Source organism: Adiantum capillus-veneris, chromosome 29 (genome assembly GCF_014529385.1).
Source record: "Adiantum capillus-veneris isolate H3 chromosome 29, ASM1452938v2, whole genome shotgun sequence".
NCBI lineage: Eukaryota > Viridiplantae > Streptophyta > Polypodiopsida > Polypodiales > Pteridaceae > Adiantum > Adiantum capillus-veneris.
In genome coordinates this window covers 37,217,352-37,289,440 of record NC_140959.1, presented here as the reverse complement: position 1 = coordinate 37,289,440, position 72,089 = coordinate 37,217,352, and positions in this window count along the sequence as shown.

Sequence of the window (72,089 nt, the reverse complement as noted above, 5' to 3'; positions counted from 1 at the left end):
CTGCGCATTGTATTGTTTTAATTCTGTACCATGCAATGTAGAATTGGTTCAAGTTTTGTCTACCTTCTATTGTATGTATGTAGCCATTAGCTTGTTTTTGTGAAAAATTGCCTACGTTTAGCACCTTGGCTAAGTGGGGCATGCACTTCCTTATGTATCCATTCTATGTGACTCACTATTGCATGGAAAAAGCATCTACAAAGTGTTGAAAATGGCTTGGAATGCCCCCAAACTGGCTGCCACAAGGGCGCGCATTTGGGGCTTCCAGAGGCCTATGGATGGACACAATACGCGCCCTTGTGGCAGCCTTTTCTAGTGCTTTCCAAACACTTTCCATTGGTTTTCAGACAATTTTGACAAGCAATAAGTATGTTTTGTTTGCTTCAATGACTCAATTAGCATAGATGCTTCTAGCAATCATCCCCCCTTAGTCCATGTCAGTCCTATACTTCAAAAAGGGCTAGATATTGCCACATAGTTTACACTTGTGGTTTGTTAATACAACTTTAGGTATTTGAGGCAATATGGGCTTAAGGTTACCTGGGTATCCATGTCTTTCTGTTTTTCAACTGGGTAATAAAGTCTTGTCACTCTGTTTTGTGCCTGGGTTTGGTCCTAGATGTGTCCAAATTCATCTGCCACAAGGGCGCGCATTTGCACACTTCATCTGCTGATGGAAGGCCCCAATGCGCGCCCTTGTGGTAGCATATTTTATGGACTTCCAAGCCCTTTACTAGGCACATTCATAACTTTGGAAGACTAGATATCACAAAGTATGCATTTTTAAAATTTTAATGCTTGCCAAACCCTTTAGTAGTCATAGCAGAAATTATGGTGCTTATCATACACAATGGAAGCCCAACATATAAGAAATTCAAAACCTTTCAAGAAAGAGAGTCATAGACAACAAAAAGTTGATTTATTCAAGAAATAATTCTTTACATGATATCCGACTTTTGCTTTAGGATCTTTCTAATTACAATTTTCTGGCGCTTGGCCTTTTGGGGTGGCTCCCTGTTAAGTAAAGTGGTGGTGATTTCTTGGGTGTCATTAACCCCTACAGCTTGGTTCATGCCGACATGGGCAATAAGGCGCCTGGGAAAGTTTACACCGAAAGTGGATATTGCAAAATCTTTCTTTACAAGCACTACAAGGTTGGCCGTTTGGGCAAGTGTTGTTAAACACAACGCCTTGGAGAGTGAACGGAGCGCAAAAATGTTGTAGCGACCATTGGGAGAGTAGTCGGCATGGACAAACACCACTACACTAGTGGGGAATGTGCCGAGGTAGTGAGCAAGTGGCGCTTGAGGTCGGAACGACGTCCTCCTACCCCCTGACCGTTGCGCCCAGGCGTCAACCTCCATAACATCCTGCAGAACATAGGTTTTTGGAGATATGGCACAGAATTATGATATAACATTAACAAAATCATTTGTAACAATCAAATGTAAGTGAGCATCTATACCTCTTGTCTACGATCCTCCTCATCGGCATCCAAGTGCAAGTAAAGATCCACGCTTGACTTCCCCTTTGGATCAAGCAATACAGGTGTTGTAGCAGGTGGTGGTGAATCCACTCTTGCGCGTTTAGCCAAACACATGGCTTGCACAGTCACAAACTGCTCCTGAGAGACCTTGGCCTGCTCGGCCGCTGCCACCTCGGCTTGTGCAATCGCCACTGTGTCCGCCAAAGTATTCCCCATGGGCAATAGGAGATCATCGTCATGGGAGGTGGTGGTATCAACCTCAAACTTGCCATGGGCATCGTGGATGGCGAAACACTCATCCATGCGAAGCTCAAAGGATTTCTTTAGATCATGCATAAACACAAACTCCTCCCCACCCACCACAACGGAGGAGAAGCAGGTAATCTCTACCTCAGGGATGGCATCCCGAGTGGTGGTTCCTTCTGGCGGTCCCGAGGATGAACCGACTGATGGAGAGGCCTCCAAGAGGCCTTGAATCCCTATAGGTAGGTCAAGGCAAGTGTCCTCTCCTCTGCGGATGAGTCAATGGATGCGGGCTTGGGGTCCTTCACATCAGCCAGTACCCCGCCGATCTGCAAGTGAGGTAGCACTACATCAGGGTCTGTTGGGCACTCGTGAAGGAGGAAGATCATTATGGTCTGAACAGAGAAAAAAGTGTTTCCGATCCTTCCCTTACGCATTGCTCGCACATCATCAGCTTCAAGCCGTACATATTGTCCGGCGGGTTGTGCTATGGTGGCAAAGCGTGCAAGCCGCTGATGAAATGGCATGTCCCCTTGGTAGATGTGGTGGAGAAGGCCTTCAGGGACCCATTTCCGTGGCCGGTTTGGTAACTCAACAATGAATATCCCCATGCACGTGGAAATCTATGAAGTAATGTGCTCAAGAGATTGAGAGTGGAGGGTCAAGGTGGTTTCCAAATCGGGTTGGGTTGTGAAAAATGCTTGAAGCTCAGGGCAATTTGCATGCCCAACCTCAGTAAGAAATGCATCTAAAGCACTAGTAGCAGCCATGTCTTCTCTTTGCGTGATTGGGTATGCTAGGTCTCTCTGCAATGCTGGGATGAAAATGGTGAAATGAGGAGGTGGTCCTCCTTATATAGACATATTCCATCTCGAAAAAAAAAAAAAATATGCATTTAAAAAATAAATTTACACCACCTTAAAACTCAAGTACAACACCTTAAAACTTTTCAAAATCTTTGATAAAATATCCAATATATAAACGATTAAAGTTACAAGACAATTCACTTAGACAAGATGATTTCGTTTGTAGCCCAATCTTTGTAAACAAGCATAGTGGCCTCCATCCGCCTCCCAATCTATACAACCAAAAAATGGGCAATCAAAATACAAAAACACACAAAAAATAAGAAAAGGTAGCTAAGCAAGCACAAAGCAGACCTTGCGTTGTCCTAGTTTGAAACTTACATTACCGACATCCTTGAATACCATTATGACAAAGTGTTCCCGAAGATTGGCAAGAGTCCAATGCGGATTCACTGCAACCACCTCCACCTCGTTATTGGGCATGCAGACACGAATTTCAAAGGATTGAATCTCTTCGGCTGTCAACTGCAAGGGTATCCATTTGCCACATTTGTGCATCCACCTCTCGTAGCTAAAGCGTGCATACAAGGTGCACCTTGCTTTCAAATACCGAAGGCAAAGCTGTGTGGGGGACACATTGCACTTATAACGGTCACCATCATGCAAACCGTCAACATAGCCCCAATTGACACCTAGAATGGTGTCCATTGCATCTATGTCAACTTCTTTGCAAACAAACATTGTTGGTGGTTCTACAATCGGTAGAGAGCGGAATGCATGCACAAACAAATGAATGGGACAATGCCAATTGAGACCCATCGATCTGGTTGCCTTACCAAACTATAGGGACCCTTGGAAATCTTGCAGCACCTTGCGCTTGAAAGAAAGAAAATCCCAATGGTCTAGAGTTGGCCATTCTGCACTATGCAATGAGGGTGTCTCCACGGCTTCTAACCTACCATAGCTTTGGCTTGACTTTGGCACCACGTACATGTGGGAGTACATGAATATTCGCTGCTCGGTAAGTTTTTTCGATGAAACATTAGGAAACATAAGCTCCCCAATGTGAGCATGCACAACCATGAACGTGCCTGAGAGGCACTCAAGCGGCTGCTCCTCAAATAAGGTGGATGGAAAAAAATCTTTACAAATACCCTTAGTTAAACATAATGATCACATAAACGTAAACATGACATATGCATGGGATAGCTAAACCATGAAAACTTACAATGAGGTGCAAATTGAGTTGATGCTCTCTTGAGGTGGAGCTCAACTGCACTGTAGACGTGTTGCACGATGGCCACCATTTCGGACTTTGTTTCTTTGAATGCCAATAGCCGGCCCTTCCAATGACGTTCCAATACGCCTTGACACCGTACGCGATGAGGTCCAGCACATGACGCTTGCATGTAGACCCATGCACCCTTCATAGATTAAAACTTCAAACAGTACATTGCCTTGTACCAAAGGTAAGACAAATGGTTGATCTGATGCCAGAACCTCAAAAAATCGCTCCCCACCCAGCATGGTGTCAATGACGTGCTGGTAGTGAGCCTTCAAATCCAGTATTACCTTGATTGAGCGTACACGTGTTGGTATGTGTGATCTCTCTTGAGGTAGGTTGTACTGATTCATGTGAAGCTTAGAGGTGCTTAGTCACTGTCCAAGCTTGTGGGAGAGGATGGTGTTCTTTCCTGAAACAAACTCAGTAGATCCCTAGTTTCTCTAGTGAGAGTGTGAACCAATGATTCCATTATCTGTGCTGCAGCATCAGGTGCGACTTGAAAACTGACTGTGATAATTACCTCGGTGACTTGAGTTACCTGATTCTCAAAGTAGAATAGTGTTGATTCTCTATTGTGTAGAGCTCCTTCCATTTTTTTGTTGTGGGTTGGTTGTAGGTTGCGGACATGGTTTCGACCTTCTCCTTCTTCTTCTTGGCACTTGGCCTATGTATATCCACTGGGTTTGGCATGTTGGTTGACTCTTCCACTGCAAATCGATTACCGTTACGCCTGGCACTCGAGCTTTGATGGAGATGCGGAGTTCGTCTAGTTGTGCTTGGAGCTCTTATTCTTCTGTCATCAAATTAGCAAATCTTGCTAGCCATTCATCCATTCACAATAGTTTAGGGGTTTCAGTCTTGTAAACTGAAGGGTTTCATGAAAAGATCCTCAGTGGGGGCACCAAATGACGGGAGCAAAGCGAACCCTGAACCTCGACGGCCTCTAAAACACCGGGGACCGAACGGCGCACCTCGAGCCTCTCATGGTAAAGCAAACAGGGGCACCACCTAGCTTCACCGGCTAGGACGCAAACAACACACCACCATAACAAAGTTTTCATCCAAGAGAGATGGATGCTTGGGAGTAATGATGAAGAGGAAAGGGAATGAGATCAAGTGAGAGAGACAGACAGAGAGAGTGAGGGAGGGGGTATAGCGACTTAGTACGTAGGCACCACAAAAGGATGGCGAATCCGCACACCCTTCACACATACACAAGCTCACTCCAAACACAAGATTAGGTGGCGATTCCGCACACCTCACATGGGCAAAACATTGCAAGAAAACATACTCACAAAACCTCAAGCTTTATTTAGAGAATAAGGCGATGAAATGGGGAGCATAGGGTAGGGGGATGAAAAGGGAGAGAGTGGTAGAGCACACGGCATATAGGTGGGAGTTGATGGCGAACACTCGCACGAGCGTGATGACCATCATCCTTCATTTAGTTGCCCTTCATCTTCCATAGCCAAGGGTGTAGAGGTCATGCTCAAGACAAGCATGGTGATTGCAGTGATGGTGATGGTGTGGGTGTGGGTGTGTGCACTAGGCACACACAGTGCATAGTGTGTTTTTTGGTGATGTTGTCTGTGTATTTAGTGTGATGGTGACCCCTCTTTATATAGGGGAGGAGGAGGGAGGAATTCTAGAATTTAGAAATGAAGAAATCATTATGTACATAGGCCATGTGACTGTGGGCCCCACTTGTCTGGCTGTGTGTATATGTGCCAGAACAGCAGTCTCATGAGAGAGTGAGACTAAGAGAGAGAGATGGGTTGATGAAAAAAAGTGAGAGGTGACATGGAGAATAAAGTAATTACAAGAGGGGAGAGAGGGGAGTGTGTTCAGAGGTGAATCTGTGTGCAGATGTGTGTGAACACAAGAAAAATCAGGTAACCACTGGGTGGGGATTGGTCTGTGGGCACCTTTTTCAGTGAAACTGAGTGTGTGTGAGTGTGGGGAAGGTTATTTAGCTACAAGAAAAGAGATATGGTGCCCTTTAGAGAGAGAGGGGGGTATTTGGGTCATGGGATATGATAGGAGAGAGAAAGAGGGGGTGGGGTATACTATTTTGGAAGAAAGGGTAAGTTGCATGTGAGTTAGGGTGCATTATTGGTGAGTTATAATGCATTATTGGTGAGAGGTGGGGTAGCTTGAGGGGAGAGAGAAAGGAGAAAGGACAAGGGGAAGAGAGAAGGGGTTGATCTTTTGAGTGGAGGAGAGAAAAAGGGACACACGGCGGGGCAACAATGAAGAAAAAGGAGGCAAGGTGGGGATGGGCTACCCCGCAGGCATGAGGTGGCCTATTTTATCTTTCTTATATATTTACATAATCATACTTTATTTTTTTCTTACTTTTTTCAATGCCTTTTATCACTCCCTCCCTAAGAGGGAGTTTTCATGGGGTGGGGACGAGAGAAGAGGGGTATGGGAGCTTGGCTTGTGAAAAGCCCCCATCATCCTGTCTTCTCACTTTTGGCATTCAAAATGGGTTCTCTATAATCAAGCTTTCTCATCAAATTGGGCCCTAAGTGTAAAACACTATGGGTCACTAGGAGGCTTTTTCTATGCAATAATTTTCTTCCACTTCTTCTTTCCAGAAGCACGGTGTTCCTTCTTCTTCTTCATCATCCCATCGTTCTCTAAGTGCTAATATTGGGTCACTCTATAACCCTTCTTTTCACACCAGCTCTCTTGATAAAATTCATTCCCAATCTCTTTGCTCTCTCTGTGTAGTACTTTCAGATTGCCATGGATTAACTACGTTTCTCTCTCTTGAGTCACCCCTTAAACTACAAGTCCCTCTCAACCCCTTGCCACTACCCACTAACGTTCGCCTTCACCTACCCATTAATCGTCACCGCTCTCTACCTTCACTCGTCCCTACCACTAGCCCTCGCCCCTCTCTACCTTCCCTCTCCCCTACCTAGTTGCACTCGCCCCTACCCACTAGCCCTCGTCTCTCTCTACCTTCCCTCGCCACTCTCCACATTCCCTTGGCCCTACCTGAATGCACTCGCTCCTACCCACTAGCCCTCACCCCTCTCTACCCTCCCTCGCCCCTATCTACCCTCACTCACCACTAACCAATGCCTCTTGTCCTCTGTAACCTCAGTCACCCATACCTACCTGTCTCTCGCCTTGCGCACCCCCTCTATGCCCCTATCTACCTACTCTGTACTCCTCGCCTCATCTACGCGCTGACCCCTCTCCCTTTTCCTTTTCAACTAAGGCCCTATCTCAACACCCTCATCATACTCCCCTCTCCTCTTAGCTATCGCAAAATCCTAGCGCCATCAAGTACCTAAACACGTTTGTTCTCATGCAGACATTGCAACTCCGGAGGACAATCTACTACTTTCAGTTTGTACACTCACATAGTGTGATATATCATATGCTCTCATCATGATTTGCAAGGTTGTGCTCTGTGTTCTTGAGACCTTGATGGTGCAATGAAGATAGAGAGCTTCATGCACCACAATTATGCCCGTAACTTAGCTAAATGAAAGCATTAACTTGTCCCCGGCCTCAGTCCCAAGATGCCAAACACCTTTAAAGGTGGAGAGAGATAGCAAGGAATGAGGGTAAGGGAAGATGAAGAAGAGAGATAGCAAGGAATGAGGGTAAGGGAAGATGAAGAAGAGAGATAGCAAGGAATGAGGGTAAGGGAAGATGAATAGGAAGTGTTCTTTAAAAAATGATATAGAGAGCTTCATGCACCACAATTATGCCCGTTACTTAGCTAAATGAAAGCATTCACTTGTCGCCGGCCTCAGTCCCAAGATGCCAAACACCTTTAAAGGTGGAGAGAGATAGCAAGGAATGAGGGTAAGGGAAGATGAAGAACAAGTGTTCTTTCAAGAAACAAATAGTGTCCTCTTATACCATTTCTCATAGAGCTTAGCATCGCATAGTAGCATAGTCATGGAGATGAAGAAGATGGTTGGCATAGCATAGTAGCATAGTCATGGAGATGAAGAAGATGGCTAGCATAGCATTGAAGCATGGCTCTTGGCTGGTAAAATGATGTGGTAAAATTGATAATCAATTAAAAGGAACACAAAATATAAATTGGGCAATGATAAAATGACTAGATGGAGCAATGTATGCATCCCAAGGTTGAGTAAGAAGTCCAACGGAGACGATCTAGTAGCATTGTAGGTTGTGTAGTTCCCATTTTCATTACTAAAATAGTAACATCTCTTTGTCTACGTGTGTATTATATACTTTGGATCTCCAAGGAGCAAGAATTAAGTTATGTTATAACCCTAGTAATAAATAAGTTTCATGAATGCATGTAAGTTGAAACTATATCTACATGTACCTAGTACAATGTCATTGAAACCTATATCTACATGTACCTAGTACAATACCATTGAAATCTGTAAAAAAGAAACATATTTTCATTTACATTTAGCCTACAGCAAGCCAGAAGTATGCTTCTTTGTTGTATCCTAGAAAGCTTTCTTCTTTACAAATGTTAGGCTAACCTACTATCATTTTATGGTGTAGAGAAGTAAACAAAAAGCAACATATCTTTGAGGAAAGAAGAACAAAGGACTCGATTCAGGGGGGTTTCCACTAGCTTTTACCATATATAAATTGTGCAAAAATGACCAAGCTAAAGTCAAGCCCGATGCATAGAGGTGCATCCTCAAAACAACGAGTCAAGATCATGTGATCGAGTAGATAAAGAACATCAGAAGTAAGCTTTCGCTATCATTGGGGAGGAACAAACTTGATGTACTTTTGATCTAAGGCCATTAAAAGAGGTTATTCGTAATAAGCACAATTTTGAAAAAAACAATGTTATCAAAAGCGGAGTCAGTAAGCTCGCATGAAGTACTCCTTGCTACACTCGGGTGGAATGTACTGTTTCGAGGATTGCGAGCCATTTCTATCATTTTATGGTGTAGAGAAGTAAACAAAAAGCAACATATCTTTGAGGAAAGAAGAACAAAGGACTCGATTCAGGGGGGTTTCCACTAGCTTTGACCATATATAAATTGTTTAGAAATGACCAAGCTAAATTCAAGCCCGATGCATACAGGTGCATCCTCAAAACAACGAGTCAAGATCATGTGATCGAGTAGATAAAGAACATCAGAAGTAAGCTTTCGCTATCATTGGCGATGAACAAACTTGATGTACTTTTGATCTGAGGTCATTAAAAGAGGTTATTCCATACTCGATTTGTAATAAGCACAATTTTGAAAAAAACCAATGTTATCAAAAGCAGAGTCAGTAAGCTCGCCTGAAGAGAGTCACTAAGCTCGCATGAAGTACTGCTTGCTACACTATACTAAGAGCTCAATAAATGTCAGATTCAACAATGACACCATGAGCTGAGATTGAGAGAAAAAGGAGGTCACTTAAAGTTGAGCACTACAGAATAAGGGCGAATCTTCCAGGTTAAGAAAAAAGGATAATAATAAGTCCTCACGGCTTTCAAAAATAAGTACCTTACTCCCGAAAATGAAAAATTTGAACGTTTGCTTCATTCTGTAAACGTCTAATTTGACCGTAAATTTGTTCCCAATCTCAGCTCTAGATCTAGCCCCGCCACAAGCTCTTGCTCTCGCTTTGGTTTCGGTTTCAGCTGCACCTCTCGCTCTAGTGGATCAAATGGTTTACTCTACATGCAACTCCCCGACCTCAGCTTCGGCTCCGGTTTCACCTGCAACTCTGGCTTTGCTTCTGCGTCTTCTGCATCCCGCTCTTGCTCAAGCTCATGAGGATGAAGCTGGTGGTCATAAGACGCACCCACATTACGGGCGAGGCTGGCGATGTATTCTCATGGGTGGGAACTCTGAGACCCTGCAATCTCTTTCACGATCCTGCGGAGGTGATCGGCATCTTGGGGATAATTGAGGAGGTAGTCAAAGTGGTCCTCATCCTGGTAGATGAAGGGCACAATGAAGTCTCGGGCCTTGGCCACGGCCTGCGCGCTATGATGAGAGCCGCATGAGATGCTGGTGCGCGGTTTTGCATTGCTAAAGCGGCCTTGTGGCACATCAGCTGGCACTCTCACCTCTCCCCACCATTTACGTCCTGCTACCCGTCGGGGACCCATTAACATGTTAATATTGTTCTTGCAACAGCTACTGGCAGGGCTCTTCATAGCCGGTTTCTTCTTGGGATCATGAGATACCATTCTTAATTACCTGCAAAAATTATAATCAGAGACAATAACGAGCTTCACAGGCTTGCGTTTCCTATATTGTAGCAAGTCTCTAGCTCTCAAAACAGTGCTCCAATAGAGACATGAAAACCTTATCGTCTTCTGGACTTGGCCAGTGATCAGAGCTCCAACCCTGCATGAATGCGTTAGTTAGTTAGTTAGTTAGTTTGGGTACCTGCAGCGATATAAACAGAACTCTGCAATATATTAATCTTCACCGCCATGCAAAATATCGACTGCCCGTGTACGTACCCGATCTGTTTGCAGAGCGAGAGAGGAGGCTGAAGGTGGCGCTGATCAGGAGGATTAACGCTACTTGCATTGACTGAGGTGGCGCTGAGGAGGATTAACGCTACTGGCATTGGCTGATTTGGCAGCACTTTGTAGTGCCAAGTCACCATTTTATACTGCCATGTCACCACACGGTTCCTAATCCGACCTGCTAGCTACTTAAATGCAGTCGAAAATGAATCGCTACTCTCATGTTCCCTTCCCCTCTTTCTCCCTCCCTCTCTCTCACACGCGCGCGCGCACACACACACACACACAAGGAGAGGAAGGAGAGCCAGGTATGCTCCTTCCCTCTCCTCACTCTCATGGTCCCTTCCCCTCTCTCTCTCTCCCTCCCTCTCTCTCTCTCTCTCTCTCTCTCTCTCTCTCTCTCTCCCTCTCTCTCTTTTTCTCTTTCTACTCAACATGGTATTAGAGTGTGGTTGCTTTTTCTTTATAGAAATAGGACATTTTTTGCCTCCCGTGGTTTCGCGCAGCGCATACATAGCAAGAATCCAAACTTCAACAAAACATAAAATTGTCATAACTTTCAATTTGAAACTCCAATTTCAGCATTTGAAGAATCATTCTAAAGGGGTGGGCAGTTTTGGAGCTGTTCGTCATGATAGATTGGCCAGTTTCTACACTAGGAGTGATTTACAATGAAATGGTAATTATTTTCAATACGTTCTCAATTGAAACCATCAATTCCTTTGTAGGCCATATGGGGTATCATCGCCGATTCATTAGGATGCATGCCAATGTTGCCAAACCCCTGACCCGCCTGACCAATGCTGATGTACCATTTCAGTGGTCCAGAGCTGAAGCTTTTAAGCCTTTTCTTAGCTGAAAAAGCGCCTAGCAGAAGCTCCGATTTTGGAATTCCCTTATTGGTCTCTAATTTTCCATGTATATACTGATGCTAGTCAGACAGCTATGGGTGTTGTCCTCACTCAGGCTAGCAAGGAATCGAATTTCAATTGTCCCATTCACTATGCAAGCAGGTTGCTCACGAAAGCTGAGTGCAATTATAGTACTACTGAGAGGGAAGGTTTGGCCTTTGTTTATGCTCTTCAAAAAATTTGACACTATTTATTAGGGGCTCACTTCACAGTTATTACTAATCATCATGCTCTTCGTTACCTGCTCAATAAGCCACAAGTTGCAGGCCGAGTCTGGCAATGGCTCCTTCTGTTCCAAGAGTTTGATTTTGAAGTGGTACCTTGTCCTAGATAACTTCATGTCATGGCCGACTATCTCTCTTGCGTCCACTCAGGTGAGGAAGTTATAGTTCTATACTTGTTATCCACTGGCATGTTTCGAGAAAATGCTTCTCCATTGTATAAATGCAGGTTACTGTTCAAATCTTGACCATTCACTTTGATTGGCGGTCAGCTCTATAAGGTTGGACCTAATGGTGTTCTAAGTTGGTGTGTCTCTTCCCATGAAGTGGAATCTATCTTAGAAGATCCCTATAGCGGTCCCACTGGTGGCCATTGTCTTGTCAGGTTATAGCTCAAATAATTCTACAAAGTGTCTTATGGTGGCTCTGTGTGTTTCGGGATGCCATTTCTCATGTGAAGGTCTGTGATGTATGTCAGTGTTGTGCACCTAAACCTCGTAAGCAATCAAGCCGTCCCTTATATGTATCTATGGCATGGCTTCCATTTGAAAGATGGGGTATGGAATTCGTGGGTCCAATTTCTCCGCCGACCCAACCAGGTGATTAGAACTATTTGCTTGTGGTGGTACAGCTTATGCCACTAAATGGGTAGAGGTTCTAGCAATGATTGATTTCACTAGCTCTACAACAGAAAATTCTTGTATGAGAATATATTTTGCAGGTTTGGGTGTCCTTAGAGATTACCAATGACAGGGGGGGCAGCCATTTTGTCAAGGATCTGATCGCCACACTGCTAGGAAACTACAAATCCTTCCATTGCAAGTTGTGCTCTTACTATCCCAGAGCAAATGGGCAGGCAGAGAGCACCAACAAAGTTCTCATTTCTCTACTTTGCAAGGCTTGTCATCTGCATCCGACGTCTTGGTCTCAAGCAATCCTCGGCACTATTTTGGCGTATCATACTTCCCACAAAGCAACTACGAACTACACTCCTTTTCAATTGTCTTTTGGGTTAGAAGCAATCGCCCCTTTTGAATTCAACTCCGCCTCCGCTAGGGTGGGTAATCTTCGTGACACATCAGGGATTGCCTTTGCCAATCTGTCTCACCTATCATGTTGGATGAAAGCCACAAGTTAGCGTTTTAGGCGCTGCAAGCAGAGAAGCTTCCTCGCAAAGCATGGAATGATCGCGATCTTCGTAAGCCAAAAATAATGAAAAGATCACTAGTGCTACTGTATCAAGCTAGATATTAAAAAAAGCAAAGAGGTTGGTCCAGCTTGGCAAGGACCATTCGTGGTACAAGAGATTTTTCCACAAGGAGTGGTCCAGTTAGTGACTTTGGAAGGTGTCTCCTTGCCACTGGTATATGGCTCCCAAATCAAATGCTATTATCCCTCTTAGTAAGCTATCTATAATTGTTTCACTGTTTGTAGTTGTTTTTATCTCTAGTATATGTTCCAGCATCTCCTTTCTCTCTTCTCTCACTTACCCTCTCACCAGAGTATATGTTATGATGACACCCTTGCAAACTCTCAGTCTTTGCCATGCCTATCGGTGTCCCCACATTTCCTCCTTTGGTATACTTTCTCTACCACTGTAATTGGGGTGCTTGCTTTTTCCTAAACTTCTTGTAATCGGGTCATTCTTTCCATGCGATTGGACTACCTTGTTGTATTGCCTTGTATTGTCCCTGACGGGAGCAAAGCGAACCCCGAACCGCGACGGCCTCTAAAACACCGGGGACCGAATGGCGCGCCTCAAGCCTGTCATGGCAAAGTAAACAGGGGCACCACCTAGCTTCACCGGCTAGGACGCAAACAACACACCACCATAACAAAGTTTTCATCGAAGAGAGATGGATGCTTGGGAGTAATGATGAAGAGGAAAGGGAATGAGATCATGTGATAGAGACAGAGAGAGAGAGTGAGGGAGGGGGTATAGCGGCTTAGTACTTAGGCACCACAAAAGGATGGTGAATCCGCACACCCTTCACACATACACAAGCTCACTCCAAACACAAGATTAGGTGGCGATTCCGCACACCTCACATGGGCAAAACATTGCAAGAAAACATACTCACAAAACCTCAAGATTTATTTAGAGAATAAGGCGATGAAATGGGGAGCATAGGGTAGGGGGATGAAAAGGGAGAGAGTGGTAGAGCACATGGCGGTTAGGTGGGAGTTGATGGCGAAGACTTGCACAAGGGTTATGGCCATCATCCTTCATTTAGTTGCCCTTCATCTTCCATAGCCAAGGGTGTAGAGGTCATGCTCAAGACAAGCATGGTGATTGCAGTGATGGTGATGGTGTGGGTGTGTGTGTGTGCACTAGGCACACACAGTGCATAGTGTGTTTTTTGGTGATGTTGTCTGTGTATTTAGTGTGATGGTGACCCCTCTTTATATAGGGGAGCAGGAGGGAGGAATTCTAGAATTTAGAAATGAATAAATCATTATCTACATAGACCATGTGACTGTGGGCCCCATTTGTCTGGCTGTGTGTATATGTGCTAGAACAACAGTCTCATGAGAAAGAGACTAAGAGAGACAGATGGGTTGATGAAAAAAAGTGAGAGGTGATATGGAGAATAAAGTAATTACAAGAGGGGAGAGAGGGGAGTGTGTTCAGAGGTGAATCTGTGTGCAGATGTGTGTGAACACAAGAAAAATCAGGTAACCACTGGGTGGGGATGGGTCTGTGGGCACCTTTTTCAGTGAAACTGAGTCTGTGTGAGTGTGGGGAAGGGTATTTAGCTACGAGAAAAGAGATATGGTGCCCTTTAGAGAGAGGGTGGGCTATTTGGGTCATGGGATATGATAGGAGAGAGAAAGAGGGGGTGGGGTATACTATTTTGGAAGATAGGGTAAGTTGCGTGTGAGTTAGGGTGCATTATTGGTGAGTTATAATGCATTATTGGTGAGAGGTGGGGTAGCTTGAGGGGAGAGAGAAAGGAGAAAGGACAAGGGGAAGAGAGAGGGGGTTGATCTTTTGAGTGGAGGAGAGGAAAAGGGACACACGGCGGGCCAACAGTGAAGAAAAAGGAGGCAAGGTGGGGATGGGCTACCCCGCAGGCATGAGGTGGCCTATTCTACCTTTCTTATATATTTACATAATCCTAATTTGTTTTTTTCTTACTTTTTCCAATGCCTTTTATCACTCCCTCCCTAAGAGGGGGTTTTCATGGGGTGGGGACGAGAGAAGAGGGGTATGGGAGCTTGGCTTGTGAAAAGCCCCCATCATTAGCCCTCCCCTTTTGGCTAGAGGCATTCATGTCTCTAGCTCATCTGTTTGATCATTATCGTCGGAGGTGGCGGCTGATGGTGTGTCCTCATCTGGAATGTCAATTGGTGGAGCCTGGTCAAATAGAAGAAAATAAGGTTTAAGTCGCCAACCATTTACCCTGGTTTTATGAAGTTTTCCATCAGCCTCCATAAACTGGTAGCTTCCATTGGAATACTTTTTCCTGACAATGAAAGGACCTTCCCATCGGAGTAGGAGTTTCTTATCCTTGCGCGTGTCGAAGCGATTGTCGTAGTGGAGCACCAACATTCCTTTCTTCAATTCTTTTTTCCGGAGATGCTCGTTAAAGCTAAGCCATCTATGCTCTGCTTGTGCTGCATAATAATTTATTGCTTCTTCTCTGTCCAGCTGCAGTCTTTCCAAGTTGATGATGTGATCTCTCAAATGCATGTTGGGTTGTTGAAGCTGGCTTGCCATTACTGTGAGACTTTGTAGTTGCACTTCAATGGGCAAGATTGCTTCCTTACCAAATACTAGATGATACGGTGTGAATCCCAAGGATGTACGAAATGAAGTTCTGTAGGCCCATAAAGCTGGTAGTAGATACTTATCCCAGTCTCCAGGATGATTGTTTACCTGCTTGGTAATAATTTTAGAAACCATTCCATTTACCTTTTCAACTAGGCCATTACATTGAGGGTAATATGGTGAAGAGTGCCTCCTTGTAATGCCCAGTTTCTGCATTAATTCTCCTACCAAGTCTGCTCTGAAACTTGGCCCTCTATCAGAGATGATCTCCTACTTGTTATGTCTAGGGCGAAGTGACCACCACAAACCCCGTCGTGACAACTAGAAATTACTCCCGTGATTTCCTGAGAGAGAGGGACCTTCCTGAGTATTTGGTCCTTACCCTTACAGTACAAACCGTCATTGATGAGTCGATACCTTGTGGCCTTCCGCGCCAGCCATTTCTTATGTCCCTTTGTTAAATCTGATGGGCATTCCCCTATTTCCAAAAAATGCATGATGTCAAGCAAGGCATCACTTCCTTAAAATAGAGGGAGCTTTAGTTTTATTGCTCCAACCACCACCTCGCTTCAGAGAAAGTATTAGACATGGGGCGCTTAATTGGTTTCCTCATATCACAATTGTACTTAGGGCCCTATGGAACTAAGAGTCAAGGGTCCTCCTTTGAAGGTGTTAACAGTCAACCTGCAATTGGTGGTATTTTATCACCATATACTAACCTTGTCATGTGTCCAAGTTCTATGTTTAACACATGGATGTATACGCTTCTTGTCCTCAATTACCATAGACCTACCTTACATCACCAAATTGGTTAAAGGTTTGCTATTCCTTTTGGAGTGTAGTCTCCTTAGGAACGTTTTAAGGGGATCATGAACATCAGCTAACTCCTTGATTCTTCATAACATTATGGCCTCTTGTACATTAATTTTCTCAAGCTCTCTTGGCACCTTCTTAGCCAGGGTAATTTCTTTATCTACATCTTTGCCAGTGAGCTCATTTTTCCATTGCATGTAAGCATTGATGAGCATGTATCACATTTCATTCTCTCTGAGATTCTCTATATTTTACCCACAAATTTGATACATTCTTGCAAAATCTCTCTGAGCTCCACCTATTTCTAAAAAGCATTAACATTCAACATGGAACCTTTTTAATTACGTTTGATAGTTGAGCTGTCAAAACATGCTGATCAAGCAAGGAGTTGTTAACCATCAAGGCCATTTTCACCTCCACTATCTCGCCAGAACACTCAATATCAGTCAAGCATAAAGTAACAAGGTAGTGATATGAAAAATAGAGCCCACATCTAACTCAATACATTAGAGCTAGGTCACCAATTAATACTTAAAAAATACATTCTATCTAGCCTAGATAAAGGATGTGTACGAGGATGGAATGCGACCCTTGTGCAGTATGGTGAATAAAAAACCATGCATCTATTAGTGATGTACACTTACCAATTTCTCTCAAGATTTGGACGTAACACAAGTATACCAAAGGTAGTATCTTCTATTGTTAGCACCATGGTGAAATCCCCTCCAAGTATGCCCTCATGTAAATGAAAATTACGCAACCAATCCCAAAGTAATGCAATCCTATGCACGACACATCATTTAGTGCATTTGGATTTACAATATGGAGATCTCTTCATGGGGAAGAGTGGCCAATACTATTCAATCACTATATCATGGACCCTCACTCTACATAATTCATTTGAATCTCTATGTTGATAGTATGTGGATCTTTCCCTCATCTTTCCGAACATTGTGCTTAGTATAGATAAATTTTGCCTCATCTGAAGTGATTATGGTCTCAATTCAAGAAGTTTTATGGAATATATCATACACTAAAGGGCTGAAGTTACCAGAATCAAAGGTTTTATTTTTGCAAGGTTTTTTAATTGTAGTAGTTTTAGAGCCCTCAACCTCCTTGGTCCTTTTTGTTTTCTTATTTTTCTCACTAGCATTCAAAATATTTTTTCTTGAAGGAGGCCCATAGATAGAAAAAACACCACTTGGATGACTTAAAGAGCCCAAACTTGTCTTCCAAAACAATTGTCCATAAGTTTTGGAGCATAAGCCATCTAAAGGAGAAGCACAAGTGGCTTAATACTGTTGACGGTGGGGAACCATTATCTTACATCCACAAAAGACAAGACTAAGAGTAGAATCTCAAGCAGTGAGGGATGGTTAGGCTTTCAAAAGGCCCTCAATGACCACAACCACACTAAGACCCAACCCAATTTCCCAGCTTGAGATATGCGACCAATGTTCAAGCATCATGTCTCTTGATCCATTACGAGATTTCGGAGGTCTTTTGGAGGGCTTTTTAGAAGAGAGAGGAAAAAGCACTCCTCCAATGAAAGAAGAGCTTACGTTACGTAGAAAAATATATTGATATTTAGAGAAATATAAAAAAGGTATCAGTAGTCCTTGAAAACAGACATCTTCTTATTCAACGCGAATGTCTTTTTCATGAGGTAGGCGACGCTCATTTCATATGGCTTTTGTCATCATTGAAATTTAGAAAAATCACAAAATTATCAATTGATGTTGAAATTTGAAGCTTTTGACACCGTCAATGTATCCAAAATGTCCAAAAACCTTAAAAACGCCTATCTACTTGCCTCAATCTGACACCGAAGAGGGAGAAATCGCAAAAAAATCCCTAAAAAGGGGATTTTGGATCGTGGCGCGCGAGGGACCGTATGGAGAATTCAAGATGACCCTCTGCACGCCGTGATCCAAAATCTCCGGCCCCCCACATGCCGTGAGGCAAAATCTCCTTTTTAGGAGTATTTTGATAATTTCTCCCTCTCTGGTTGTCAGATTGAGGCAAGTAGATAGACGTTCTTAAAGTTTTTGGTCATTTGGACGCATTGGCAGTATCAAAAACTTTAAGTTCTAACACCAACTGATAATTTTGTGTATTTTTTAATTTCAATGATGATGAAAGCTATATGGAATGAGCGTCGTGTACTTCATGATAACGACACACTCATTGAATAAAAAAGTGACCCTTTTCAAGGATTTTAAAAAAGTAAGGCTCACTTTTCAGAGTATTCAGTTGGCCATTTGAACGTTGTCGTGCTGTGACACGTACATAGTTGGAACGCATGCTATAAGATCTATCTTGTATTTTTTTAGATACATAATTATATTTCCTATAATGTACATATGCATATTTAAGTATAATAATAAGCCTTCTATCTCATCCTATTATTTTTCTCAAGGGTAACATATCCTTACTTTACCATCAGAAAATACTATGGGAAAAGCATCAATAGCTCCGCCTCTTTAACTTGGGGCAAAAAGCATTGATTCTATATTTCTACTATTTCATTATCATTTCACACCCTAGCTAGATCCTATATCTAGGGTAAACTCCAATATATATATATATTCTATGTATTTTTTATACTTTTCTTATATTTCTTTTTAAATAGCTACTAGGAGAGAGTCAAATCCTAGTGGGACACTAGGTGGCATGATTTCAAAGATACACTTATTTTAATGCATTATTGCAAGCATGATTACAAAACTTTGTCAAGGAGCAATGCCATGCTTTCATATGGCATGAGGTGTCCTTTGGAATTAAATGAAAGTCTAGGCTAAGGAGACCACATGAAGACTTTTGCTGCCATAAATGGACCCTATTTTGATGAATTTTTTACACAAGGTTCCAATCCGAATTGGAAAACGAATTTAAAATGAAAATCGTAGATAATGAGCTGAAGTTTTTGCCCATAGTTTTATTTTTTTATTTGGAGCCATGGTTGAGGAGATATGATCAAAATACTGGACCCCAGTCTGCCCACGTCATGCAGGGACAGCTCATTTCCAACTTTTCCAATTCCTGTTCACACTGGCTCCTCTGTTCTTTTGTAAACCCTTGGGGGTTCCCTTCACCTATAAAAGGGGACCTCTTCTTCCTTGGAAGGAACTCAAGCATTCAAGCCATTGATGAGAGGAATTCTTGAGGGAGTGAGTAGTAATTCCTAATTGTACTTAGCCATTAACATAAGCCCAAGCCTACACTTTCTCCTAAAGGGATACTAGCCATTCTTGCAACAAGCTAACCTTGGAAGATCAACTCTAATCAAAGAAGTTATTGCACTTGGTGTATCAATCAAAGTGGAATTATCCACTCTTCTTCTCTCTCCCATCAATAATGGTGCCGAAGGGTTTCAAGTAAGATGTGTTCTACATTGATGTTTTCTTGATTTCTTGTTGTTTTCATTTTCATCTCTAATCCAACATATATATATATATATATATATATATATATATATATATATATATATATATATATATATATATATATATATATGTATCTAATCTCATCTCCTTAACCAAACCTATCTCTCTCATTCTTAGTAATTCATCCTCTCTAGGTTCTCTTGCTACAGGTACATCTCTCCCCGCAGTATCCTTATTGCCTACGGGCAAGAATAGGGCTTGGGAGGGAAACTTCTCATCTCTTCACTTCTCTCATATCTACATTTCTCTCATACTATCCTAGATGAATAACCCACATGATGATCATTTCTATCGCTTTCACTCTGTACGATCTATTAGAATTAACGTATGGATTAGCCGTAAAATACACTTTCAACAACGTATAGTGTTTCTCTTCGGCCCTGAAAGGCTCAATAAAATACTTCTATCACCGGATCCCATCATACTACCTCTCATAGACTATAATTTTTCTTTTGATGTAAGCGTAGTTATCTTGCTATGAACCAAGAGGATTTGTACACACAATTTATCCCAATCACTAGACAAAATATATATATTATGGTAAGCACAAAACTACCATTCCAAAGAACAATTCGTAGCCTATTTGGTCAGCCAAGATTGAATGCCATTAACTCATCCATTAACCCTTTCATATTACCCATGATACGATATGACTATAGCCTTTATGTTTTCATCTTCGTATTGTTTTGACATTCTCTTTTGCGTTCTTTCTTTGTGTGTGTGAATGCAAGAGAGAAAGAGTGAGTCTTCTTTGATTGCACTTCTTTACAAACCCTAGTCTTCATGGCATCTATGGTAGGATCAGTTCAATGGCAAAGATGTTACCAAGTACTTACGCGAGTATGTGAAGGAGATGGAGCTGCATCGCGTGTCAGAAGGTGAGATGATTCAAAGCTTTGAGCTAGTTGTTGCTCCAGAAATTAGGGAGCATGTCAAGGCAATTAAAGATGGGCATGGAAGAAATTGGGAAGAACTCAAAGTAGCTTTAAAGGAGGAATATTTCATGGAGGACTCGGAGAGAGTGACCAAAAGGACATTCTTAGAATGGGTAGTCAAGCCAAAGCAAGGACTATCAATAACAGAGCTACTTAGGGAATTTGAGCGGCGCATTGCACAACTCACTAGGACAGAAAGGGCCACACTAGATGCAGAGAAGACAGATCTTTTCTTACAAGCTGCAGGTAAAGAGTTTCAAGAAAATTTTGAGCTTCTTCTTGAAGATAAAGATGCTGAGCAAGGACTAAAGACCGACTGGAATGAGGTTGAAGGTGCTGTCTCACTGCTTGCCAAACGACAAAGAAGAAGGGACAAGATGGTAGTAAACACTACAAGTCCTTCCACCTCAACTTCTGACAAAATGGTAAAGCCTACTTTTATCGCTCCTAAGTTTGATGAGTCCATGCGAGATGAGCTTGTGAAGGGAATGCGTGACTTGAAGGTGAAGTTTGCAAAGCTTGAAGAAAAAGGCCAACCATCAGGGCCACTTCCTAGGCAAAGACAACAGCCCAAAGAAGGGTTTGTTAATAGATGTATTTGGTGTGATAGTACAGACCATGTAAGAAGGGATTGTGATGATTTTAGTGATGCTTTGTCAAAAGATGTTGTCTTTTTTAAGGATGGCAAAATCCACTTAAGAGAGACAGGTCTACCCTTGAGAACTAACTTTGGGAAGGGGGGAATGCAAACCTTAGTTGAAGATATGGCAACCAAGCATGCCACCTCTTCAGTTGAGGCAGCTACTTATAGAGTAAAAATTGAACATTTTTGTGATGAAGAGGTGAGTGACCATCATGGTTAAATTTGGCCAAATGTCATGCAATTAGCTAAAAAGGGAAAGCTTACAAAAGAGATTCTACATGAAGCAGGTGATTGCATACGTCTAGAAACAGGATGGAATGATCCAGTGGACTCATTGTCAGTGCATGCCTACATTACAAAATTCCAACAAAATGAGGCAATTGTAGAAGAGAAGCGCAGACGTGAGAATGCTAATGAAGGACCATCAAAAAGAGCTTCTAGAAGTGGGGGAAGAAGCGACTCCATGCCTTTTCAAACACCCTCAACACAAGGAGCATCTCCACCTGAAGTATTCATGGAGGAGTCTACAACAGGAAAGAAGAAAGAGCCAACGAAAGGTAAGACAAAAGGCCCAACTTATAAACTACAATCTGATATTGAGGTTGCTACAGATTTAAATAAAGTCTTGGAGGAAAGGATCTTGAATAGCAAGATTGAGTTTACTCTGGGAGAAGTTCTTGGCATTGCAAAGCATGAATTCCATGAGGAGATCATTGAAATCATCAAGAGAAAAAGGCAAACCCTTGCTGAAGTTTCTCGTCCACAGGTTGAAGGGGAAACCTCAAAGACACAAGGGATGCAACTGCAAAATAAGGAGAATGATGGAGCTGTGGTAGGATGCTACCAATCTAATGGGAGAGTGAAGCAAGTGTATTTCTCAAATGATGATGAAGAAGTTGAAGATATTCCTAGGAGTTACTATTCACGAAGTCATTGGGCAAGGGCTACTACAGAAACTTTGGTCAAGGTAGGTGATCTTGAAGTGCCATTTGTTGCCTTGATTGACCATGGTTCAGAAATAAACATAATGTCAAAGAGTCTCTACAACAAGTGCAAATGGCCGATGGACACAGATCATGGCTGGATGGTAAAAGTGGCAAACAATTCATCCGGTGAATTGTATGCAGCATGTCCAGGTGTGAAGGTAACAATAGGTGATGTAAAGATTGACCAAAACTTCTTTGTACAGGATACATCTTCATATCATCTCATCCTTGGACAACCCTACATTGTGGGAGTTCGAATGGAAACAAAGGTAATGGACGATGGTTCAGCATATGCTAGAATACGTAGCAAAGATGGTAAACGAGCTGTCCAATTTCTCACAGTCTGTGTAAACCATGAAAGAAATCGTGACAACCTCAGAGAACATCCTCTACCAAAGGTAAGCAAAGAGTTTCATGATCATAGAGAAATGATGGGTTTTGGCCAAGTACCATTGTAAAGCGGGATTGCAGTGGTACAGAAAGAAAAAGGGTCTCGCTTGATCCAAAAATAGGTGAAACTTTCTCGATGAGCTCCTTGGTAACAAGGAATGGATCAGTATGTTTTACAAAACTTGAAGATTTGAAGAGATATGAAAGGCAATATGTGCATAATGTACAAATAGGCATGAAAAAGAGTGGATTGCTAAAGCCTACTGAAAATGTTTTGGGTTTGTGTGAGCAAGTTTCTTTTGTAGATACTATGGGTGAGCTTGATGCTATAATGAGGTCTAGTTTGCATCTTGAAAATGAAGTTGTGGAAGTTTGCTCTATGGAAATGTATCAAGTAATAGAAGCCTTTAAAGAAAGCCAAACAGTTGGCCCAGAAGTCCATGTTGAAACTAAATACAAGAGTGTACCAAAGAAGGTGAAACCAGTAGCTTCACCCTTACCACCCAACAATAGGGAAAAGATTGAACATGCTTCTTTACAACCAAGTTTGCGGAATCCTAAAAAGATCGGGCATACCTTCACAAAGGAGTCTTTTCAAGAGTTGCAGATTGGTTGCGAGGAGTTTCTAACACAGGAGGAGACAAAGTGCTTCAAAGAAATGCTTTCAAAGCATGGTAAGGCTTTTGCATTTGAGCCACATGAGATAGGATGTGTTGATCCTTATATTGTAGCTCCTATGGTAATTTTCACAATACCTCATGTGCCTTGGAATCTGCGGCCTATTCCGGTTCCAAAGGCTCATTTGCCAAAGTTAGTAGAGCTACTGAATGAGAAAATCAAAATGGGAATCTTGGAGCCTTCTTGTGCTCCATACTCAAACAGGTGGTTCACAGTTCCAAAGAAGAATGGTTCTCTACGCTTTATCCAAGATATGCAACCAGTGAACAAGGTGACAATTAGAAATGTAGGTACAAGTCCAATTGTGGATGAATTTGCAGAGCGTTTGCAGGGAGGGCAATCTACTCAATGGGGGATCTCTACTCAGGGTATGATCAATTTCAGCTTGCAATCGAAAGCAGAGACTTGCCAATTATGAGGACACCTTTGGGTTTGGTAAGGATGTGTACCTTGCCACAGGGAGCAACCAAATCGGTTGCACATATGATGAATGGGATGAATAAGGTCTTACGTGACTTTATTCCTCAAATCACAATGCTTTTTATTGATGATTTTCCTATCAAAGGATGTGAAGAAAGTGACAAAGATGAAGCTTTGGATGTCAAGGGATGTCGCAGGTTTGTGGTAAATCACATAAATGATTGTGATAAAATTTTGTCTAGGTTGGAAGAAGTGAATCTTACATTGTCAGGGAAAAAGTCTACGTTTGGTGTCAAAGAAGTTCTCATTGTGGAGCACATGTGCGGGCCATATGGTAGGAAACCTTGTCCATCAAAGGTAGATGCCATCCAAAGAATGAAAGAAACATGCACTAGCATCACTGAGGTTAGATGGTTTCTAGGAGCATGTGTCTTCTATGTTATTTGGATTCCACATTATGCACATGTAGCTGATCCTCTTTATCAGCTGCTTAGAAAGAATCAAAAGTTTAAATGGACAGAAGCACATGTAAAATCCATGAAAAAGCTAAAGGAGTTACTCCAGTCAGCAACGACTTTGAGAAAGGTAGACTATGAGTGTCAAAGGCCAGTGATTGTGACAGTAGATACCAGTCCTACAGGGATTGGATGGGCAATAGGGCAAGATGACAAAGAAGGACACAGGTATGTGGTAAGATTTGGAGCAAAGGTACTAAGTGCTTGCCAAAGAAACTATCCACAGATAAAGAGAGAGTTATGGGGTATGGTTACAGCCTTGAAAAGTGGGAAAGAGTACCTAATTGGTGCATGTGTGGTTGTAGAAACAGATTGTCTACCACTTCTTGGGATGATTACAAGCTGCTCAACACCAGACATTGCTATGTTGCGGTGGATTGCCTACATTAAGTCCTTAAATCCCGAGTTTAAGCACATTGCAGGTAAAGAAAATACAGTGGCAGATATGCTATCAAGGGCAAGGTATGAAGATGAGTCACAAATGATTGATGAGGGAGATGATGTAGGCACAAAATTCTATTCTATCTCTCATGTCAAAGGTAACAATGTCTGCATGACTAATTCACTTGAATTGTTCTTGAAAGATCTTTATGAAGGTGATTGGCTTTCTATTGGAAGGTACTTGAGTACTCTAACAAAACAGGATGATTGGTCTGAACAAGAATTCAAGAGGATGCGCAGGAAAGAATATGGGTACTTTTTAAGGGATGGTTACTTGTGGAAACATCCTAAACAAAAGGGTGCTATACCACAACGGGTTATATGTAAAAAAGAGACTCAAGTAAAGCTCATGCAAGAGTTTCATGAGAGTCTATGGGCTGGACACAGGGGTGTGTGGGCAACCTTCTCCAAGTTGAAAGAAAAATACTGGTGGAAGGGTATGTATAAAGATGTATCTCAGTTTGTAGAGTCATGTGTAACTTGTCAAATGTATTCAAATGTTTGACATCGTGATGGATTGCACCCTACATATCCACTAGCCATGCACTATAAATGGGTTGTGGATCTAGTCACGATGCCTTTAGGACTCTGGCAGATGAGATACTTGGTTCTTTCACGAGAGGACCTAACTAACCAGGTTGAAGGAAGAGCATTAAGAGCTAAGACCACAGAAGCTGTGTGCAAATTCCTTCTTGATGAGGTGATTTGCCGTTATGGTTGTGTGGGAAAAATCACTGCAGATCGAGGTGAACTGGATGCCGAAGAAGCAAGGGAGTTCTTTTCTGGATTAGGGATCAAGATTTCTCTTACTACAGCTTACAACCCTGAGGGCAATGGAAAGAGTGAAAGAGGGCATCCTCCTATCATCAAAGCTTTGGCCAAGGCTTGCGAAGGAAGAGTTGGTGAGTGGCCAAAATTGTTACCATATGCTTTATGGGCTGATCGTACAACACATAGCTCAGTAACTGGCTACATGCCTGCGGAGCTAATGCATGGTCAAAAGCCAGTGATGCCGATTGAGGATACAATTCCCACATGGAATGTACTACCTTGGCAAGAGGGGCTTAGTAGGGAAGATCTCCTTGCACTGCGTATAAGGTAGCTAGAGAGAAGACCTAGAGACATTGAAGCTGCAAAAGAACGACTCAAAAATGCAAGGTTGAAAAACAAGGACTATTTTGATAAGCGACATCGACTCAAGAGCAAAGCAATTGACAAAGGTGACTGGGTTTTAGTGTATGATAGTAGCCTTGATAACCAGCACACAGTCATGCGTAAGTTCTCAAAAAGATGGTTTGGACCGTATGTTGTAAAGCATGTGCATGAAAATGCTACTTACAGCTTGTCTGAACTAGATGGTACAGAAGTAAAGATTCCCATCGCAGGAAAAAGGATTAAAATGTTTAAGAGAAGAGGAGACAATGATGTAGAAGATATGCATAAGGAAGAAGAGAAAAACACAGGTGAACATCAAAGTCAACATGAAGCTCTGGAATCATCCAGTGAAGAAGAAGACAAGGAAGATGTCAATGAGAGACAATGTGGCACATACCGGAGGATGTGCAGGTTTAGAGGGGGTGGATGTCGTGCTGTGACACGTACATAGTTGGAACGCATGCTATAAGATCTATCTTGTATTTTTTTAGATACATAATTATATTTTCTATAGTGTACATATGCATATTTAAGTATAATAATAAGCCTTCTATCTCATCCTATTATTTTTCTCAAGGGTAACATATCCTTACTTTACCATCAGAAAATACTATGGGAAAAGCATCAATAGCTCCGCCTCTTTAACTTCGGGCAAAAAGCATTGATTCTTTATTTCTACTATTTCATTATCATCTCACACCCTAGCTAGATCCTATATCTAGGGTAAACTCCAATATATATATATTCTATGTATTTTTTATACTTTTCTTATATTTCTTTTTAAATAGCTACTAGGAGAGAATCAAATCCTAGTGGGACACTAGGTGGCATGATTTCAAAGATACACTTATTTTAATGCATTATTGCAAGTATGATTACAAAACTTTGTCAAGGAGCAATGTCATGCTTTCATATGGCATGAGGTGTCCTTTGGAATTAAATGAAAGTCTAAGCTAAGGAGACCACATGAAGACTTTTGTTGCCATAAATGGACCCTATTTTGATGAATTTTTTACACAAGGTTCCAATCCGAATTGGAAAACAATTTTAAAATGAAAATCGTAGCTAATGAGCTGAAGTTTCTGCCCATATTTTTACTTTTTTATTTGGAGCCACGGTTGAGGAGTTATGATCAAAATACTGGACCCCAGTCTGCCCACATCATGCAGGGACAGCTCATTTCCAACTTTTCCAATTCCTGTTCACACTGGCTCCTCTCTTCTTGTGTAAACCCTTGGGGGTTCCCTTCACCTATAAAAGGGGACCTCTTCTTCCTTGGAAGGAACTCAAGCATTCAAGCCATTGATGAGAGGAATTCTTGAGGGAGTGAGTAGTAATGCCTAATTGTACTTAGCCATTAACATAAGCCCAAGCCTACACTTTCTCCTAGAGGGATACTAGCCATTCTTGCAACAAGATAACCTTGGAAGATCAACTCTAATCAAAGAAGGTCTTTCACTTGGTGTATCAATCAAAGTGGAATTATCCACTCTTCTTCTCTCTCCCATCAATAATGGTGCCGAAGGGTTTCAAGTAAGATGTGTTCTACATTGATGTTTTCTTGATTTCTTGTTGTTTTCATTTTCATCTCTAATCCAACATATATATATATATATATGTATCTAATCTCATCTCCTTAACCAAACCTATCTCTCTCATTCTTAGTAATTCATCCTCTCTAGGTTCTCTTGCTACAGGTACATCTCTCCCCGCAGTATCCTTATTGCCTACGGGCAAGAATAGGGCTTGGGAGGGAAACTTCTCATCTCTTCACTTCTCTCATATCTACATTTCTCACATACTATCCTAGATGAATAACCCACATGATTATCATTTCTATCGCTTTCACTCTGTACGATCTATTAGAATTAACGTATGGATTAGCTGTAAAATACACTTTCAACAACGTATAGTGTTTCTCTTCGGCCCTGAAAGGCTTAATAAAATACTTCTATCACCGGATCCCATCATACTACCTCTCATAGACTATAATTTTTCTTTTGATGTAAGCGTAGTTATCTTGCTATGAACCAAGAGGATTTGTACACACAATTTATCCCAATCACTAGACAAAATATATATATTATGGTAAGCACAAAACTACAATTCCAAAGAACAATTCGTAGCCTATTTGGTCATCCAAGATTGAATTCCATTAACTCATCCATTAAACCTTTCATATTACCCATGATACGATATGACCATAGCCTTGATGTTTTCATCTTCGTATTGTTTTGACATTCTCTTTTGTGTTCTTTCTTTGTGTGTGTGAATGCAAGAGAGAAAGAGTGAGTCTTCTTTGATTGTACTTCTTTCCAAACCCTAGTCTTCATGGCATCTATGGTTTAACTCCTTCATATAGTCTTTGTTGAGTTCTCTCACAAACTCTCACAGCCATAATCCCGGTGCTTTCCTGGCAAGACCGCAAATTTCTCGACAACGTACGCAATAAGTGCAAGTATATTTTAAGAACATTTTCTAGAGAGAGAAATAGAATTTCTTAGAAGGCCCTTCAAATGACCTCCGAAATCTCGTAATGGCTAATGTCCCGTGAGACTTTAGGTCTATTTTCTAAAGCACACAAGATTTGTGTCTATTGGGTGTCAAAATTGATGTAGCATACATGGGTTTTCCTAGGGTGACTATCAGCTATTTTTTAAATGGAAACATGAAGGATGGGCCATTTATGAGTTCTACCCAAACTGAACTTCTTATCATATGCTCTTCTTTGATACATTTGGCACATTTATAGCCATTGTTCTAGTCTACAGAGAAGAACTTCCAACACTCTATGTCCACCACAAAAAATATCTTTTTTCACAAATGCATTATGAAACTGAGTGCCTGTAGCCATTCTAGCCAACTCTTGGATAGTAGGAAGATTTCTAGTAAATTACGACATCCTTGTACTATTTTTGAGAATATTCATTTTCATCTATGAATCTTTTTCAATTTCTCTCTTTGTCAATTTCTCTCTCTATATCACTTGTCAAAAATTTACAAATAAACAATTTTAGAAATAGTCGTTGAATGCATGTGATATAGTGACCAATGAGAACATGGCTAGGGGTTTGTAGTAGATCATTCTCTCAATGCACATTTTCTATCCAAAGAGTTACTACCAGGATACTTTGTCCATAGAGAAGCTTTATGAGACATTTTGGAATCACTACAAGCATTTCTATGGTCATGTTGCATACACAACACCTTTAGCGATGCCAAAATGTGTTGATTCAACAATGTATAGGCATCACTAGTGACCTTACGGTAAAACACTCATTAAAAAGTGAGGGACCCATCTATCCCCAATACTAACTTATTATGGGTGTGGAAGTCGTGATTCACAAACAATTTATTGGTAGGGTGCATAAGGTAGATGAAACAAAATCATAGAAGTATGATCCAGAGTTCGAGCCTTGTTGATGCATTATACTTTCATGTAGGTCTACTCAATGTGAACGCGTGGATATGCTGCAATGCAAAATCGGACAACGCATGCTCACCTAATCACCAGATGAAGCTCGTAGATGGAGCTCGTAAAACCAGACCTTACGCGCGCAATGTAGGTGTTGGCGCGTAGCTCTCGTCGGGAGCAACACGCTGCACTTCTCCACACTCGATTCCGACCACCGGTGCACACGTAGGGTCAAGATGAAGCTTACACTCTCTCTCGTACAGAGTACGCTCACTCACAGACTTCAAACTTTTTAAAATGACAAAAAGGTCTTTCATTAAGGTCAAAAAGTGGCATAATACCTTACAATTCTCAAACCCTAAAGTTCCAAATTAACCATCTACTCAATCTAAATGTCAAAACTGGGATACAATCTGGAAACTTCTGTAAGCCCCAATAGTTACAAGGTGAAATGTCGGGTTTTCTCAATATATGAATAATTACAAAAAATGATGATATGCCGAGCAGTCAATTTCCGTAGGGTGTGTCCAGCTTCTAACACTCCCCCCCTCCTTGCTCATGTTGTCCCCGACATGGCTGTTGAGCTGCTTCTTCATCGTATGGTTTCTCGCATCTTGAACAGCAACTCGTATCTTGCATGTAAATCCAGTAGTGTTGGGCTGAATATATCAGTGTTGATGGTGAATAAGCCGATGTAGAAAGCTTCTTCAAAGGCTTGGAGGTGATAGGATGGCAAAAACATGATCCTTTGATACAATGCATGTATCACCTCCTTGGAAGGCTGACCAGACAGATCATCTGCACATCTGTAAGTATCCTGAAAGAAGAAGATAGACTGAATCACGGCTGAATCCTCAGCACTCAAGCCATCCATATCCATCATCGTATCCACGAATGACATACCCTGCTGCACAAATGTCTGCACAACTAGCTCAACATGCTCACAAACAGGATCATCATGCAACCTATCCGCAAAGGAGACATGCCTTGTCTCTCTGCATGGCTGCGTACTCACAAAAATTGTGTCGTCTCGCACATAGCGTACTCGCATCACATTAATCGTGCCAACACTAGCACCTATAGCTATGACTAGCTGTCCACGATGCAATCTGAAACTATGCTCATCCAACACTACCTGGCATCTGCTGGCTCGTAAGTGACTCACAGAGATCAAGCTCTGCGTCAAACCTAGCACATGTCGTACATCTCGCAACACGTATGATGCACCACTCGGCAACGATAGTCTGACATCTCCTGCACCAACTATGTCATGCACTGAACCATCAGCGAGAAACACATGTCCAAGCATACCACTAGCATATGTGCTAAACCACTCACGACTCGGCGTGACATGAAACCTAGCACTCACATCTAGTATCCAATGCGAAGGTAATGTGTCATTAAAAACCGACATGGAAAGTGAAGAGTAATCATGGAAGTCGACATCTTCGTCATGCGTAGCCACATACGTCATGCGGAGTAGATGTAGCCACATAGCTACATCTACTCCGTCATGCGTAGCCACATACTCTACATCTACTCCCACATCATCCACAGTGATAGCATCCCTCTTGTGTTGTCTCCTGCGCTGTCTCATCCGTCGAAAACAACGCCTATGTACATGCCCTGCATGACCACAATGCCAACATACAACATCTCTATGTCTGCAAGATCGTCCTTTGACTGTAGACATCTCTCTAGACTCATTTGTGCCAAAAGCATTCCACAATCTTTTCCATAACTCTCTAGTTGTACATGCATCCAAACCAATGCGATAGACATTCACCAAGGTGTAACATGATCGTCAAATGTGCAAGCTCATCCAAGTCCTCCCACTCATCGTCATTCATTGACTCTGGCCTAGCATCCATGCCCTGTAGTGGCAACACTTGGCCCAACTGAGTCAATGCATCATGCATACTTGCTTTCCAATGCTTAAAGTTTGAACCATCAATCTTTGTATGGTAAAGCACAAACCCTGACAATGATGTACATGCCAAATCCATGGCGATAACCTGTGACAAGACCAAGCACAAATCGATCAACTGACAATAGCCAAAGCCTGGCTAACTCATACACCAAGTACTGTCAAAATACAACATAAGCTGGCATAAGCTATCTAAGAGAAGTATCATCAAATATGGCGATCAATGTAACGAAACAAAGTGAGCAAAACCGCTCAAATCATGCCAAAACACCCGCTCTAATCCAAGAGCGCTATGTGGTAAACGATGAAACTATCATCAACAATCTCCCTCCTGAAGAGATTACCACATGTATGTCAAATGACATAATCCGATGAGCAAACACTCTCACAATGTAATGCCAAAACACTATGGCAAATCAACCACTGAGTGCCAAATGCAATCAAAACACGATTGCAAACCATGTGCGCATGCATAAACAAATAAACTAGCAAGAAAAATCCAGCAGAGGTTCGACAATATTTGGCTATCTAAACATAATAACCATACATGCCATAAACATGCTCAAAACCATGAGCAAATCATGCGCAAAATCTGCATTCAAGTATACATGAGCTACCCCAAAGTCTCAATTCCATAAACCTGGAAAACAATCCTGTAATCCGAAACACAAAGTGCATCAACCACACTCTACAAGCGAAGAATATACTAGCATAAACTTGGATGCAAACCAACCAAAATATGACACAAATTGATGCTCAAAATAGCTAAAAATCAGCCCACATATGCCATTGCAAGGCAAAGAATACCATCCGCCAAAAAGTGCACATCATGTGCATCCACATGGCAATATAAATGAGCATCAAGCATGTATCAATTGTGTAGAAAATGAGCATCCAAATCAGCTGAAAATTCAGCTCTCAATCATGCTAAAAATGCTTGCAAAACTCTCTGCAAATCTATCACCACACTTTCTGAAATCTGCTCAATCGCATAAGTCAATGCATATAACCTGTGATGAAACCACTCTGGAACATGAGAGTGCACAAGAATGCAAATATCCACGAACTGTTCTCAATATGTGTGCATAAATGTGTTGAAAATATCAACCCACACTTTCTTCACTAAGAGCAAAACATCAATGCGCAAAACAAGAGAATGACAAAGCTCAATCAGAGATCTCCAAATGTAGCAAATCACCACAATATGCACACATAATCTTCAACTTTTCGAATACCCTGCAGCCTGTCCGCTCATATCATCCGAACGGCTCAGAATTTGCAGAAACTTTCTTCTACAAAGTTGTAGACTATGCGAAAACGGTCGGGCTTCGCAAGAATGGACATGAAATGTGATGTTTATACAGGGGTATTTTGACAATTTCTCACTCTCTGGCTGTCAGATTGAGGCAAGTAGATAGACGTTCTTAAAGTTTTTGGTGATGATGAAAGTTTTTGGTATTTTTTTATTTGAATGATGATGAAAGCTATATTGAATGAGCGTCGTTTACTTCATGAAAACGACACACGCATTGAATGAAAAAGTGACCCTTTTCAAGGATTTTTAAAAGGTTAGGCTCACTTTTCAGAGTATTCAGTTGTCCTTTTGAACGTACGCAACAAGTGCAAGTATATTTTAAGAACATTTTCTAGAGAGAGAAATAGAATTTCTTAGAAGGTCCTTCAAATGACCTCCGAAATCTCCTAATGGCTAATGTCCCGGGAGACTTTAGGTCTATTTTCTAAAGCACACAATATTTGTGTCTATTGGGTGTCAAAATTGAGGTAGCATACATGGGTTTTCCTAGGTTGACTTTTAGCTATTTTATAAATGGACACATGAAGGATGGGCCATTTATGAGTTCTATCCAAAGTGAACATCTTATCATATACTCTTCTTTGATACATTTGGCACATTTATAGCTATTGTTCTAGTCTAGGGAGAATAACTTCCAACACTCTATGTCCACCACAGAAAAATATCTTTTTTCACAAATGCATTATGAAACTGAGTGCCTGTAGCCATACTAGCCAAGTCTTGGATAGTAGGAAGATTTCTAGTAAAATACGACATCCATGTACTATTTTTGAGAATATTCATTTTCATCTATGAATCTTTTTCTATTTCTCTCTTTGTCCACTTAATAAGTGGGGGTCCACTTAATAAGTATGTGACTATCACATGAGTTTAACAGAAGGGGTTATTAAATTTTGATTTTTCTCACATTTCACTAACCATAAAATGGTATTGGAAAAAAAAATTATAGGAAAATATTGTTTAATACTTGTCAAAAATTTACAAATAAACAATTTTAGAAATAGATGTTGAATGCATGTGATATACACATTATAAACATAGTGACCAACGAGGACATGGCTAGGGGTTTGTAGTAGATCATTCTTTCAATGCACATTGTCTATCCAAAGAGTTACTACGAGTATACTTTGTCTATAGAGAAGCTTTGTGAGACATTTTGGCATCACTACAAGCATTTCTATGGTCATGTTGCATACACAACACCTTTAGCGATTGCAGAATGTGTTGATTCAACAATGTATCGGCATGACTAGTGACCTTAGGGTAAAACACTCATTAAAAAGTGAGGGACGCATCTATCCCCAATACTAACTTATTATGGGCGTGGAAGTCGTGCTACACAAACAAGTTATTGGTAGGGTGCATAAGGTAGATGAAACAAAATCATAGAAGTATGATCCAGAGTTCGAGCCTTGGTGATGCACTATACTTTCATTCACCAGATCCCAGCTTTTCATTCACCCCTCATTTTGTTACATAGGAAAAATATAGTTTCCTCATTGGTCATGTGCGTATTATCTTGTAGGCTATGGATTTTCTTGCTAGTAGATTTGGCATGTCACCACACGGTCCTTGATCCGACCTCCTAGCTTAAATGGCAGCCCCGACTTAATGGATTTCTAGAGAGGGTGTCACAAAATTTTCCTAATTTGGTGGCCTAATAGTTCACCTCACCTTTTATTTAGTATTATCCATGGGGCAAGACTTGTACTTAGGGCCCTATGGAACCAAGCATCAAGGGTCTTCCTTTTAGGCTGTTGATAGTCAATATACAATCAGAGGTATTTTTATCGTTGTAAGTTGCAGAGCTCAAGTTTTATGTTTAACACATGGATGCATATGCTCGTGGTGCTCAATTACCATAGACCTAACTTCCATCACCAGCTTGGTTAAAGGTTTTCCATTACTTTCCAATTTGAGTCTGTTTAAGATGGTTTTAAAGGAATCTTGAACATCACCTAATTCCCTGTTTGTACTTACGACCCTATGGAACTAAATGTCAAGGGTCTTATAGCCAAACTACACTCATAAGTATTTTACAACCGTAATCTACCCTTCTCCTAATCTCAAGTTCTATCTTTAACACATGGATGCATACACTCCTGGCATTGAATCACCATAGACCTACCTTCTATCACCAGCTCGGTTTAAAGGTTTTCTAGTACTTTTGTATTAGTCTCCTTAAGAAGGTTTCAAAGGAATTGCAGGTGAACATCAACTGACTTCTTGATTTGTACTTAGGGCCCTATCGAACTAAGCATCAAGGGTCATCCTTTTAAGGTGTTTAAAGTCAACCATAATCAATGGTATTTTATCACCGTAGGTCACTAGGAGGCTTTTTCTATGCAGTAATTTTCTTTCACTTCTTCTTTCCAGAAGCACGGTGTTCCTTCTTCTTCTTCATCATCCCATCGTTTTCTAAGTGCTAATATTGGGTCACTCTATAACCCTTCTTTTCACACCAGCTCTCTTGATAAACTTCATTCCCAATCTCTTTGCTCTCTCTATGTAGTACTTCAGATTGCCATGGGTTAACTGCGTTTCTCTCTCTTGAGTCACCCCTTAAACTACAAGTCCCTCTCAACCCCTTGCCCCTACCCACTAACGTTCGCCTCCACCTACCCATTACCCTCACCCCTCTCTACCTTCACTCGTCCCTACCACTAGCCCTCGCCCCTCTCTACCTTCCCTCTCCCCTACCTAGTTGCACTCGCCCCTACCCACTAGCCCTCGTCCCTCTCTACCTTCCCTTGCCCCTACCCACTAGCCCTCGCCCCTCTCCACATTCCCTTGGCCCTACCTAAATGCACTCCCTCCTACCCACTAGGCCTCACCCCTCTCTACCCTCCCTCGCCCCTATCTACCCTCACTCACCACTAACCAATGCCTCTCGCCCTCTCCAACCTCACTCACTCATACCTACCTGTCTCTCGCCTTGCGCACCCCCTCCTCCTCTCTGTCCTCTATGCCCCTATCTACCTACTCTGTACTCCTCGCCTCATCTACCCGCTGACCCCTCTCCCTTTTCCTTTTCAATTAAGTCCCTATCTGAACACACTCGTCATACTCCCCTCTCCTCTTAGCTATCGCAAAATCCTAGCGCCATCAGGTACCTAAACACATTTGTTCTCATGAAGACATTGCAACTCCGGAGGACAATCTACTCCTTTCAGTTTTCACACTCACATAGTGTGATATATCATATGCTCTCATCATGATTTGCAAGGTTGTGCTCTGTGTTCCTTGAGACCTTGATGGTGCAATGAAGATAGAGAGCTTCATGCACCACAATTATGCCCGTAACTTAGCTAAATGAAAGCATTAACTTGTCCCCGGCCTCAGTCCCAAGACGCCAAACACCTTTAAAGGTGGAGAGAGATAGCAAGGAATGAGGGTAAGGGAAGATGAAGAACAAGTGTTCTTTCAAGAAAGAAATAGTGTCCTCTTATACCATTTCTCATAGAGCTTAGCATCGCATAGTAGCATAGTCATGGAGATGAAGAAGATGGCTGGCATAGCATAGTAGCATAGTCATGGAGATGAAGAAGATGGCTAGCATAGCATTGAAGCATGGCTCTTGGCTGGTAAAATGATGTGGTAATATTAATAATCAATTAAAAGGAACACAAAATATAAATTGGGCAATGATAAAATGACTAGATGGAGCAATGTATGCATCCCAAGGTTGAGTAAGAAGTCCAACGGAGACGATCTAGTAGCATTGTAGGTTGTGTAGTTCTCATTTTCATTACTAAAATAGTAACATCTCTTTGTCTACGTGTGTATTATATACTTTGGATCTCCAAGGAGCAAGAATTAAGTTATGTTATAACCCTAGTAATAAATAAGTTTCATGAATGCATGTAAGTTGAAACTATATCTACATGTACCTAGTACAATGCCATTGAAACCTATATCTACATGTACCTAGTACAATACCATTGAAATCTGTAAAAAAGAAACATATTTTCATGTACATTTAGCCTACAGCAAGCCAGAAGTATGCTTCTTTGTTGTATCCTAGAAAGCTTTCTTCTTTACAAATGTTAGGCTAACCTACTATCATTTTATGGTGTAGAGAAGTAAACAAAAAGCAACATATCTTTGAGGAAAGAAGAACAAAGGACTCGATTCAGGGGGTTTTCCACTAGCTTTGACCATGTATAAATTGTGCAAAAATGACCAAGCTAAAGTCAAGCCGGATGCATAGAGGTGCATCCTCAAAACAATGAGTCAAGATCATGTGATCGAGTAGATAAAGAACATCAGAAGTAAGCTTTCGCTATCATTGGGGATGAACAAACTTGATGTACTTTTGATCTAAGGCCATTGAAAGAGGTTATTCCATATTCGATTTGTAATAAGCACAATTTTGAAAAAAACAATGTTATCAAAAGAAGAGTCAGTAAGCTCGCATGAAGTACTGCTTGCTACACTCGGGTGGAATGTACTGTTTCGAGGATTGCGAGCCATTTCTATCATTTTATGGTGTAGAGAAGTAAACAAAAAGCAACATATCTTTGAGGAAAGAAGAACAAAGGACTCGATTCGGGGGGGGTTTCCACTAGCTTTGACCATATATAAATTGTTTAGAAATGACCAAGCTAAATTCAAGCCCGATGCATACAGGTGCATCCTCAAAACAACGAGTCAAGATCATGTGATCGAGTAGATAAAGAACATCAGAAGTAAGCTTTCGCTATCATTGGCGATGAACAAACTTGATGTACTTTTTTGATCTGAGGTCATTAAAAGAGGTTATTCCATATTCGATTTGTAATAAGCACAATTTTGGAAAAAAACAATGTTATCAAAAGCAGAGTCAGTCAGCTCGCATGAAGAGAGTCACTAAGCTCGCATGAAGTACTGCTTGCTACACTATACTAAGAGCGCAATAAATGTCAGATTCAACAATGACACCATGAGCTGAGATTGAGAGAAAAAGGAGGTCACTTAAAAAGGAGGTCACTTAAAGGGCGAATCTTCCAGGTTAAGAAAAAAAGGATAATAATAAGTCCTCACGGCTTTCAAAAATAAGTACCTTACTCCCGAAAATGAAAAATTTGAACGTTTGCTTCATTCTGTAAACGTCCAATTTGACCGTAAATTTGTTCCCAATCTCAGCTCTAGATCTAGCCCCGCCACAAGCTCTTGCTCTCGCTTTGGTTTCGATTTCAGCTGCACCTCTCGCTCTAGTGGATCAAATGGTTTACTGTACATGCAACTCCCCAACCTCAGCTTCGGCTCCGGTTTCACCTGCAACTCTGGCTCTGCTTCTGCGTCTTCTGCATCCCGCTCTTGCTCAAGCTCATGAGGATGAAGCTGGTGGTCATAAGAGGCACCCACATTACGGGCGAGGCAGGCGATGTATTCTCATGGGTGGGAACTCTGAGACCCTGCAATCTCTTTCACGATCCTGCCGAGGTGATCGGCATCTTGGGGATAATTGAGGAGGTAGTCAAAGTGGTCCCCATCCTGGTAGATGAAGGGCACAATGAAGTCTCGGGCCTTGGCCACGGCCTGCGCGCTATGATGAGAGCCGCATGAGATGCTGGTGCGCGGTTTTGCATTGCTAAAGCGGCCTTGTGGCACATCAGCTGGCACTCTCACCTCTCCCCACCATTTACGTCCTGCTACCCGTCGGGGACCCATTAACATGTTAATATTGTTCTTGCAACAGCTACTGGCAGGGCTCTTCATAGCCGGTTTCTTCTTGGGATCATGAGATACCATTCTTAATTACCTGCAAAAATTATAATCAGAGACAATAACGAGCTTCACAGGCTTGCGTTTCCTATATTGTAGCAAGTCTCTAGCTCTCAAAACAGTGCTCCAATAGAGACATGAAAACCTTATCGTCTTCTGGACTTGGCCAGTGATCAGAGCTCCAAGACCCTGCATGAATGCGTTAGTTAGTTAGTTAGTTAGTTAGTTTGGGTACCTGCAGCGATATAAACAGAACTCTGCAATATATTAGTCTTCACCGCCATGCAAAATATCGACTGCCCGTGTGCGTACCCGATCTGTTTGCAGAGCGAGAGAGGAGGCTGAAGGTGGCGCTGATCAGGAGGATTAACGCTACTTGCATTGGCTGAGGTGGCGCTGAGGAGGATTAACGCTACTGGCATTGGCTGATTTGGCAGCACTTTGTAGTGCCAAGTCACCATTTTATACTGCCATGTCACCACACGGTTCCTAATCCGACCTGCTAGTTACTTAAATGCAGTCGAAAATGAATCGCTACTCTCATGTTCCCTTCCCCTCTTTCTCCCTCCCTCTCTCTCACACTAGCGCGCGCGCGCACACACACACACACACACAAACGAGGAGAGGAAGGAGAGCCAGGTATGCTCCTTCCCTCTCCTCACTCTCATGGTCCCTTCCCCTCTCTCCCTCTCCCTCCCTCTTTCTCTCTCTCTCTCTCTCTCTCTCTCTTTCTCTCTCCCTCTCTCTCTCTCTCTCTCTCTCTCTCTTTTTCTCTTTCTACTCAACATGGTATTGGAGTGTGGTATCTTTTTCTTTATAGAAATAGGACATTTTTTGCCTCCCGTGGTTTCGCGCAGCGCATACATAGCAAGAATCCAAAATTCAACAAAGCATAAAATTGTCATAACTTTCAATTTGAAACTCCAATTTCAGCATTTGAAGAATCATTCTAAAGAGGTGGGGAGTTTTGGAGCTGTTCGTCATGATAGATTGGCCAAATTCTACACTAGGAGTGATTTACAATGAAATGGTAATTATTTTCAATACGTTCTCAATTGAAACCATCAATTCCTTTGTAGGCCATATAGGGTATCACCGCCGATTCATTAGGATGCATGTCAATGTTGCCCAACCCCTGACCCACCTGAGCAGTGCTGATGTACCATTTCAGTGGTCCAGATCTGAAGCTTTTAAGCCTTTGCTTAGCTGAAAAAGCGCCTAGCTGAAGCTCCGATTTTGGTATTCCCTTATTGGTCTCTAACTTTCCATGTATATATTGATGCTAGTCAGACAGCTATGGGTGTTGTCCTCACTCAGGCTAGCAAGGAATTGAATTTCAATTGTCCCATTCACTCTGCAAGCAGGTTGCTCACGATAGCTGAGTGCAATTACAGTACTACTGAGAGGGAAGGTTTGGCCATTGTTTATGCTCTTCAAAAAATTTGACACTATTTATTAGGGGCTCACTCCACAGTTATTACTAATCATCATGCTCTTCGTTACCTACTCAATAAGCCACAAGTTGCAGGCCGAGTCTGGCAATGGCTCCTTCTGTTCCAAGAGTTTGATTTTGAAGTGGTACCTTGTCCTAGCAAACTTCATGTCATGGCCGACTATCTCTCTTGCGTCCACTCAGGTGAGGAAGTTATAGTTCTATACTTGTTATCCACTGGCATGTTTCCAGAGAATGCTTCTCCATTGTAGAAATGCAGGTTACTGTTCAAATCTTGACCATTCACTTTGATTGGTGGTCAGCTCTATAAGGTTGGACCTAATGGTGTTCTAAGTTTAGTGTCTCTCCCCATGAAGTGGAATCTATCTTAGAAGATACCCATAGCGGTCCCAGTGGTGGCCATTGTCTTGCACATTATAGCTCAAATAATTCTACAAAGTGTCTTATGGTGGCCCTGTGTGTTTCGGGATGCCATTGCTCATGTGAAGGTCTGTGATGTATGTCAGTGTTGTGCACCTAAACCTCGTAAGCAATCAAACCGTCCCTTATATGTATCTATGGCATGGCTTCCATTTTAAAGATGGGGTATGGAATTTGTGGGTCCAATTTCTCCGCCAACCCAACCAGGTGATTAGAAGTATTTGCTTGTGGTGGTACAGCTTATGCCACTAAATGGGTAGAGGTTCTAGCAATGATTGATTTCACTAGCTCTACAATAGAAAATTCTTGTATGAGAATATATTTTGCAGGTTTGGGTGTCCTTAGAGATTACCAATGACAGGGGGGGCAGCCATTTTGTCAAGGATCTGATCGCCACACTGCTAGGAAACTACAAATCCTTCCACTGCAAGTTGTGCTCTTACTATCCCAAAGCAAATGGGCAAGCAGAGAGCACCAACAAAGTTCTCATTTTTCTACTTTGCAAGGCTTTTCATCTGCATCCGACGTCTTGGGCTCAAGCAATCCTCGGCACTATTTTGGCGTATCACACTTCCCACAAAGCAACTACGAACTACACTCCTTTTCAATTGTCTTTTGGGTTAGAAGCAATCGCCCCTTTTGAATTCAACTCCGGCTCCGCTAGGGTGGGTAATCTCCGTGACACATCAGGGATTGCCTCTGCCAATCTGTCTCATCTCTCCATGTTGGATGAAAGCCACAAGTTAGCGTTTTAGGCGCTGCAAGCAGCGAAGCTTCCTCGCAAAGCATGGAATGATCACGATCTTCGTAAGCCAAAAATAATGAAAAGATCACTAGTGCTACTGTATCAAGCTAGATATCAAAAAAAGCAAAGAGGTTGGTCCAGCTTGGCAAGGACCATTCATGGTACAAGAGATTTTTCCACAAGGAGTGGTCCACTTAGTGACTTTGGAAGGTGTCCCCTTGCCACTGGTAAATGGCTCCCAAATCAAATGCTATTATCCCTCTTAGTAATCTATCTATAATTGTTTCACTGTTTGTAGTTGTTTTTATCTCTAGTATATGTTCCAGCATCTCCTTTCTCTCTTCTCTCACTTACCCTCTCACCAGAGTATATGTTATGATGACACCCTTGCAAACTCTCAGTCTTTGCCATGCCTATCGGTGTCCCCACATTTCCTCCTTTGGTATACTTTCTCTACCACTGTAATTGGGGTGCTTGCTTTTTCCTAAACTTCTTGTAATCGGGTCATTCTTTCCATGCGATTGGACTACCTTGTTGTATTGCCTTGTATTGTCCCTGACGGAAGCAAAGCGAACCCCAAACCGCGACGGCCTGTAAAACACCAGGGACCGAATGGCGCGCCTCGAGCCTGTCATGGTAAAGCAAACAGGGGCACCACCTAGCTTCAGCGGCTAGGACGCAAACAACACACCACCATAACAAAGTTTTCAACCAAGAGAGATGGATGCTTGGGAGTAATGATGAAGAGGAAAGGGAATGAGATCGAGAGAGAGAGAGAGAGAGAGAGAGAGAGAGAGAGAGAGAGAGAGAGTGAGGGAGGGGGTATAGCGGCTTAGTACTTAGGCACCACAAAAGGATGGCGAATTCGCACATCCTTTACACATACACAAGCTCACTCCAAACACAAGATTAGGTGGCGATTCCGCACACCTCACATGGGCAAAACATTGCAAGAAAACATACTCACAAAACCTCAAGCTTTATTTAGAGAATAAGGCGATGAAATGGGGAGCATAGGGTAGGGGAAAGAGAAGGGAGAGAGTGGTAGAGCATATGGCGGATAGGTGGGAGTTGATGGCGAAGACTTGCACAAGGGTTATGGACATCATCCTTCATTTAGTTGCCGTTCATCTTCCATAGCCAAGGGTGTAGAGGTCATGCTCAAGACAAGCATAGTCATTGCAGTGATGGTGATGGTGTGGGTGTGTGTGTGTGCACTAGGCACACACAGTGCATAGTGTGTTCTTTGGTGATGTTGTGTGTGTATTTAGTGTGATGGTGACCCCTCTTTATATAGGGGAGGAATTCTAGAATTTAGAAATGAATAAATCATTATCTACATAGGCCATGTGACTGTGGGCCCCACTTGTCTGGCTGTGTGTATATGTGCCAGAACAGGAGTCTCATGAGAGAGAGACTAAGAGAGAGAGAGAGATGGGTTGATGAAAAAAAGTGAGAGGTGACATGGAGAATAAAGTAATTACAAGAGGGGAGAGAGGGGAGTGTATTCAGAGGTGAATCTGTGTCCAGATGTGTGTGCACACAAGAAAAATTAGGTAACCACTGGGTGGGGATGGGTCTTTGGGCACCTTTTTCAGTGAAACTGAGTGTGTGTGAGTGTGGGGAAGGTTATTTAGCTACAAGATAAGAGATATGGCGCCCTTTAGAGAGAGAGGGGGGTATTTGGGTCATGGGATATGATAGGAGAGAGAAAGAGGGGGTGGGGTATACTATTTTGGAAGATAGGGTAAGTTGCATGTGAGTTAGGGTGCATTATTGGTGAGTTATAATGCATTATTGGTGAGAGGTGGGGTAGCTTGAGGGGAGAGAGAAAGGAGAAAGGACAAGGGGAAGAGAGAGGGGGTTGATCTTTTGAGTGGAGGAGAGGAAACGGGACACACGGCGGGGCAATAGTGAAGAAGAAGGAGGCAAGGTGGGGATGGGCTACCCCGCAGGCATGAGGTGGCCTATTTTACCTTTCTTATATATTTACATAACCATAATTTATTTTTTTCTTACTTTTTTCAATGCCTTTTATCACTCCCTCCCTAAGAGGGGGTTTTCATGGGGTGGGGACGAGAGAAGAGGGGTATGGGAGCTTGGCTTGTGAAAAGCCCCCATCATTAGCCCTCCCCTTTTGGCTAGAGGCATTCATGTCTCTAGCTCATCTATTTGATCATTATCGTCGGACGTGGCCATTACATTGAGGGTAATATGGTGAAGAGTGCCTCCTTGTAATGCCCAGTTTCTGCATTAATTCTCCTACCAAGTCTGCTCGGAAACCTAGCCCTCTATCAGAGATGATCTCTAAAGGTGTGCCAAACCTACAGCATATGTGCTCGTAGATAAATTTAGCTACCGCTACCACTGTGATTCTAGTGGTGGCTGTAGCCTCTGCCCATCTAGTCATGTAGTCAACCCCCATGATAATGTAGAATTTTGTTGAGTTGGCCCTAGGTAATGGCCCAATGGCATCGATACCCCATTTTTCAAATGGGCCATATGAGAGAATAGGTGTCTGTGGTTCAGGCATAAGTGACTTAGTGCCGGCCTTTTGACACAACTTGCACGTTTTGCACCAGTGTTGTACATCACAGTTGAGGCTAGGCCATATGAAGCCTTTCTGCAAGATTTTCCTACTTGTTATGTCTAGGGCGAAGTGACCACCACAAACACCGTCGTGACAACTAGCAATTACTCCAGTGATTTCCTGAGAGAGAGGGACCTTCCTGAGTATTTGGTCCTTACCCTTACAGTACAAACCGTCATTGATGTGTCGATACCTTGTGGCCTTCCGCGTCAGCCATTGCTTCTGTCCCTTTGTTAAATCTGATGGGCAATCCTCTGTTTCCAAAAAATGCATGATGTCAGGCAAGGCATCACTTCCTTGAAATAGAGGGAGCTTTAGTTTTATTGCTCCAACCACCATTTCCTGTAGTCTTTCACTTGCTAGGGCATCTGCTTCTTGGTTTTGAGCCCTTGGGATATGGTGTATTTGAACTTCTTCAAAATTACCCAAAAAGGTTTTTACACGACTTAAGTGAGTCCTTAAACTAGGATTCTTGCATGTCCATGCTCCATTTACTTGCCTTACCAGAAGTAGAGCATCCCCAAATACATTAAGGCGTTGTACACCTTGTGAGACGCACCATTGTAGACCCTTGGTTAGTGCTGCATACTCAGCTTCATTGTTAGAATGTGAATCTAACAATTGGCCCAACAAAAATACCTTTGTCCCTTTGTCATTAAAGACCACTATGCCTGCAGCTGCTTTGTCGGACGCTCGCTTGTAGGCTCCATCAAAGTAGAGAGAGTATGCTCCTTCTACCATCGGTGGTAGTGGAGGTAATTGGACTTCTCCTTCCTTAGATTGCTTCTCCTTCCCTACAGAGACTTGGTAGGTCATGAGTCCCCCCAAACTTGCCCTTGTCGTGCTTTCTACATGTACCGTGTAGTCAAACTCTTGTAGACGAACTAGCCATTTAGTAATCCTAGCAGACACATCCATGTGTTGTACAACATAGGGAAATATTTCATCTGTGGTTAGAATCACAAATTACTTAGGAAGAAAATATGACCTAAACTTTGTAGTTAAAAATCTAAGAGCTAGGACTAAGTGTTCCACATGGGTGAAACCTTTCTCTCCTGCTGTCATCATTCGACTAGAGAAGTAGATTGGCCTCATGAAAGATGTAGTCGTATCCTATTGGAGTAGCACATCCCCCAATGAGTCATCACCAACACTTGAGGTGACATAGAATTTTTCATCCTACTTAGGTGGTGAGTTAGTTGGCAGAGTGGCTAAGACCTCCTTTACCTTGTTGTAGTGATGTTCGCTTTCCTCGTCCCAAGTGAAAGCTGATCTTTGAGTGAGTTGTTGCAGTGGTAGAACAAGTTGTGATAGTAGATGTATGAATCTACTTAAGTACCTCACCTTCTGTAGAAAAGAAACTTGTTGACGTGGGGTCATTGGTGAAGGTAGGGCTATGAGTGCGGGCACCTTACTTGGGTCGGCGTTGATACCTCTTGCTGAAATTTCATGGCCTAGTAGAATGACTTTACTCTCCCCAATGTGACATTTATCCACATTTAATTGCCCACCTAGGCTCTGCAACCTGGCCAAACCTTCAGTTACCTTTTCTAAATGTGAAATACGAGAGCTATATATACAAAAATCATCAATGAAAACTCTTATGGATGTTCCAAAGAACGGTTGAAAAACATATGTGACATATCTTTGGAATGTGGCAGGTGCATTTGTGAGACCAAATGGCATAACCTTGTATGCAAAACAACCCGAAGGCGTGATAAAAGTGGTTTTTACCTGATCTTCCAAGGCTATGCGTATTTGAAAGTATCCTGAATAACCATAACAGACGGTATAGCATTCAAAACCCACTACTTCATTCAGAATTTCATCCAAGAAAGGGAGAGGAAAGTGGTCTCTCGTTGTACCTGCATTTAGTGGTTTGTAGTCAACACAGACCCTCCACTTACCATTCTTTTTAGGCGTCACCACTACGGGTAACACCCATTCTGAGTTTTCTACAACATAGATGAATCTCGCCTCCAGCACTTTTCTTACCTCGCCCAAGAGTGCCTTTTCTTGTATGACCCCCAGTCGTCGTAGCTTTTGCACAACTGGTTTTACCCCTTCCTTCAACTTAATATGATGTTCTTGTCTACAACATAGATGAATCTCGCCTCCAGCAGTTTTCTTACCTCGCCCAAGAGTGCCTTTTCTTGTATGACCCCCAGTCGTCATAGCTTTTCCACAACTGGTTTTACCCCTTCCTTCAACTTAATATGATGTTCCACCACTGTAATGCCTGTGATTCTTTCATAGTTGTCAATGAACAGGTTAGGAAATCCCATCAACATTTGCAAAAAACTATCTTTCTCCTCAAGTGTTAATTCCATAGACAACATACCTTTCAACCTACTTCCTCCTAGGCCAGGTGATTTTCTCTCCTCTTCATTGGGTTTCCCTTTTGGTGATGGATCACGAGTTGTGCTTACCCATTGTGGATCCTTCATAATGTTACCCATCACATCAATGGAACTGTCACTTTCGTCGGTGGATATGGTCTCCTCCTCAGAACTAGAAGATTCGCTAGTCGTTTCATCTGCCGATGTTTCCAGATTCATTTGCTTCTGCTTGCCAATCCTCATGTCGTAGTAGATTGTCTCCCCTTTCTTATCGGTCATGCATAGAAGGCCAGTACCCCAGTCCTATTTTTCCTTCACGGCCATCAACCATGGCCTTCCCAAAATTAGTGGATATCCCTCCCCCTTAGTAGGCATTACAAAAACATCTACCTCTACCTCAGTGTTGAAAGCTTTTATTTTCACGGCACTTACCACACCCACACACTTTACTTTTGCGTTGTTTGCCATCTTTGCCTTGCATGGAGAAGGCCTGTCAACCTCGAGCCCTAATCGAAGCATCATAGCTTCGCTCATTACACAGATTTGTGCACCTCCATCAATGTAGGTGTTTCCAACCCTCTTTCCTTTTATGTTTACGTCGACAATTGGAAGGATGTCATCCATGTTGCATCCCGAAATTGCTCCGGCTACCTTTGTTTTGGAGCGTCTTGTACTTACCATTTTAGACCATTGTCGCCTTACTTTTGGTGCAAGATGTAGCAGTTTTGGCCATGTAATCTTCGGTCCTTGCTCTGCCACATCCAATGTTAGATCATAGGGCTTAGAACTTTCCCCTAGCTGGAAGTCGGTGATGCCCAATTTCCGTCGTGGCCTGGATGGCCTCTTGCTAGTTTCTCTTCTCATGCTTCTCTCATCATCTGATTGTGTAGCTTTCTCCCTCCTAGCTCTTTTCACAGTCATGGCTTCAAGTGGTTCTAAAAAGGCTACCTTCTCCTTACCCTTGTCCCTCTCCTTTGCTCTGGGTGGATCCACTACTATGGTTTTTCCTTTCTCTTCTAGCCTTATGATGTTTACAGGGCGATCAGGTGGTGGGGCTGGTGGAAGAGATGGGATGGATGCTTTTAGTGGTGCCTGGGGTGGACGTAGAATTTGTGTTGGTGGGGGTGGTGCTCGGGGTGGGGATGTTCTTTCTCTAGGGGGTGACAATTGGTTCCTCCTACCTGCTCTATTATAGTTTTGTCGTGGTTTGGGACAGTAGTACATACCGTGACCGTCTTCTCCGCAGTTGTAGCAAAGATACTCCCTGTTTTGTCGTCGTGCTCTTCCAGGGTCTTGATCTCTTTCTTGACTCCTCCCTTGCTGTATTAAGTGGATAGAAAAATTCTGCAGTTGGTCAGTAATATGGGCCAACATATCTTGTTGGTCATCTCTTACCCCAAGAGCCGGTGGTGGTGGTATGGTAGTTGTTGTAGTTGCTGGTCGACGCGATGTTCCTGCTTCTGTTGACTCGGTTTCTTTGGCTTTCATTCGCATCTTCTTGTCCTTAAGGCGAGCAATCTCAACGGTTGAGTAAGAAGTCCAACGGAGACGATCTAGTAGCATTGTAGGTTGTGTAGTTCCCATTTTCATTACTAAAATAGTAACATATCTTTGTCTACGTGTGCATTATATACTTTGGATCTCCAAGGAGCAAGAATTAAGTTATGTTATAACCCCAGTAATAAATAAGTTTCATAAATGCATGTAAGTTGAACCTATATCTACATGTACCTAGTACAATACCATTGAAATCTGTAAAAAAGAAACATATTTTCATGTACATTTAGCCTACAGCAAGCCAGAAGTATGCTTCTTTGTTGTATCCTAGAAAGCTTTCTTCTTTACAAATGTTAGGCTAACCTACTATCATTTTATGGTGTAGAGAAGCAAACAAAAAGCAACATATCTTTGAGGAAAGAAGAACAAAGGACTCGATTCAAGGGGGTTTCCACTAGCTTTGACCATATTTAAATTGTGCAAAAATGACCAAGCTAAATTCAAGCCCGATGCATAGAGGTGCATCCTCAAAACAACGAGTCAAGATCATGTGATCGAGTAGATAAAGAACATCAGAAGTAATCTTTCGCGATCATTGGCGATGAACAAACTTGACGTGCTTTCGCTATCATTGGCGATGAACAAACTTGACGTACTTTTGATTTGAGGTCATTAAAAGAGGTTATTCCATATTCGATATGTAATAAGCACAATTTGGAAAAAAACAATGTTATCAAAAGCAGAGTCAATAAGCTTGCATGAAGTACTGCTTGCTACACTAAGAGCACAATAAATGCTGAGTTGAGCTGGGTTAAGAAAAAAAGATAATGCTTTAGTGGATCAAATGGTTTACTGTACATGCACCTCCCCAACCTCAGCTCTAGATCTCGCTGGCTTGGCTTCGGCTCCGGTTTCACCTGCAACTCTGGCTCTGCTTCTGCGTCATCTGCATTCCGGATGAAGCTCATGAGGATGAAGCTGGTGGTCATAAGACGCACCCACATCACGGGCGAGGCTGGCGATGTATTCTCGTGGGTGGGAACTCTGAGACCCTGCAATCTCTTTCACGATCCTGCCAAGGTGATCTGCATCTTGGGGATAATTGAGGAGGTAATCAAAGTGGTCCTCATCCTGGTAGATGAAGGCCACAATGAAGTCTCGGGCCTTGGCCACGGCCTGCGCGCTATGATGAGAGCCGCATGAGATGCTGGTGCGCGGTTTTGCTTTGCTAAAGCGGCCTTGTGTCACATCAGCTGGCACTCTCACCTCTCCCCACCATTTAAGTCCTGCTACCCGTCGGGGACCCATTAACATGTTAATATTGTTCTTGCAACAGCTACTGGCCGGGCTCTTCATAGCCGGTTTCTTCTTGGATCATGAGATACCATTCTTAATTACCTGCACAAATTATATTCAGAGACAAGAACCAGCTTCACAGGCTTGCGTTTCCTATATTGTAGCAAGTCTCTAGCTCTCAAAACAGTGCTCCGATAGAGACATGAAAACCTTATCGTCTTCTGGACTTGGCCAGTGATCAGAGCTCCAAGACCCTGCATGAATGCGTTACTTAGTTAGTTAGTTTGGGTACCTGCAGCGATATAAACAGAACTCTGCAATATATTAATCTTCACCCCAATGCAAAATATCGACTGCCCGTGTACGTCCCCGATCTGTTTGCAGAGCGAGAGAGGAGGCTGAAGGTGGCGCTGATCAGGAGGATTAACGCAACTTGCATTGGCTGAGGTGGCGCTCAGGAGGATTAACGCTACTGGCATTGGCTTTTTTGGCAGCACTTTGTATTGCCAAGTCACCATTTTATACTGCCATGTCACCACACGGTTCCTAATCCGACCTGCTAGCTACTTAAATGCAGTCGAAAATGAATCGCTACTCTCATGTTCCCTTCCCCTCTTTCTCCCTCCCTCTCTCTCACACGCGCGCGCTTACCCTATACAAAAGCCGGGTCCTCTAGAGGGACCAATCTATCCCTAATACTAACTTATTATCGACGCTATAAGTTGTAGTACACAAACGGGTTATTGGTAGGGTGCGTAAGGCAGCTGAAACCAAACCGTAGGCGTTCCTGGAACATTATACTCTGATTCACCCAACCTTGGCTCCTGGAATAAAAAACGTATTGCCCTCGTTCGTTGCTTGTGTATCATCGTGCATGTGATGGCTTTTCTTGTTAGTACGTCTCACATATCACCACACAGCCGACCTTCTAGCTTAAATGACAACTTGACTTCATCAAATTGCTAGAAAGTGTCTCGTGGGCTTTTCCTCAACTAGTGACCTGAGGGTGAAACACACAATAAAAAGCGAGGGACCGTCTATCCCCAGAATTAACTTATTATTGACTCACCAGCCGTGGTACACAAACGGGTTATTGGTAAGGTGCATAAGGTGGCTGAATCGAAACCGTTCATGCGCGAGATCTAGAGTTTCAGTCTTGTTGGCGCATTGTACTTTTATTCACAAGACCGCAGCCTCTCATTCACCCCTCATTTCTTACACAAGAAAAATGTATTGCTCGCATTCGTCGCCTCTATTCCAACGCGCAGGCTATGGCTTTTCTTGCTAGTACATCTGACGCTTAGCTTTCGAATGCACCCCTTCATCAGCAAACTCTGTAGCACATCAATTGCAATTCATTGTGCATCCTAGGGGGGCTGCTATTGGGGGTTTGACCCTATAGTGCACCTCGCTTCAGAGAAAGTATTAGACATGGGGCGCTTAATTGGTTTCCTCATATGACAATTGTACTTAGGGCCCTATGGAACTAAGAGTCAAGGGTCCTCCTTTGAAGGTGTTAACAGTCAACCTGCAATTGGTGGTATGTTATCGCCATAAACTAACCTTGTCATGTGTCCAAGTTCTATGTTTAACACATGGATGTATACACTTCTTGTCCTCAATTACCATAGACCTACCTTACATCACCAAATTGGTTAAAGGTTTGCTATTCCTTTTGGAGTGTAGTCTCCTTAGGAACGTTTTAAGGGGATCATGAACATCAGCTAACTCCTTGATTCTTCATAACATTATGGCCTCTTGTACATTAATTTTCTCAAGCTCTCTTGGCACCTTCTTAGCCGCGGTAATTTCTTTATCTACATCTTTGCCAGTGAGCTCATTTTTTCATTGCATGTAAGCATTGATGAGCATGTATCACATTTCATTCTCTCTGAGATTCTCTATATTTTACCCACAAATTTGATACATTCTTGCAAAATCTCTCTGAGATCCACCTATTTCTAAAAAGCATTAACATTCAACATGGAACCTTTTTAATTAAGTTTGATAGTTGAGCTGCCAAAACATGCTGATCAAGCAAGGAGTTGTTAACCATCAAGGCCATTTTCACCTCCACTATCTCGCCAGAACACTCAATATCAGTCAAGCATAAAGTAACAAGGTAGTGATATGAAAAATAGAGCCCACATCTAACTCAATACATTAGAGCTAGGTCACCAATTAATACTTAAAAAATACATTCTATCTAGCCTAGATAAAGGATGTGTACGAGGATGGAATGCGACCCTTGTGCAGTATGGTGAATAAAAAACCATGCATCTATTAGTGATGTACACTTACCAAATTCTCTCAAGATTTGGACCTAACACAAGTATACCAAAGGTAGTATCTTCTATTGTTAGCACCATGGTGAAATCCCCTCCAAGTATGCCCTCATGTAAATGAAAATTACGCAACCAATCCCAAAGTAATGCAATCCTATGCAGGACACATCATTTAGTGCATTTGGATTTACAATATGGAGATCTCTTCATGGGGAAGAGTGGACAATACTATTCAATCACTATATCATGGACCCTCACTCTACATAATTCATTTGAATCTCTATGTTGATAGTATGTGGATCTTTCCCTCATCTTTCCGAACATTGTGCTTAGTATAGATAAATTTTGCCTCATCTAAAGTGATTATGGTCTCAATTCATGAAATTTTATGGCATATATCATACACTAAAGGGCTGAAGTTACCAGAATCAAAGGTTTTATGTTTGCAAGGTTTTTTAACTGTAGTAATTTTAGAGTCCTCAACCTCCTTGGTCCTTTTTCTTTTCTTATTTTTGTCACTAGCATTCACAAGATATTTTCTTGAAGGAGGCCCATAGCTAGGAAGAACACCACTTGGATGACTTAAAGAGCCCAAACTTGTCTTCCAAAACAATTTTCCATAAGTTTTGGAGCATAGGCAATCTAAAGGAGAAGCACAAGTGGCTTAATACCGTTGACGGTAGGGAACCATTATGTTACATCCACAAAAGACAAGACTAAGAGTAGAATCTCAAGCAATGAGAGATGGTTAGGCTTTCAAAAGGCCCTCAATGACCACAACCACACTAGGACCCAACCCAATTTCCCAGCTTGAGATATGCGACCAATATTCAAGCATCATGTCTCTTGATCCATTACGAGATTTCGAAGGTCTTTTGGAGGTCCTTTTAGAAGAGAGAGGAAAAAGCACTCCTCCAATGAAAGAAGAGCTTACGTTACGTAGAAAAATATATTGATATTACGAGAAATATAAAAAAGGTGTCAGTGGTCCTTGAAAACAGACATCTTTTTATTCAATGCGAATGTTATTTTCATGACGTAGGTGACGCTCATTTAATATGGCTTTTGTCATCATTGAAATTTAGAAAAATCACAAAATTATCAATTGATGTTTAAATTTGAAGCTTTTGACACCGTCAATGCATCCAAAACGTCCAAAAACCTAAAAAACGCCTATCTACTTGCCTCAATCTGACAACGGAGAGGGAGAAATCACCAAAAAATCCCTAAAAAGGGGATTTTGGATCATGGCGTGCGAGGGACCGTATGGAGAATTCTAGATGACCCTATGCGCTCCGTGATCCAAAATCTCCAGCCCCTCACATGCCGTGAGGCAAAATCTCCTTTTTAGGTGTATTTTGACAATTTCTCCCTCTCTGGCTGTCAGATTGAGGCAAGTAGGTAGAGGTCCTTAAAGTTTCTGGTCATTTGGATGCATTGGCAGTATCAAAAACTTTAAATTCTAACACCAACTGATAATTTTGTGTATTTTTTAATTTCAATGATAATGAAAGCTATATTGAATGAGCGTCGTGTACTTCATGAAAACGACACACTCATTGAATGAAAAAGTGACCATTTTCAAGGATTTTTAAAAAGTTAGGCTCACTTTTCAGAGTATTCAGTTGTCCTTTTGAACGTACGCAACAAGTGCAAGTATATTTTAAGAACATTTTCTAGAGAGAGAAATAGAATTTCCTAGAAGTCCCTTCAAATGACCTCCGAATTCTCTTAATGGCTAATGTCCCAAGAGACTTTAGGTCTGTTTTCTAAAGCACACAAGATTTGTGTCTATTGGGTGTCAAAATTGAGGTAGCATACATGGGTTTTCCTAGGGTGACTATCAACTATTTTATAAATGGACACATGAAGGATGGGCCATTTATGAGTTCTACCCAAAGTGAACTTCTTATCATATGCTCTCCTTTGATACATTTGGCACATTTATAGCTATTGTTCTAGTCTAGGGAGAAGAACTTCCAACACTCTATGTCCACCACAGAAAAATATCTTTTTTCATAAATGCATTATGAAACTGAGTGCCTGTAGCCATACTAGCCAAGTCTTGGATAGTAGGAAGATTTCTAGTAAAATACGACATCCTTGTACTATTTTTGAGAATATTCATTTTCATCTATGCATATTTTTCTATTTCTCTCTTTGTCCACTTAATAAGTGGGGGTCCACTTAATAAGTATGTGACTATCACATGAGTTTAACAGCAGGGGTTATTAAATTTTGATTTTTCTCACATTTCACTAACCATAAAATGGTATTGGAAAAAAAAATTATAGGAAAAGATTGTTTATTACTTGTCAAAAATTTACAAATAAACAATTTTAGAAATAGTCGTTAAATGCATGTGATATACACATTATAAACATAGTGACCAATGAGGACATGGCTAGGGGTTTGTAGTAGATCATTCTCTCAATGGACATTTTCTATCCAAAGAGTTACTACCAGGATACTTTGTCCATAGAGAAGCTTTATGAGACATTTTGGCATCACTACAAGCATTTCTATGGTCATGTTGCATACACAACACCTTTAGCGATGCCAAAATGTGTTGATTCAACAATGTATGGGCATCACTAGTGACCTCAGGGTAAAACACTCATTAAAAAGTGAGGGACCCATCTATCCCCAATACTAACTTATTATGGGTGTGGAAGTCGTGATACACAAACAAGTTATTGGTAGGGTGCATAAGGTAGATGAAACAAAATCATAGAAGTATGATCCAGAGTTTGAGCCTTGCTGATGCATTATACTTTCATTCACCAGATCCCAGCTTTTCATTCACCCCTCATTTTGTTACATAAGAAAAATGTAGTTTCCTCATTGGTCGTGTGTGTATTATCATGTAGGCTATGGATTTTCTTGCTAGTACATTTGGCATGTCACGACACGGTCCTTGATCTGACCTCCTAGCCTAAATGGTAGCCCCAACTTAATGGATTGCTAGAGAGGGTGTCACAAACTTTTCCTAATTTGGTGGCCTAATAGTTCACCTCACCTTTTATTTAGTATTATGCATGGGGCAAGACTTGTACTTAGGGCCCTATGGAACCAAGCGTCAAGGGTCTTCCTTTTAGGTTGTTGATAGTCAATCTACAATCAGAGGTATTTTTATCGTTGTAAGTTGCAGAGCTCAAGTTTTATGTTTAACACATGGATGCATATGCTCGTGGTGCTCAATTACCATAGACCTAACTTCCATCACCAGCTTGGTTAAAGGTTTTCCATTACTTTTCAATTTGAGTCTCCTTAAGATGGTTTTAAAGGAATCTTGACATCACCTAAATCTCTGTTTGTACTTACGACCCTATGGAACTAAATGTCAACGGTCTTATAGACAACCTACACTCATAAGTATTTTACAACCGTAATCTACCCTTCTCCTAATCTCAAGTTCTATCTTTAACACATGGTGCATACACTCCTGGCATTGAATCACCATAGACCTACCTTCTATCACCAGCTTGGTTTAAAGGTTTTCTAGTACTTTTGTATTTTAGTCTCCTTAAGAAGGTTTCAAAGGAATTGCATGTGAACATCAACTGACTTCATGATTTGTACTTAGGGCCCTATCGAGCTAAGTATCAAGGGTCATCCTTTTAAGGTGTTTACAATCAACCATAATCAATGGTATTTTATCACCGTGACCTAACCTTGTCCTAAGCTCAAGTTCTATGTTTTAACACATGGATCCGTACGCTCTTAGTGTTCAATTACCATATACCTGCCTTTTGTCACCAGCTTGGTTAAAGGTTTCCTATTACTTTTGGATTTTAGTATCCTTAAGATTCAGGTTTTAAAGAAATTATGAACATTCAGCATATTGTACACTTCTCCGCTCTTGCTTTCTAGTCACCTTCTTGGCTAGGGAACTTTCCTCTACATGTGTGCAAGTGAAAATATTTTTTCATTGCATGTAAGCATTAGTGAGCATGAATCACATATCATCTACTCTCAGCTACTATATATTTACCCACAAATCTGATACATTCTTGCAGACTCTCTATGAGATCCACTAAGATCTAAATAGCCATAACATTCAACGTGGAGAAATTTTTACTCAATTCTGATAGTTGAGCTATCAAAACATGTTGATCAAGCAAGGAATTGTTAACCATCAAGGGCATTTTCACCTTCAGATGCAGTTTGCACGAGGGAGTACAAAGACGAGGAAGGGGGGAATGTTGGCAGTCAAGCCAGATGGGTGCCCTTCAAGTCCACCCCTTCTTCTAAGAGCCTAAAATTTTGATGTATTTCTATTCTTTTTTGGAAGCCTTGTAATTATTTTGATCATCTTTGATTCAATATGGAAAAACTCTGAGAACCGAAGTTATAGAGTCTGAAATTAAATTGAGTCTTGTATGGTCGGACACTAGCCAAGAGAGCCCTAGGTATAAAGAATAAGTTGTAAAGTGGGAAGGGGGGATCATTATCAAGTTTTGAAAGGTTGAAAGCGTACGGCTGAGAGTGACTTCTACTCTACAACTTGTAATCATCACATTTTGAGCTATGATAATGATATTTCCGTTTTGAAATTTGCAATGTGTTCCTTGTTCGGATGCTCTTTCAATTGAGTATGCTCATTGTCGATTCTACTATGATTTTGACTACTTGGTTGTAGACTAAATCTATTGTTTTGAGCGCATTAAATAGTGTTTTTAATGTTACGACTATAGGAGAATGTTCATAAACCCTAGCACGGCCCTCCTTATATGTTCAATTGCAGTTTTTGAGACCTCAATTATGATCAATTGTGATTTTGGTACCTCCTCGAAATGTGATTAAACTCTATAGGTTAGTGTCCCTAAGTGTGCAGGACATCCTCCTAAAGTTTTGTGGCATTTGGAGTTCCTTTGAGTGCTAAAATAGAGAAGGACATAGGTAAATTACCAGAACTAAGAGCGAGAGATTTGCATGTGTTAGAGATAGAAATATTCCACTGGTTCACTTCTTGAGGTTGACACCCTCAAAGAGTCTTGTGCCCCATCCGAGTCGCTTCCCTGAGTATTGGCAATGTGCTAGTGCCGAAAAGATATGCAGCTACAAACGTCCAATCAGGGCCACCCGCTAATAGGAGTCAATACAGATCCCTTTGTTTTACTAGAAAGTAAAAATGAAGGTTTTGATGAACATGTTATGGATAAAGATGAAGAAAGAGAGGGCAACACATTATATTTCTTTTAAAATAATGATGAAATTGACATTAAATGAAGATTGAACTTGCAAGAGATATGTGTGGCACATGTTGACCAATGTGCAAGTTTAGAGGGGATGGATGTTGTGAAATGACATGTTTACAATGTGAATCTAAATTTTCACCCCTCTCTTTGTGCTTTTTAATATGAGGGACCAAACACAACAATTTACATAATGTCAAATGTGTGAGAACAGGTGCCATGACTATTGTCTTATATATACCTCGCTGAGGCGGCGAGGCACTATGGATTGTTTTATCACATTAAACTATGCGCAATTAATTGGATTATAATTGTACAAATTTCAAGTAGTAGCTCATTTAAGCTTTTTATGATTAAAAAAGGAGCAAAATGCTAAAAAATGACTCAAAAATGGTCATACATGGCTCAAAATTCCACATCACTCATGGTACCATGACTATGAGAGCCTTAAAAAATAAACATTAAGAGATATATATGTTCATTCAGTCTCTTTGTGTGAAGGGTTACCTCACTTGCTTCTATGGTATACTAGTGTAGTCCTGTGATGTTTCCACCACAATTTTTAGACTGTGAGGCCATCAATTAGGGTTTTCTCTCTTAAAATATTCAACTGGGCTTGTCGAATGAAGTTCTAAAGCTTTTATAAAATGGTTGTAACAAATAATTCTAGCATTAATCTAAGGTTTTTATTAGGAAGAAAGAGCACTACATCTGTGTAATTGGGAATGAGGCTAGCTACACCAAATCTTCACACACACAAGAGTTTTAAGTTATATTTTGTTCTTTTTCAACGCGCGCTCAAGCAAGCAAGGTAACGCTCTCCCTCTCTCTTTCTCTTTCTTCTCCACACACACCCACACACACACACACGAGGAGAGGAAGGAGAGATTGGTATGCTCCTTCCATCTCCTCACTCTCATGTTCCCTTCCCCTCTTTCTCCCTCCCTCTCTCTCACACGCACACACACACACACACACACACACACGAGGAGAGGAAGGAGAGCCAGGTATGCTCCTTCCCTCTCCTCACTCTCATGGTCCCTTCCCCTCTTTCTCTCTCCCTTTCTCTCTCTCTCTCTCTCTCTCTCTCTCCCTCTCCCTCTTTCTCTCTCTCTCTCTTTCTCTCTCCCTCTCTCTCTCTCTCCCCCTCTCTCTCTCTCTCTCTCTCTCTCTCTCTCTCTCTCTCTCTCTCTCTCTCTCTCTCTCACCCCTCTCTCTCTCTCTCTCTCTCTCTCTCTCTCTCTCTCTCTCTCTCTCTCTCTCTCTCTCTCTCTCTCTCTCTTTTTCTCTTTCTACTCAACATGGTATTGGAGTGTGGTATCTTTTTCTTTATAGAAATAGGACATTTTTTGCCTCCCGTGGTTTCGCGCAGCGCATACATAGCAAGAATCCAAAATTCAACAAAGCATAAAATTGTCATAACTTTCAATTTGAAACTCCAATTTCAGCATTTGAAGAATCATTCTAAAGAGGTGGGGAGTTTTGGAGCTGTTCGTCATGATAGATTGGCCAAATTCTACACTAAGAGTGATTTACAATGAAATGGTAATTATTTTCAATACGTTCTCAATTGAAACCATCAATTCCTTTGTAGGCCATATAGGGTATCACCGCCGATTCATTAGGATGCATGCCAATGTTGCCCAACCCCTGACCCGCCTGAGCAGTGCTGATGTACCATTTCAGTGGTCCAGATCTGAAGCTTTTAAGCCTTTGCTTAGCTGAAAAAGCGCCTAGCTGAAGCTCCGATTTTGGTATTCCCTTATTGGTCTCTAACTTTCCATGTATATATTGATGCTAGTCAGACAGCTATGGGTGTTGTCCTCACTCAGGCTAGCAAGGAATTGAATTTCAATTGTCCCATTCACTCTGCAAGCAGGTTGCTCACGACAGCTGAGTGCAATTACAGTACTACTGAGAGGGAAGGTTTGGCCATTGTTTATGCTCTTCAAAAAATTTGACACTATTTATTAGGGGCTCACTTCACAGTTATTACTAATCATCATGCTCTTCGTTACCTACTCAATAAGCCACAAGTTGCAGGCCGAGTCTGGCAATGGCTCCTTCTGTTCCAAGAGTTTGATTTTGAAGTGGTACCTTGTCCTAGCAAACTTCATGTCATGGCCGACTATCTCTCTTGCGTCCACTCAGGTGAGGAAGTTATAGTTCTATACTTGTTATCCACTGGCATGTTTCCAGAGAATGCTTCTCCATTGTAGAAATGCAGGTTACTGTTCAAATCTTGACCATTCACTTTGATTGGTGGTCAGCTCTATAAGGTTGGACCTAATGGTGTTCTAAGTTTAGTGTCTCTCCCCATGAAGTGGAATCTATCTTAGAAGATACCCATAGCGGTCCCAGTGGTGGCCATTGTCTTGCACATTATACCTCAAATAATTCTACAAAGTGTCTTATGGTGGCCCTGTGTGTTTCGGGATGCCATTGCTCATGTGAAGGTCTGTGATGTATGTCAGTGTTGTGCACCTAAACCTCGTAAGCAATCAAACCGTCCCTTATATGTATCTATGGCATGGCTTCCATTTGAAAGATGGGGTATGGAATTTGTGGGTCCAATTTCTCCGCCAACCCAACCAGGTGATTAGAAGTATTTGCTTGTGGTGGTACAGCTTATGCCACTAAATGGGTAGAGGTTCTAGCAATGATTGATTTCACTAGCTCTACAATTTTCTTGCATGAGAATATATTTTGCAGGTTTGGGTGTCCTTAGAGATTACCAGTGACAAGGGGGGGCAGCCATTTTGTCAAGGATCTGATCGCCACACTGCTAGGAAACTACAAATCCTTCCATTGCAAGTTGTGCTCTTACTATCCCAGAGCAAATGGGCAGGCAAAGAGCACCAACAAAGTTCTCATTTATCTACTTTGCAAGGCTTGTCATCTGCATCCGACGTCTTGGGCTCAAGCAATCCTCGGCACTATTTTGGCGTATCACACTTCCCACAAAGCAACTACGAACTACACTCCTTTTCAATTGTCTTTTGGGTTAGAAGTAATCGCCCCTTTTGAATTCAACTCCGGCTCCGCTAGGGTGGGTAATCTCCGTGACACATCAGGAATTGCCTCTGCCAATCTGTCTCATCTCTCCATGTTGGATGAAAGCCACAAGTTAGCGTTTTAGGCGCTGCAAGCAGCGAAGCTTCCTCGCAAAGCATGGAATGATCGCGATCTTCGTAAGCCAAAAATAATGAAAAGATCACTAGTGCTACTGTATCAAGCTAGATATCAAAAAAAGCAAAGAGGTTGGTCCAGCTTGGCAAGGACCATTCATGGTACAAGAGATTTTTCCACAACGAGTGGTCCAGTTAGTGACTTTGGAAGGTGTCCCCTTGCCACTGGTAAATGGCTCCCAAATCAAATGCTATTATCCCTCTTAGTAAGCTATCTATAATTGTTTCACTGTTTGTAGTTGTTTTTATCTCTAGTATATGTTCTAGCAGTTGTTTTTATGTTATGATGACACCCTTGCAAACTCTCAGTCTTTGACATGCCTATCGGTGTCCCCACATTTCCTCCTTTGGTATACTTTCTCTACCACTGTAATTGGGGTGCTTGCTTTTTCCTAAACTTCTTGTAATCCGGTCATTCTTTCCATGCGATTGGACTACCTTGTTGTATTTCCTTGTATTGTCCCTGACGGGAGCAAAGCGAACCCCGAACCGCGACGGCCTCTAAAACACCGGGGACCAAATGGCACGCCTCGAGCCTGTCATGGTAAAGCAAACAGGGGCACCACCTAGCTTCAGCGGCTAGGACGCAAACAACACACCACCATAACAAAGTTTTCATCCAAGAGATATGGATGCTTGGGAGTAATGATGAAGAGGAAAGGAAATGAGATCAAGTGAGAGAGAGAGAGAGAGAGAGAGTGAGGGAGGGGGTATAGCGGCTTAGTACTTAGGCACCACAAAAGGATGGCGAATCCGCATATCCTTCACACATACACAAGCTCACTCCAAACACAAGATTAGATGGCGATTCCACACACCTCACATGGGCAAAACATTGCAAGAAAACATACTCACAAAACATCAAGCTTTATTTAGAGAATAAGGCAATGAAATGGGGAGCATAGGGTAGGGGAATGAGAAGGGAGAGAGTGGTAGAGCACATGGCGGATAGGTGGGAGTTGATGGCGAAGACTTGCACGAGGGTTATGGCCATCATCCTTCATTTAGTTGCCCTTCATCTTCCATAGCCAAGGGTGTAGAGGCCATGCTCAAGACAAGCATGGTGATTGCAGTGATGGTGATGGTGTGGGTGTGTGTGTGTGCACTAGGCAGACACAGTGCATAGTGTGTTCTTTGGTGATGTTGTGTGTGTATTTAGTGTGATGGTGACCCCTCTTTATATAGGGGAGGAGGGGGGAGGAATTCTAGAATTTAGAAATGAATAAATCATTATCTACATAGGCCATGTGACTGTGGGCCCCACTTGTCTGGCTATGTGTATATGTGCCAGAACAGCAGTCTCATGAGAGAGAGACTAAGAGAGAGAGATGGGTTGATGAAAAAAAGTGAGAGGTGACATGGAGAATAAAGTAATTACAAGAGGGGAGAGAGGGGAGTGTATTCACAGGTGAATCTGTGTGCAGATGTGTGTGAACACAAGAAAAATCAGGTAACCACTTGGTGGGGATGGGTCTGTGGGCACCTTTTTCAGTGAAACTGAGTGTGTGTGAGTGTGGGGAAGGTTATTTAGCTACAAGACAAGAGATATGGCGCCCTTTAGAGAGAGAGGGGGGTATTTGGGTCATGGGATATGATAGGAGAGAGAAAGAGGGGGTGGGGTATACTATTTTGGAAGATAGGGTAAGTTGCATGTGAGTTAGGGTGCATTATTGGTGAGTTATAATGCATTATTGGTGAGAGGTGGGGTAGCTTGAGGGGAGAGAGAAAGGAGAAAGGACAAGGGGAAGAGAGAGGGGGTTGATCTTTTGAGTGGAGGAGAGAAAAAGGGACACACGGCGGGGCAACAGTGAAGAAAAAGGAGGCAAGGTGGGGATGGGCTACCCCGCAGGCATGAGGTGGCCTATTTTACCTTTCTTATATATTTACATAATCATAATTTATTTTTTTCTTACTTTTTCCAATGCCTTTTATCACTCCCTCCCTAAGAGGGGGTTTTCATGGGGTGGGGACGAGAGAAGAGGGGTATGGGAGCTTGGCTTGTGAAAAGCCCCCATCATTAGCCCTCCCCTTTTGGCTAGAGGCATTCACGTCTCTAGCTCATCTGTTTGATCATTATCGTCGGAGGTGGCGGCTGATGGTGTGTCCTCATCTGGAATGTCAATTGGTGGAGCCTGGTCAAATCGAAGAAAATAAGGTTTAAGTCGCCAACCATTTACCCTGGTTTTATGAATTTTTCCATCAGCCTCCATAAGCTGGTAGCTTCCATTGGCATACTTTTTCCTGACAGTGAAAGAACCTTCCCATCGGAGTAGGAGTTTCTTATCCTTGCGCGTGTTGAAGCGATTGTCGTAGCGGAGCACCAACATTCCTTTCTTCAATTCTTTTTTTCGGAGATGCTCGTCAAAGCTAAGCCATCTATGCTCTGCTTGTGCTGCATAATAATTTATTGCTTCTTCTCTGTCCAGCTGCAGAATTTCCAAGTTGATGATGTGATCTCTCAAATGCATGTTGGGCTGTTGAAGCTGGCTTGCCATTACTCTGAGACTTTGTAGTTGCACTTCAATGGGCAAGATTGCTTCCTTACCAAATACTAGATGATACGGTGTGAATCCCAAGGATGTACGAAATGAAGTTCTGTAGGCCCATAAAGCTGGTAGTAGATACTTATCCCAGTCTCCAGGATGATTGTTTACCTGCTTGGTAATTATTTTAGAAACCATTCCATTTACCTTTTCAACTAGGCCATTACATTGAGGGTAATATGGTGAAGAGTGCCTCCTTGTAATGCGCAGTTTCTGCATTAATTCTCCTACCAAGTCTGCTCTGAAACCTGGCCCTCTATCAGATATGATCTCTAAAGGTGTGCCAAACCTACAGCATATGTGCTCATAGATAAATTTAGCTACCTCTACCGCTGTGATTCTAGTGGTGGTTGTAGCCTCTGCCCATCTAGTCATGTAGTCGACCCCATGATAATGTAGAATTTTGTTGAGTTGGCCCTAGGTAATGGCCCAATGGCATCGATGCCCCATTTTTCAAATGGGCCATATGAGAGAATTGGTGTCTGTGGTTCAGGCATAAGTGACCTAGTGCCGGCCTTTTGTCACAACTTACACGTTTTGCACCAGTGGTGTACATCACGGTTGAGGCTAGGCCATATGAAGCCTTCCTGCAAGATTTTCCTACTTGTTATGTCTAGGGCGAAGTGACCACCACAAACCCCGTCGTGACAACTAGCAATTACTCCCGTGATTTCCTGAGAGAGAGGGACCTTCCTGAGTATTTGGTCCTTACCCTTACAGTACAAACCGTCATTGATGAGTCGATACCTTGTGGCCTTCCACGTAAGCCATTGCTTCTATCCCTTTGTTAAATCTGATGGGCATTCCCTTTTTCCAAAAAATGCATGATGTCAGGCAAGGCATCACTTCCTTGAAATAGAGGGAGCTTTAGTTTTATTGCTCCAACCACCACTTCCTGTAGTCTTTCACTTTCTAGGGCATCTGCTTCTTGGTTTTGAGCCCTTGGGATATGGTGTATCTGAACTTCTTCAAACTTACCCAAAAAGGTTTTTACACCACTTAAGTGAGTCCTTAAACTAGGATTCTTGCATGTCCATGCTCCATTTACTTGCCTTACCAGAAGTAGAGAATCCCCAAATACATTAAGGCGTTGTACACCTTGTGAGACGCACCATTGTAGACCCTTGGTTAGTGCTGCATACTCAGCTTCATTGTTAGAATGTGAATCTAAAAATTGGCCCAACGAAAATACCTTTGTCATCAAAGACCACTATGCCTGCAGCTGCTTTGTCGGACGCTGGCTTGTAGGCTCCATCAAAGTAGAGAGAGTATGCTCCTTCTACCATCGGTGGTACTGGAGGTAATCGGAATTCTCCTTCCTTAGATTGCTTCTCCTTCCCTTCAAAGACTTGGTAGGTCATGAGTCCCCCCAAACTTGCCCTTGTCGTGCTTTCTACCTGTATCGTGTAGTCAAACTCTTGTAGACGAACTAGCCATTTAGTAATTCTAGCAGACACATCCATGTGTTGTACAACATAGGGAAATATTTCATCCGTGGTTAGAATCACAAATTGCTTAGGCAGCAAATATGACCTAAACTTTGTAGTTGCAAATCTAAGATCTAGGACTAAGTGTTCCACATGGGTGAAACCTTTCTCTCCTACAGCCATCATTTGACTAGAGAAGTAGATTGGCCTCATGCAAGATGTAGTCGTATCCTATTGGAGTAGCAACCCACAATGAGTCATCACCAACACTTGAGGTGACATAGAATTTCTCATCCTACTTAGGTGGTGAGATAGTTGGAAGAGTGGCTAAGACCTCCTTTACCTTGTTGTAGTGATGTTCGCTTTCTTCGTCCCAAGTGAAAGTTGATCTTTGAGTGAGTTGTTGCAGTGGTAGAACAAGTTGTGATAGTAGATGTATGAATCTACTTAAGTACCTCACCTTCTGTAGAAAAGAGACCAGTTGACGTGCGGTCGTTGGTGAAGGTAGGGCTATGAGTGCGGACACCTTACTTGGGTCGGCATTGATACCTCTTGCTGAAATTTCATGGCCTAGTAGAATGACTTTACTCTCCCCAATGTGACATTTATCCACATTTAATTGCCCACCTAGGATCTGCAACCTGGCCAAACCTTCAGTTACCTTTTCTAAATGTGAAATACGGGAGCTATATATACAAAAATCATCAATAAACACTCTTATGGATGTTCCAAAGAACGGTTGAAAAACATATGTGACATATCTTTGGAATGTGGCATGTGCATTTGTGAGACCAAATGGCATAACCCTTTATGCAAAACAACCCCAAGGAATGATAAAAGTGGTTTTTAGCTGATCTTCCAAGGCTATGCGTATTTGAAAGTATCCTGAATAACCGTCACAGACGGTATAGCATTCAAAACCCGCTACTTCATTCAGAATTTCATCCAAGAAAGGGAGAGGAAAGTGGTCTCTCTTTGTAGATGAATTTAGTGGTTTGTAGTCTCCACAGACCCTCCACTTACCATTTTTTTAGGCGTCACCACTACGGGTGACACCCATTCTGAGTTTTCTACAATATAGATGAATCTCGCCTCCAGCAGTTTCCTTACCTCGGCCAAGAGTGCCTTTTCTTGTATGACCCCCAGTCGTCATAGCTTTTGCACAACTGGTTTTACCCCTTCCTTCAACTTAATATGATGTTCCACCACTGTAATGTCTGTGATTCTTTCATAGTTGTCAATGAATAGGTTAGGAAATCCCATCAACATTTTCAAAAAACTATCTTTCTCCTCAAGTGTTAATTCCGTAGACAACATACCCTTCAACCTACTTCCTCCTAGGCCAGGTGATTTTCTCTCCTCTTCATTGGGTTTCCCTTTTGGTGATGGATCACGAGTTGTGCTTACGCTTTGTGGATCCTTCATAATGTTACCCATCACATCAATGGAACTGTCACTTTCGTCGGTGGATGTGGTCTCCTCCTCAGAACTAGAAGATTCGCTAGTGGTTTCATCTGCCGATGTTTCCAGATTCATTTGCTTCTGCTTGCCAATCCTCATGTCATAGTAGATTGTCTCCCCTTTCTTACCGGTCATGCGTAGAAGGCCAATACCCCAGTCCTATTTTGCCTTCATGGCCATCAACCATGGCCTTCCCAAAATTAGTGGATAGCCCTCCCCCTTAGTAGGCATTACAAAAACATCTACCTCTACCTCAGTGTTGAAAGCTTTTATTTTCACGGCACTTACCACACCCACACACTTTACTTTTGTGTTGTTTGCCATCTTTGCCTTGCATGGAGAAGGCCTGTCAACCTCGAGCCCTAATCGAAGCATCATAGCTTCGCTCATTACACAGATTTGTGCACCTCCATCAATGTAGGTGTTTCCAACCCTCTTTCCTTTTATGTTTGCGTCGACAATTGGAAGGATGTCATCCATGTTGCATCCCGAAATTAATCCGGCTACCTTTGTTTTGGAGCGTCTTGTACTTACCATTTTAGACCATTGTCGCCTTACTTTTGGTGCAAGATGTAGCAGTTGTGGCCATGTAATCTAGGGACATTTGGCACATTTATAGCTATTGTTCTAGTCTAGGGAGAAGAACTTCCAACAGTCTATGTCCACCACAGAAAAATATATTTTTTCACAAATGCATTATGAAACTGAGTGCCTGTAGCCATACTAGCCAAGTCTTGGATAGTAGGAAGATTTCTAGTAAAACACGACATCCTTGTACTGTTTTTGAGAATATTCATTTTCATCTATGCATCTTTTTCTATTTCTCTCTTTGTCAACTTAATAAGTGGGGGTCCACTTACTAAGTATGTGTCTATCACATGAGTTTAACAGAAGGGGTTATTAAATTTTGATTTTTCTCACATTTCACTAACCATAAAATGGTATTGGAAAAAAAAATTATAGGAAAAGATTGTTTATTACTTTTCAAAAATTTACAAATAAACAATTTTAGAAATAGTCGTTAAATGCATGTGATATACACATTATAAACATAGTGACCAATGAGGACATGGCTAGGGGTTTGTAGTAGATCATTCTCTCAATGGAAATTTTCTATCCAAAGAGTTACTACCAGGATACTTTGTCCATAGAGAAGCTTTATGAGACATTTTGACATCACTACAAGCATTTCTATGGTCATGTTGCATACACAACACCTTTAGCGATGCCAAAATGTGTTGATTCAACAATGTATGGGCATCACTAGTGACCTCAGGGTAAAACATTCATTAAAAAGTGAGGGACCCATCTATCCCCAATACTAACTTATTATGGGTGTGGAAGTTGTGATACACAAACAAGTTATTGGTAGGGTGCATAAGGTAGATGAAACAAAATCATAGAAGTATGATCCAGAGTTCGAGCCTTGCTGATGCACTATACTTTCATTCACCAGATCCCAGCTTTTCATTCACCCCTCATTTTGTTACATAGGAAAAATATAGTTTCCTCATTGGTCATGTGCGTATTATCTTGTAGGCTATGGATTTTCTTGCTAGTAGATTTGGCATGTCACCACACGGTCCTTGATCCGACCTCCTAGCTTAAATGGCAGCCCCGACTTAATGGATTTCTAGAGAGGGTGTCACAAAATTTTCCTAATTTGGTGGCCTAATAGTTCACCTCACCTTTTATTTAGTATTATCCATGGGGCAAGACTTGTACTTAGGGCCCTATGGAACCAAGCGTCAAGGGTCTTCCTTTTAGGCTGTTGATAGTCAATATACAATCAGAGGTATTTTTATCGTTGTAAGTTGCAGAGCTCAAGTTTTATGTTTAACACATGGATGCATATGCTCGTGGTGCTCAATTACCATAGACCTAACTTCCATCACCAGCTTGGTTAAAGGTTTTCCATTACTTTCCAATTTGAGTCTGTTTAAGATGGTTTTCAAGGAATCTTGAACATCACCTAATTCCCTGTTTGTACTTACGACCCTATGGAACTAAATGTCAAGGGTCTTATAGCCAAACTACACTCATAAGTGAAGTGCGCGAGCGGGAGCGTGTGTGTGTGTGTGTGTGTGTGTGTGTGTGTGTGTGTGTGTGTGTGTGTGTGTGTGTGTGTGTGTGTGCAGCAATGGAGAAGAGAGAAGAAGAGGAGACCTTGTGTTTGCAGGGACAGTGCGCGAACGGCAGCGTGTGTGTGTGTGTGTGTGTGTGTGCAGCAATGGAGAAGATAGAAGAAGAGGAGACCTTGTGTTTGCAGGGGCTGAAACTCACTCTCTACATGTGAGCCCCCTTATTCTATTATGTACATAATGAATAATTATAGTGGGTGGGCACCTGGCCTAACCGGCCACATGGGTCTTTACCCCAACAACCTCCCACGTAAAGGCCAATGTGGCTGTGAGGGAGAAAAGAAAACCGTACAAAACATGTACAAGGCCATCACAAGTATGACCTTAGCCAACGCCCACTGGCGCACTGAATCTATGTGCATCCAGCTCTAATTGTAGAGGAAGTATAGAGCGATCGACACCATACTCCTCACCAAAGCGCACACATCCTACAGGTATCTCACCATACGCTGCAAAGTACCCCTATGCTCAAGGCCAACATTCACTGCACGACTAACTGCTCCCACTGCAAATGAACCTACTGCAAATGAAATCTCGGGTCTCGAGATGAGTATCTCGTACATGAGACTCCCGAATGCTGATGCAATCCTAGCAGTATCTGCCAATCTGACCATCTTAGTCAAATCTGGCTCAGAACTCCACTCATGGAAATCACCCTGACACCCGAACTCCGATCCTTGGAATCCATCCTCGTGTCCATTGCATGTCACATGCGTACCATGAGCATCTATCTGTCCTGAACCCTCTGTGGTAAGAGCAATGCCTAGATCTAACTCACATACATCAGCCTCTGGCCTAAGCATATCCATGAATGACTGTATCATGGCTGAATCCTCAGCACTCAAGCCATCCATATCCATCATGGTATCCACGAATGACATGCCTTGCTGCACAACTGGCTCAACATGCTCACAAACTGGAGCATCATGCAACCTATCCGCAAAGGAGACATGCCTCGTCTCTCTGCATGGCTGCGTACTCACAAAAATTGTGCCGTCTCGCACATAACGTACTCGCATCACATGAATCGTGCCAACACTAGCACCTGTAGCTGTCCACGATGCAATCTAAAACTGTGCTCATCCAACACTGCCTGGCATCCGTTGTCTCGTAAGTGACTCACAGAGATCAAGCTCTGCGTCAACCTGGCACATGGCGTACATCTCGCAACACGTATGATGCACCACTCGGCAACGATAGTCTGACATCTCCTGCACCAACTATGTCATGCACTGAACCATCAGCTAGACACACTCACGACTCAGCGTGACATGAAACCTAGCACTCACATCTAGTATCCAATGCAAAGATAATGTGTCGTCAAAAACTGACATGAGAAAGTCAAGAGTAAACATGGAAGCAAAGTCGACATCTCCGTCATGCGTAGCCACATATGCTACATCTACTCCCACATCATCCAAAGTGCTAGCATCCCTCTTGTGTTGTCTCCTACGTTGTCTCATCCGTCGAAAACAACACCTATGTACATGCCCTGTATGACCACAATGCCAACATACAACATCTCTATGTCTGCAAGATCGTCCTTTGACTGTAGAAATCTCTCTAGACTCATTTGTGCCAAAAGCATTGCACAATCTTTGCCATAACTCTCTAGTTGTACATGCATCCAAACCAATGCGATAGACACTCACCAAGGTGTAACATGATCGTCAAACGTGCAAGCTCATCCAAGTCATCCCACTCATCGTCATTCATTGACTCTGGCCAAGCATCCATGCCCTATAGTGGCAACACTCGGCCCAACTGAGTCAATACATCATGCATACTTGCTTTCCAATGCTCAAAGTTTGAACCATCAAACTTTGTATGGTAAAGCACAGACCTTGAAAATGATGTACATGCCAAATCCATGGCGATAACTTATGACAAGACCAAGCACAAATCGATCAACTGACAATAGTCAAAGCCTGGCTAAATCATACACCAAGTACTGTCAAAATACAACATAAGCTGGCATAAGCTATCTAAGAGAAGTATCATCAAATATGGCGATCAATGTAACGAAACAAAGTGAGCAAAACCGCTCAAATGATGCCAGAACACCCGCTCTAATCCAAGAGCACTATGTGGTAAACGATGAAACTATCATCAATAATCTCCCTCGTGAAGAGATTACCACATGTATGTCAAATGACATAATCCGATGAGCAAACACTCTCACAATGCGATGCCAAAACACTATGGCAAAGCAACCACTGAGTGCCAAATGCAATCAAAACACGATTGCAAACCATGTGCATAAACAAATAAACTAGCAAGAAAAATCCGGCAGAGTTTCGACAGTATTTGGCTATCTAAGCATAATAACCATATATGCCATAAACTAGCTCAAAACCATGATCAAATCATGCGCAAAATCTACACTCCAGTATACATGAGCTACCCCAAAGTCTCAACTCCGTAAACTTGGAAAACAATCCTGTAATCCGAAACACAAAGTGCATCAACCACACTCTATAAGTGAAGCATATACTAGCATAAACTTGGATGCAAACCAACCAAAATATGACACAAATTGATGCTCAAAACATCTGAAAATCAGCCCACATATGCCATTGCAAGGCAAAGAATACCATCCGCCAAAAAGTGCACATCATGTGCATCCACATGGCAATATAAACGAGCATCAAGCATGTATCAATTGTGTAGCAAATGAGCATCCAAATCAGCTGAAAATTCAGCTCTCAATCATGCAAAAAATGCTTGCAAAACTCTCTGCAAGTCTATCACCACACTTTCTGAAATCTGCTCAATCGCATAAGTCAATGCATATAACCTGTGATGAAACCACTCTCGAACCTGAGAGTCCACAAGAATGCATACATCCACTAACTGTTCTCAATATGTGCGCATAAATGTGTTGAAAATATCAACCCACACTTTCTTCACTGAGAGAAAAACATCAATGCGCAAAACAAGAGAATGACAAAGCTCAATCAGATCTCTCCAAATGTAGCAAATCACCACAATATGCATAAATAATCTTCAACTTTTTGAATACCCTGCAGCCTGTCAGCTCATATCTTCCAAACCGCTCAGAATTTGCAGAAACTTTCTTCTACAAAGTTGAAGACTACGCGAAAATGGTTGGGCTCAGCGAGAATGGACCTGAAATGTGATGCTTATATAGGTCAAAACAGATCTGTAAAAATCTACACCTGTGTACCCTCGACGTGCAGGCAGTCTGAGTGACGTATCTCAAAATTAATAAAGATTTTGAGAAAACTTTCTTCTGCAAAGTTGAAGAAGACGAAATTCCGGTTAGAATGAAAACGTTTTGGTAGGCCAAAACAGATCTGCAAAAACGTGCTGCAATTTTTGCTACTTCTTTGCTTGCTTCCCCGCTGAGCTCTAATGGTGCTCCCAATCCCTGAGCTCTGATACCAGTTGAATTGCGCGAGAAGGAGTGTGTGTGTGTGTGTGTGCAGCAATGGAGAAGAGAGAAGAAGAGGATACTTTGTTTTGCAGGGGCTGAAACTCACTCTCTACATGTGAACCCCCTTATTCTATTATGTACATAATCAATGAGTAAAATGGGCGGGCACCTGGCCTAACCGGACACATGGGTCTTTACCCCAACAATAAGTATTTTACAACCGTAATCTACCCTTCTCCTAATCTCAAGTTCTATCTTTAACACATAGATGCATACACTCCTGGCATTGAATCACCATAGACCTAACTTCTATCACCAGCTCGGTTTAAAGGTTTTCTAGTACTTGTGTATTTTAGTCTCCTTAAGAAGGTTTCAAAGGAATTGCATGTGAACATCAATTGACTTCTTGATTTGTACTTAGGGCCCTATCGAACTAAGCATCAAGGGTCATCCTTTTAAGGTGTTTACAGTCAACCATAATCAATGGTATTTTATCACCGTGACCTAACCTTGTCCTAAGCTCAAGTTCTATGTTTAACACATGGATCCGTACGCTCTTGGTGTTCAATTACCATATACCTACCTTTTGTCACCAGCTTGGTTAAAGGTTTCCTATTACTTTTGGATTTTAGTATCCTTAAGATTCAGGTTTTAAAGAAATTATGAACATTCAGCATACTGTACACTAATCCACTCTTGCTTTCTAGTCACCTTCTGTGAGATCCCCAACCCACCAATGCCAAGATCGGGATGGGATCCTTGACAGGTCTCTAGGTCTAATGAAAATCAAAGTCTCTAAACAAGAAAAATCCAAAGAATAGACCTTTACAATTGACAATGGCTTGGGTTTATAGCCTTAGAAGAAGACCTAGTCCTGTCTCGCAGTGGAAACGGGACAACGAGGGGACAACGTATTAAAAGTCCAAAAACTATTTCGGCCCTATAACTGCTACAATTGGGCTAAGTTATCCTCAACCAACGCTTTTTTCCCCCTAATATGTGAGGGCACAGCCGCTAGTGGACTCCTCTTCCAAGTGAAGAAGTTTTCTAAACGTTTTAGTGCGCAGGTATGGATAGTTATTTGACTAATCAGGTCCACCCATCCATGATTGACAACCTTAGTCAATCCCCACTTACCACCCCGCACTCACACATGATTCTTTTGTTATTTAATTACTACCACGTTCTTATTACAATTAAAATAATGATTCCTTTTATACTTCATAACAGGATTTTATTAAAACAATCCTTGAAAACAATATTGAAAACATTCTTTTAGCAAACAGACAGCTTTAAAATTAAGACAGGGTACTGTCAATCAAAACATTGTTCATAACAACCGTGACCAGTACTCTTCTTGTCTCAAGACCACATAAGGGTGAAAAAAAACGGCACCCATTCCTTATTCACAATCCGGAGTGGATAAACCCCCACTCAAGGTTCTGGGTGCCCATACACCAAACCAGTTGCCCATACAACCGGGCGGCTCCTCTAGGATAAAAAACAGTATCCTAACTTATGTAGAAACATCAAGACATAATTAATATATTTCTCATTAATTTATGATTAATTTGGATAATTTCAATCCTAATATGATAGGATAATTAATTAGCTTAGCTTAATTACAACAACCAGTAGAGAATATTTAAATAAGAGAGGATTTATGAGTATACATAGGCCTAATATTTAATTTATTAAGAAAATAGATTAATCTAGCTTTGCTAATTAAGAAGGATTAGGCTAATTACCATTTAAGTTAATCTAGAGCTTAATCTCTAGTGATTTTTGCATAGCGGTCTCTCTAGATGAGAGAGAGTGTGCCAAGACTCCGAGTCTGTCCAAATTGTGAAGCAAGGGTCATATTTATAGGTTTCTGGGCACTCACAGGTTGGAAAATGGCAATAACTTGCATCCCAAGCAGCCCTACAGGTCAAAAAATGTCCCCTACTGGTAAGTCTAGTCTGAAAAAAATCATCATTACCCCACACAGCCCCCCTCAACTTCCAGAATGGATTTTTACTATTTTCACTGATTTTTAATGATGAAAATTAAAAATATCATTAATTTCTAGAACCTTAGGATAAGAAAGTCTTTGTTAATAATAATTACTGAAACCATCCAATTTTACTTAACTAATTAAATTCCTAGTGTAATCTTT